Here is a 72089-nt window from a genome sequence, read left to right as displayed (position 1 = left end):
TAAGGAGGGGAGAATGTAACGACCCAAAGAATAATGATATTTATATAATAAAAAGGGAGGAAAAATGGGAACAGTAACAGAAGGAGACAGCCGACTTCGTCAACGAACGCGAAGCATTCATCGAAGAACGTTGCACTTTGGGATGTAATGACCCAAGAGAATTTATTAGGTCCTCGTCAATGAACACAGGGGATTCATTGACGAGGGTACAAGAGGTCCTTGTTGACGAAGAAAAGTTTCATTGATGAGAAGATACCGAGAGAGGATTTTTAGAAGTCTAAAATTCGTCGACGAGGGTGCAGGTTCATCAATGAACTTTCTACAGGACTCGTCGACAAGGTGATGTGTCTCGTCGATGAATCCGGCTCTATAAATAGTTGAAACTTGGATTTTTACGTAGCAAATTCACAGAAACTCTCTCTCTCCTCTCTCTACGGTCCTTCCCTCTTCTCTCTTCGATTTTGGCCCCGTTAGTCATCGAATTGAAGATTTGAGGTCACCATAACGCTTCTAGGGACGTTCTCTTCAAGTCTGCCGGAGCAGATTGTCGGTGGGATGAAGTTGGATTTCATCCCAGATTCAAGGTAAGGTCTCTTCATTGAAATTTGACTTTCCAGCAGTTGTAGGATATGCTGTAAACATAGAAATAGTAATATTTTGTTCTGGAATATATGATTTTCAGGATGTTGGGTGGAGAACCCTGCGGGTGTAGTACCCATCATAGTAGGGGGATTTTAGCAGGAATCAGGTAAGGAAAATATGCTATGTTAGGCAGTTTTAGAATGATTTTCAATATGAAATGTATACGTTTACTAGGTTATTATTTACAAAAAAACTTTATACAGTTTATTAATTATGAATAATATGTTTTAAATTACTGTCTAGCTTGAGAATATAAATATAGTACAGAAACATGCTTTATAGTATTTTTCAGAGTTATGTTTTACAGAATATACAGACAGTGGATATGTTTTATAGTAATTACAGAATACCATGATTATACAGTTTACAGTACCATGTCATACAATTTTACAGTTCATTTCACAAATACAGTTGATACAGATACAGTTTATCACAGCATCATGGTTAATATAGTTATTATAGAATCATGGTAAAACAAATAGTTGTATATAGAGACGTATTATATAGTATCAGACCCTGATGGACCATTACAGATACAGTTTACAGAGCACAGTACCGTTTCTAAATACAGAATATAGTGCAACCACCTATTTAGATAATACGTGGTAAGTAGGTCGATCAAATGCCCACGTGTGGACAGACTCCCCATTAGATATGAGTTGAGGAGGGCTGATCAAACTGATGGAGTATAGTGGTTTATCCTGGTCGGCCAGCCAGGATAGATTCTACCTACGGGCCGCACAACCCTGTCATGAGGGGTTAAATCATGACATACAATTATCCATCCAAGGAAGTTTCCAGTTATTATTATGTATGTACAGTTTCACAGAAACAAGGAATATATGTATATATGAATTAAAAGTATTATGTATAGAAACCTAAAAATACAGATATGTTAAGCAACATGGGAAAGGTAGTGATTATTTTATTTATACTATATGTACAGATTCAGTTATACATGAATATATAGAAACAGATCTTCATAATATTGTAACTCATTTGCCACACACTAGCAATAACATATTTCGTCTTACTGAGCGTCGTCTCATCCCATTACCCTAACATTTTTTAGGTGATCCAGGTAGGCGAGCAGATCAGGCTCGCAGATAGAGGGGCTTCAGTATCGCCCTGTTAGCAGAGTGAGTATTTTTGGGAGTATTTATGTATAGCCCTAGCCCAGTTTAGGGTATTTTGGAAAACAGTCATATATTTATATTTTGAGGAACATATTAGCACTCTGGTATTGTATATTTTCTTGATTGTGTTTATATGAATTCCGCTTCTCACTGCTTAAGTTGATGATTTGGTTTAATCTAGTAGGTATCAAAACATTATAAATTTTATAGTATAAAAAAAATCAAAACTTGAAAATAAATAGCAGGTCGTTACAGTTTGGTATCAGAGCCTAGGTTGCTAGATTCTGTAGACTTTAGAGTGCAGCAGAAGCACTACCATAGTATAGGAAAGGATTTGAGGTTTGTTCTATGGTCTGGGTACAGGAATACCCTAGTGATTTCTGTATTTTTCTTGGGGTGACGATTTTAGGAAAACTATAGTAAACTATTGTTGAGTCATATGTCTAAGTGACAGAACTGGATATTGAGTTAAGGGCAAGGAAGGTAGTTAATTTTGAATTGGTATAAGATAGGTCTGTGTAGGAGATATGGTGCTTAAGTATGTTTCTTGTATCAAGATGGACCCGGGAAGTAAAGGTACGAATGCTGGGGAGGATAGGCTAGGACCTTCCAGCATAGGTGGAGGAGATACAAATGTTGTGTTGCCCAGCGTCACTCAGTAGGTGATGGCTGAGATGGCCAGGAGCTCTAGGGAGCGTGGCTGTTCGATCGAGCGGTTTACGCGGATGAAGCCCCCATCCTTTGCTAAAGGAGATGACCCAATCGTAGTTGAGAATTGGGTTCAGGACATCGAAGAGACGTTAGCTGTGCTTCCTTGTTCGGATAAGCAAAATGTAGTGTTTGCAGCATTTAAATTGACAGGGGAGGCGAAGCGCTGGTGGAGATCAGCGCGATTGATAGAGGAGCAGAGGCTGGTTCCAGTACCAGTGATGTGGGACCAATTCAAGGAGCTGTTCTTCGAGTGGTGTTTTCCTTCTGTCGTTTGGAGCACGAAGGCAGCAAAGTGAGTATTTTTGGGAGTATTTATGTATAGCCCTAACTCAGTTGAGGGTATTTTGGGAAATAGTCATTTATGTATATTTTGGGGAACATTTTAGCACTCTAGTATTGTATATTTTCTTGATTGTGTTTATATGAATTCCGCTTCTCGCTGCTTAGATTGATGGTTTGGTTTAATCTAGCAGGTATCAGATCAGAGCATTATAAATTTAACAATATAAAAAAAATCAGAACTGAAAAATAAATAGCAGGTCGTTACACTGGTGCTCAACCTTTATCTGCTGGCACGTCAAACACTGCTTTACAAATTCAACAATATCTCTCTTTATACCGCTCCACCAAAAGGATTCCCGTAGATCCTAATACATTTTAGTACTACCTGGATGTACGATGTATAGGTTTCTGTAAGCCTTCTCTAATATAGTTCTCCTTATCTCAGCATCTGTAGGAACACATAGTATAGTATGAAATCACAGGGCTCCATCATCTTATATACTAAAATCCTCCTCCTGTCCGTCTCATACTTTTTCTATCAACTCCGCTAATTCTGGATTAACATTTTGGCCAGCTTTAATCTTTTCTTGTAATGTAGGCTGAATCACATGCCTGGTGATCACCCTCAATTAGCTCCACGCCTAATCTCTCCAAATCCATCAAAATAGGGTGACGAATCTCCACTGTTGATAGTACTGCTCCCACTGACTTTCGGCTTAATGCATCAACTACCACGTTTGCTTTCCCTAGATGGTAGCCAATCGTGCAATCATAATCTTTAATAAGTTCCAGCCATCTTCTTTGCCTCATATTTAGCTCTTTCTAAGAGAAGAAATATTTTAAATTTTTATGGTTTGTAAAAATTTCACATTTCCCTCCATATAGATAATGCCTCCAAATCTTAAGAGTGTACACTACTGCAACCAGTTCCAAATCATGCATAGGATAGTTTTTCTCATATTCTTTAACCTATCTGGAAGCATATGCAATAACTCTATTGTGCTGCATTAATACGCACCCAAGTCCCTTTAGGGATGCATCACTATATATCATGAACCCGTCCTCTCCTAATGGAATAGCTAACACTAGGGCAGTGACCAATCACTGCTTTAATTCTTGAAAGCCCTATTCATAGTCATTGGTCCATTCAAACCTCACATTTTTCCTCGTGAGTCGCGTTAGCGGACCTGATAATTTGGAGAAACCGTCAACAAAGCATCAGTAGTAGCCTGCCAAACCCAAAAAACTTCTAATCTCTTGGACATTCCCTGGTCTCACCCAATCCACCATTGCCTCTATCTTACTCGGGTCAACTGATACACTCGTCATAGAGATCACATGGCCGAGAAAAGAAACCTGCCTTAGCCATAATTCACATTTCTTGAATTTTGCGAATAGTTTTCTCTCCCTCAATGTCTGCAACACCAGCCTCAAATGATGCTCATGCTCCTCCAAACTCCTCAAATAGACCAGTATATCGTCAATGAATACAACAACAAACTGGTCCAAGTACTGATGAAACACCTGATTCATTAAATCCATAAATACTACTGGCGCATTAGTCAACCCAAATGGCATCACCAGAAACTCGTAGTGCCCATACCTAGTTTAGAATGTCATCTTTGAAATGTCTACTACCCTAACTTTCACCTGATGGTAACCCGACCGAAGATTAATTTTAGAATAGACCTAGGTCGCCTGGAGCTGATCAAACAAATCGTCAATCCGAGGAAGATGATATTTATTCTTAACTGTTAATTTATTTATCTCCCTATAATCTATACACATCCTCATGGTCCCATCTTTCTTTTTCACAAATAGCACCGGTGCTCCCTAGGGCGACACGCTGGGCCTGATAAATCCTTTATCCAACAATTCCTGCAATTGATCTTTTAGTTCTTTTAACTCGGCTGGAGCTATTCGGTAAGGTACTTTAGATACTAGGGCTGACCCTAGTAAAAGATCCACAATAAATTCAACTTCACGGTCCGATGGTAAACCAGGTAATTCTTCTAGAAAATGTCTGAAAATTTTATGACCACAGGAATATCGGCTTATTTCAGTTCTTCTTTTGGCAATTATTTTATGTAGGCGGCAAATCCCTAGCAACTATCTTGAATCAGTTTCCTCACCTGAATAGCTGACGCAAGCTGTGGCGAAGAATGCACATGTGGACTAAGAAATTTGTATTCTTGCTCACTCGGAGGTCTGAAAATCACTTCTTTCAAATGACAATCAATACTAGTATGATTAACTACCAACCAATCCATACCCAGAATTATATCGAACCCTTCATGTCTAATATCACCAGATCAGCTAACAGTACTTTTTCTTGAATGCTCACTGGAAAGTCCTTGAGTATTCTCCTACATCTCACCACTGATCCAATCGGCGTAGCTACAACCAATCCAACAGCTAACAATCGTGCCTCATACCCCGTCAATTAGCATACACTGACGAAATAAAAGAATGGGTGGCACCCGTATCAAATAAAACAACAGCTTTATACGAAAAAGCAATAAGGGTTCTTGTAACTACATCTCCAGCTACCTCGTCATTACTCGGCTTTAACGCATAGACCCTCGTCAGTGTCGTGTTCCTCTATTTGCCTTCACGGGGTGCCTGATAACAACCCCAAAATGGTCTGGGAGCTGGTCCCTATGCCGGCAATCCTTGACATGACCAAGACCGGTGCCCGAGTCTCCCACAACGATAATAGATATCCTCTCCCATTCTACATTCACCTGGATGCCTCCGACCATATCTAGGACAAGTAGGAATAGTCCGTCCACCCTAAGAACCACTGCGCCCCATCATCCATCCCTGACTACCTCTATATCGATCTCCTCTCCATGGGCCCCAACTGGAACTTGCCTGAAAATCCTGAGGCGTGGGCCTCTTCCTCTAACTCTGAGCTGCGGGACCTCCACTAATTTCTGAGCCCAAAAACCAATGACTTGCTCAAAAAAATTCTATCTCAAGCCTTCCTCAAATTTCTTTGCTTTCTTCTCCTCATCTGGTGCCAAGTGTGAGGCAAAATGAGAGAACTCAATAAACCGTGTTGCATACTGTGATACTATCATTTGCCCCTGGGCTAAATGTAGGAATTTTGATGCCTTCGCACTCCGAGCGATAGTATGGAAATATCATTCAAAGAACAGCTCCTTGAATCGACTCCATGTCACTGGCACGAGATCAGGCCTCTATTCCTTAATCGATCACGCTGATCTCCACCAGTGCTTTGCCTCTCCTGTTAGTTTAAATGATGCAAATGACACCTTCTGTTCGTTTATACATGCAAGCATCGCCAAAATCTCCTCAATATCCTAAACCCAAATTTCAGCCGCAACTGGGTTAGCTCCTTCAGTAAAAGATGGAGGCCTCATCAACGTAAACTACTTGATCGTGCAGCCACGTTCTCCCACGCTCCTAGCAATCTCAACCATCACCTGCTGGGTGACGCTGCGCAACACTGCATCTGTTTCTCTACCATCCATACTAGAGGGTCCTGGTCTATCACCTCCAGCATCCGTACCACTACTTCCTGGATCTGTCCTGAAAATACAAAGAACACTATTTCAAAATCCTATCTCCCATACGGATCTAATTCATTTCATTCAACTAAAACTTCAGATTCACTATTAATCATCCTTCATGATCCTAACCCAAAATCCAATCCTACAACCCAGACACACGACTCGTCAATAGTTTACTATGACTTTCTTGAAATCGTCACTCCAAGAAAGACATAGAAACCACCATGAAAATCCTGTACCTAGACCACAGAAAAAAACCTCCAAATCTTTTTCCTATATTCTGGTATTGTTTTCGCTGCATTCTAGGGTCTACGGAACCTAACAACCTAAACTCTAATACCAAAACTATAACGACCTACTACTATATACCAATTTTTTTTCCTTAATATATATAAAACTTATAGAAAATATGTCTGTAATACTACTGAAAACATATAAGGCCCAAAGGAGCACTAAGGAAAACTCTGTACACAATACATCCTAAGCAACAGTAAACATGAAACTGTAAAGATTATATACAATACAAGAAACCCAAAAAGTCTCAAAACATACATCACAAAATACCCAGCGACGTCATCAAAATCTTAGGATCTACCCCCAAACCACTAACACACACAAACACATACCCTTCTAGAAAGGGTAGTGTAAGAACTCCTCTACCCGCGAGCCTGATCTGCTCTCCTAGTTGGATCACTTGAAAAATGGTAAATCATTGGGTTGAGACAACGCTCAGTAAGAGGAAATATGCTATTACTAGTGTGTGGCTACTGAGTTACACATTTATTATAGTACTTGAGATTGTAAAATTGCTAGTTTAGTATACTGTACAAATCATGTTTATTATAGCTTAAAATACAACTGGATATTTGAGTTTTCTATTCACACATAATTCTAATATTATAATAATACTGCTGCAGCACTGTATGTCTGTGTATATATATATATATATATATATATATATATATAAATAACTGTGATAATACCCTAGGAACTGAATGTCATGATTTAACCCCTCATGACAGGGTTGTGCCGTAGGCGGGACTTACCTTAGTTGGCCTACCAGGCAAGTCAATTCGTATCTCTAGCAACCATCTAGCCCACTGCAGTCTCTCCGGGCATACTCCTACTCTATCTCGTCTAACCAGCCACCTCAACCCAACTTTCTGGGAAGACTGTAATCTCTCCTGGTGCAGTTAGACGGAATCCATATACTATCTGAGATACGTGGTTGCACTCTAATATGAAATAACAACGATATCGTGCTCTACTGTCTGAATCTAATTGAATATCTCCATAGGGTCTGATACTATTTAGTACTGATTGATATATATATATCTTACTGATTTTACCATGATATAGAAATAACCATAACATTTTAACCTGCTCTGCATGATCTAAATTGCTGACTGAATAGCTGAATAAACTGAATAATTGAGTTTTATGGATTTGAAGTCATTGCATACTGAATAACACTTTAACTCATATTTCTGAAAACTGATATCAATATTTTCCTACTAATAAGTTGTAAAACATGATATTTGCAAAACTGCATAAATACTATACTAAAATATAATAAACTCATACCACACAATAGAGTAATTAAATCTCATGCTTTAAAATTTACATCTCCTAATATAATAATAATAACAAAATTCTAGAAAACTGAATAATAATACCGATACATATAAAATTTTCTGATAAATTTTCTAAAATTCCTAGCATAACATATTTCCCTTACCTGACTACTAAAACACCCCTACAGTGTCTAGTCCTACACCCGCAGAGTTTCCCATTCAACACCCTAAAAATAATATCTCCCTGAACAAAATTTTAGTATTTCTTTGAGCACTACATTTCCTACAACTACAGAAAAACCAAATACTAAATAAAAAGTTTTACCTTGAATTTGGGATAGAGTTCAAGTCAGCCCTACCAACAATTCACTCCAGCAGACTTGAGGAGAACTTTCCCACGAGTGTCGTGGTGGCTTCGGATCGTCGAACCCGCAAGAATCCGGCCCAAAATCTTAAAGAGAAGGGGGAAGGGACGAACAAGAGAGAGAGAGAAAGAGAGAGAGAGAGAGAGAGAGAGAGAGAGAGAGAGAGGGTTTTCTGGGCGTAATTCTATAGAAAATTTGAGTTTAGACTATTTATACACTAACCTTCATCGACGAGACACGTCACTTCGTCGACGAGGTCACAAAGGAAGTTCGTTGATGAGCGCTTATTTCTTTTCGACGAAATTCATAACCGAAAATAGCCTCTCAGTATCTCCTTGTCGATGAGACACGTGTCCCCGTCGACAATCCCAATAAGCCACTTCACCGATGAACGCGACCCCCCTTTACAATTTTCCTTATTTCTCATTTTATTATTTAATTAATATAATTCCTTTGGGTCTCTACACACACACACACACACACACATACATACATATATATATATATATATATATATATATATATATATATCCCAAAAGATCAAAAGGGTAAAACTAGGATCATAATCTAAAAACCATCTGACCCTAGCTTAGCAAGTCACCCTCCCACCGGGGTAGTATGAACTGCCTCTACTGACGCGGAGCTCGGTCTGCTTGTCTAACTGGATTCCCTGAAATGTTTTGTAAGCTGGGGTGAGACACCTTTCAATAAAGGGAATAAACTAATATCAGTTGTATGGCGATATGAGTATATTCGTACTATATAATAGATAAACAATACATAACACATGTCTGGATAAAAACTAGTGATATAATACTAGATAAAACATACACAATTATAATCATGTTAAATCTTACTTAATTTCATTTATTATAAAATCATTTGCAATAACTGATAGTACTGAAATATCACCCATAATGGATAACTAGCTGATGTCATGTATTAACCCCCCATGATTGGGATGTGTAGCCCGAAGGCAGGACCTGACAATGGCTGGCCGATCACTGCCAAGTCAAATGTGTCTGTAAGTACGATGGACCCACCACACCCTGGTCCAGACTACCAGGGGGACATCTACAACACTACACTGAAGCCACATCGACTATTCATCTCCCACACTCTCTACTAGCAAGTGTGGTAGCACTAGTCTAAACTAAACTATAAAACTATGGTACCGAGCCCTGAATACTAATCTAAACTAAACCATTTGGGTTCTGATAACATATAGTATGTTTACATATACTATTTTAACATGAAACTAGATTTATAGCATTTTTCTAAATTCTGACATATCATACATAATCACGACCTTGCGCCAAATAGCATACATAATTATGGCCTTGCGCCGAAAAATATACATAATTACGGCCTTACGCCGGCTATCAATCATGGCCTTGTGTTGAGCATATTATAACATACTGAACTAAAATTTGTACTATTTATCATAAAATCTTGAAACCATAATTTCTTGTATTATTTATGGTTTTCCTGAAAAACTGTTGTAAACATGCTTTTACTGAAAATCAACCATAACATAATATTTGTAAAATAATACTCATACCACACAATTTTAAATAATATTAAACTAAATACTTACATTGAATATATTTATAATTGAATATTTTAAAACTATTTTTACTGTTCAACAAAAATATTCCCAAATATTTTGATATAACGTACATAATTACTGAAAGTACATGTTGTTTTAAAACAATAAATTTTCATTAAAAAAAAAAAAACTGACTTAATTTATCCTCTTACCCGACTTACTAAGAATCCCACAAAATACCTAATCCTACACTTGCAGTGTTCCCAGCACAATACCCTAAAATTAACATTTTCCCCCAACAACTTCAGTATAAACCCATCTAACACCTTTCCTTGACCCAAAATACCACATACGTTAAATAAATTTTAAAATAACTAACTTACCCAAAATTTGGGATAGTTTCCAAGTTGGTCTGACCTATAAATCACTCCAGCTCCCAGGAGTGACGTGGCAGCTTTGGATCATCAAACCGACAAAGATCCAGCCCAAAATCCTAGAGAGAAGAGGTGGAGGATAGGGAGAGAGAGAGAGAGAGAGAGAAGGGATTGCATGTCGTTTTCTCATTGAAAATTTGAATTAGAGCTACTTATACACTTGCCTTCGCCGACAAGGCCAAGTAGAGAGTTCGTCGACAAACACTATTCATCGTCGATGAATTTTAGACCCTTAAATAACCCCTCTCAATAATTCCTCGTCAACGAGACATGTGTCCCTGTCGATGATCTCAATAAGCCACTTCGTTGACAAACTTTTTGCATTCGTCGACAAGATCCGGCAATGACCCCTTTAAAATTTCCTTTTCCTACCTCTTTTATTGTTTAAATATTATAATTATTCGAGTCTCTACAGTTGGAGCAGCACCGATTACAATTAGGTCAAATTAACACAGGGCTGAGCTCAACCTCTATAAATTCTCCTTACGGAGCGGAGAAGGCTCTAAGTCAAATTCATAGGGCTAACCCCAACCTGATCCTTCCGGACTAGATCAAACCCCCTTAGGCCACGCCTAGAATTACAACCAATAAACTTTTTGTACAAATAAAAGTGCTTCTAATACAAGAAGATTTGTACAACAATATAGTCCAAAGTATGCACTCACAGATTGTAAGAACCCGAACCATGATATATGGGTTAATTATGTAAAATAAGGGTAAAATGGTAAATTGAGTAGAGTTTGTCGATGAGGCCAGGGTTTGTCGACGAAGCTTCTTCTATTCTCATCGACGAAATTCAGAAGTTCGTCGACGAGGGAATGTTGAGAGGTTCAGGAAAAATTGAAATATATGTTCTCGTCGGTCGACAAGGATGCCAATTCGTCGACGAATCCACTTGGGTGAAAGGAGCTATAAATGATATTTTTGGTAGCTTTGGGGCTAAGTTTCCCTAAACTCTCTCCCTCTCTCTTTATAACTCGAAGCTCTCTCTCTCTCCTCGATTTCTTCACCGTTTGTCGTCTGATTCATAAATCCAACGTTACTACAAGTATCAGGGAAGGATTCTCTACGTTCCTAGTGGATCAGAATCTCGTTTTGAACGATTTCGGGTTTCAGGCTAAAATCGAGGTAAGGTTCGATTTTCTTTTCTAATTCAGTGTATGTGTAGTAGTACGAATCGTAAGCATGTATTGTACTGTGGTTTGTAGGTTTTGGAGTCTCGGTTCGTAGTTTTGGGGACCATAGAGTTCGTAGTTGGAATTCGGGTTAAGGTAAGAGGATTTTGTTTATATCAGTTTATTTTCGAAATCGAGATCGGTAAGCTTGTAGGCTACGATCGTATGTATGATTTGACTACTTGTTCGGGAAAATCTATCGAGTAAAATATAGGATTTTCGGGATACAGTTTTCGAGAAAATTTGGGGATTTCGGGTATCATCTCTACTTTATTTGGAAAACTGTTGGTTATGTTAAAACTGTATTATTGAGGTGACCGTAATCCATATTTGCATAAACTATATACTTGAATTTGTAAATGATATGATTTGTCGTAAACTAAATAAGTGCGGTATGTATGGTTGTATACATTTGTTCCAGGTATTTGTAAAACAGCTATGTGGCGGCTAATTACCGTACGCTGAAATGTATAAGAACGTGAGTTTCAAAATGATTCCAGGTTTTGTGAAATTGGCCAAGGGCGGCTAATTACCGTACGCCGAAACAGTTATGTGGCGGCTAATTACCGTACGCTGCGCCATGTACCAGTTAACTACCGCGGGCGAGAGTGGCTGGCTCTATATCAAGGGTGTGAAATATCACCAGTATGTTCCGGCTAGTCACCGATGGGTCCGTTCTACACCGTATGGAGCAATGTAATCATTGTGGGCCTTGGTTGTCGCAGCGTAGTTACGTATGTGTAATCGTTGTGAGACGTAGGTGACCTTGTGTAGTTGCATATGGAACAATGTAATCACCGTGGCCTTGGTCGTCGCAGCGTAGTTGCGTATGTACCAATGTAATCGCTGTGAGATGTAGGTGATCTTGTGTAGTTGCGTACTAGTGTGACGACACTAACCGTATGTTTTTGGGTATCGTATGTACTGAAATGTTTTTGTGAAAATACTGGAACTGTATGTAACTATATAAAACTGTATGGACATGTTTCGAACTATATCGTATTTTATAGTGTTATGAAGTATGTAAAATAACACTGGTATGTCACACACTGATATAACCTGCTTTCTTCCTTACTGAGAGGTGTCTCACCTCGAATGTACATACAATGTTTTTCAGGTCCTTCAGGTAGCCATAATTAGCATCCTAGCATCTGAGAGCAGGGGTGTCGATAGCTACTGCTAGTACTTGTTAGGTACGAGTTTTGGTATCCAGGTTGTCGAGATGGTTTTGTAGACATCTGGGGTATGTTTGGTATTATGGGAATGTATATCCTAACTTGTATAGACTTTGGTATGATACTGTATATGTATAAATACCATATTTCGCTGTGTATTTTGATGAGTATGGATGTTTATGTGTATGTATATGGGCATCCATACACCCCACGGGGTCGGACCTTTTCTTTTGTATTGTATCATGTATGTTTTAAATTGATACCGCGACAGGTCAGGGTACTATATGCACCCCTGGGTCCCATTTCTGGGTTCAGGGCGTGACACAGATGATATGGATTTATGCTCAAATGAGATCTTGAAATTTAATTCAAGATAAAGTATTTAACAAGTGAATATTCAAGATACCTCAAAAACCCTAATCAAGTATCACAAAAATATTTTTTCAAATATAATCACAACAGATACTTATGGCTTAAGCTTGCAAAAGATTTATCAAATAAAACCGTGCAAGCTTCCAAGTGTTGCAATATGAATGCCAAGACTAGCAAGCTAAAAATCAGATCTTCCCAATCAAATATTTATATATGAAATATTATGGGAAAGATCAATAAGCAAGAAATCTCAAAAATAAATTTTCAAAAATGTGCGAGTATATGAGAGTCTATGCCTAGAAAATGATCTATAAAGATGTATACAGTGAGCACAAACAAACTCCCTTCAATCTTGCAATTGATTTGCAAAAGAGGGAAATAAATCAGATACACTCTATTTCAAAAATATGTTTTCTAGTAAATATGAAATAGTGTAATGAAAGTAGATACTTGGAAAACAAAGAATGTAGCAAAAAGAGTATATAGGTTTGAGAGAAAAAAATTTAATCACTTTTACTAATCACACTTAATCCTTACAAATGAACTAGTATATATAGGCAAGGGGCAAATTATAACTGTTGGGGACTTAATGGGTATTATTAGAAAAGATTTAAAACAAGTTTAAAGTTTTAACCCCTAATTACCTCGGTAAAAATAAAAAGCCCAAGAGTTTTCGGGTGCCCGACCCAAGGTTCGGGTGCCCGAAAATGGGCTCGATTAGTTGAATAAGGCAATTCCTCAAAATGTTTGCTATTCAATCGCCCGGTCCAACATTTGTTTAACTGAACTCATGTGTTCGATTGCCTGATGTCCAATTTGAACGTAAACATTTGGTTGGCTGAGTTGGTAGAAAAAGTCAGTTCAGGGGTTCGGTCACCCGTAGACGGTACGTTCATATTTGGTTTGGTAGCCCGAAACCAAGTCAATCTACTAACTTCTTAGCCGTTCAGGTGCCCAAAGTGTTTTGAACACAATGGGTTCGATCGCCCGACCTCTCACATTTTTTCTTATTAAGTCCATTTACACTTCAATTCCCTTGATATTATAAGTGATTATGGGGATTATTTTGTGCATTTGTGTAAGGACCTAAGATCTTTCTAGGGTCTATAAGGACACTGAAAAAATCAGGCGTTGGTCGACCAAAGATCCCTAAGGCTAATATACGGTTTTTTAGCATTCATCCCTATCATGCATGCAGATACAGTTATTATAGACCATATTAAAATATTACAAACTTGAGATAAACATAACATGAATTACAATACAAAATAAATCTTCTAGGTCTTCAGTCTTCAAGACTTCACGTGCCATCAAATGATCAAATCAAATGATCAAACTAATATGAACCTATACACAAAGTTGATAGACATTAAATACAAAGAGTATTTGTCATTATCAAAACCGAGATATGACCAATAAGGTCAACATATTAGCTTGTTCTTGGTTACACAATGCCATTAGGAGAGAAGTAAGCATGCGGGTGTTTGATAAAAAGCTAGTAGCTATGGTCAATTACATAAGATTCCAGTATACTACTTCTAAATTTTGTGCATTGGTTTACCTAAATTTTGGCACTCAAAAAAAAAATCTTCAAAATGAATGACTTAGTCTTGTCCAAATACTTCAAAATAGAACATTTATGTATAAACCCAATCCACATGGGCATATCCTTGAAGGGTTATAAAAGACTACAAATTGTAAATTTTCAAAAGACTTTGTTTTCCTTTTTGGATGCATTGTGTTTAAATTTCATGTCCTTTTTGTTGTAGCCTTCTTCGTTTTAAGCTTTGGCTTTCAATTACTCAACCCCTTATATGTTTGTTCTTTATCAAGGTTTTAAAATAGTATCTATATTTTATTCAATGAAAAATAATTATCCCAGGGGGTTGATCCATTTTCAAGTAAGCAGCTTGGGTTCTCTCTCTCTCTCTCTCTCTCTCTATTTCTCGTAGTGTGTGTAAAGATAGTATTTTGGTCCTGTTTCTCTTCTACATTAGGACTGCTCAATATAAACTTTATAGCCAATATGTCTATCTTCATTGCTTGAAAAAAATTTTTAGTGTTATGTACAGGAGCAATGCATAATTGGGAAAATCAAACTAAAGATGAAACTCAATCAAATTCCTAAAGCATTATAAAATTTATAGCCAATATGCCTATCGTCATTGCTTGATCTGATGTGTTAGAACTTTTTTTAGAGCTACAAGAGCAATGCATTATTGAAAAAATCAAACTAAAGATGAAACTCGAGAATTAAAATTGCCTTTTCAAAATGTTTTCTTATTATTGTCTTTTGTTGTTATACAAAATCAAGCCAAAGTTTGTATTATCGGGTTTTTTTCTTTGTTTCACACATGGTAGTTTATGTTTTTCTTAAATTTACAGATGAATTTGTATTTTATTATAGAATAAATGTGCATACTATAAGTGAAAAATAGAGGCTTGATATTATATGAATAAAATGATGTTATAACTATGTTATTTATTGGATTGACAATTTGATTTTGTAACAATTTATAATTTTTATTTTTCTTACTATGACAAATGCACTAGAAGTATGTCCATATGTTCTACTACTTTTATGTTTTAACTAGAATAAATATAATATTAGATTATTTTTTAACCTCCATAACCATATTCAATATTGAAAGTCAACAAAAAAATTTGAAGTAATAATACTTTTGTTACATGAAATATTTGAAATTTGTTTCTATTTTTTAATATTTTATTCATACTTTTAAGTTAAGTGTAACATTCATATATCCTAATGAAATAAAAATCTTATAGAAACATAATAATTTGCTAAAAAAAAATCTCTTATGAAATATAATAGGAATAAATATTTTTAGAAATTTATTACAAATACAACATAAATAAAAATAATTCAAGTACAAACACAATTCTAATTAAGTCGAGACATACACTTCTCTCTCTTTAAAGATATTCAAGTTCTTTGTAGTTTAAGATTCGGCCACAAACCAGTACAGCGAATTATTTTGATTTGTCTCTCCCAAAATACAATAATTTGATTAATTCGTATGTCTCTCACTTATTCTACGTAAATTGAAAAGAGTTCAACCGTTTGACAAAAGAAAATTTTTCTTTGGTTCGACCACGAACCGATACAACGAATTATTTTGACTTGTCTCCCAAAACACAATAACTTGATTAATTTGTACCACTTTCACTTATTCTACACAAATTGAAAAGAGTTCAAAACTTAACAAAGGAAAAATTTCTTTGATTATGAATGGGATGCACAAGGTGAACAAAAATATATTAGGAAAGTATATTACTTTCATAAATTATCACTCAACATAATTTTTACTCAGTTACATAGGGAAATATTATAGTGGTTGGTTAGTAGGGCTTTGAGTTCTTAAACTTTATTTAGACTCAAATTATATTTGTTAAGTATGAATGTTTTTAACATTAAAGGGTCTATTTACATAGAAAGATATTAGGTGTATCAGATGTATCAGTCAGAAATTGTCTCGAAGTTTGAATAGCAAATTCAAGAGAGCTTCCTTTCCGTGATAGCAGTGAATTGGTTCGGCATATACATCCGATGTACCTAATATTTTTTCCTATTTATAAGCACATATAATACATTGAGTATATGAATTTAATAAACATAAAATGTATTTGAAATAAATGAATATATACACGTGTTCATAGTACTTTCAATTAACTTATGGTAAAGACTTAATTAATGGAAGACGCATTCCAATTCAAGATACATTTCTTCTTCTTAAGATGCATTCTTGATTCTCCAATAGTTTTTTATAAATTCTATAATATTAAAATGCATTCAATACCCATTGACATTCCTATAATTAAATTTGTAGATAATTATTTATTATCTATTTCATATGAAAAATTAATATTTTTTTCATAATTATTTGATTTATAATGTCAACTCATATTATGTTGTAAAGCATCATATGTCTATAGTATAATCATTTTATTCATATCTTATTTCATTTAACGAGTTAAATAAAATCTAAATAATTTTAGAAAATTTAGTAGTAGTATATATATGATTTTTGAACGGAAGCACTCAACCCAGTGCCGACACGTGGTGATGGGTTGTTATTATTTTATTTTTCATCCAAGATTTTTTTTTTTTTTTTTCCAAACTTTTGGTCTCTCTCTTGCTTTACTCTCGCGGCTAGATGGAGGGGTCTAGACGGCCCTTACAAGAATTTTAACTTACATTTTTACTTTTTACCTCCTCCTCTCCCGGCATAGGTAGAGGGCCCTATGCAAACTCCATTAATTTTTTTTTTTACATATTTTCAATTTTTTAAAATTCCTCTCTTTGGTCCCATGTGAGTAGGAGTGAGCAAACGGTCGGTTCGGCCACATTCGGTTAATTAACTGAATTAACTGAAATTTTCGGTTAATGATTTCTGATAACCGAACCGACCGAACAAAGGAAGTTCGCCGAACCGAACCCGACCGAATTACCTTTTCGGGTAATTCGGTTAACCGAATTTAATCAAAATAATTTGAAATTAATTATTAAAAACAGAATATAATTATAACTTTTTTACTAATTCGAGCTTAATTAAGCATCTCATCTATTAATTTTATTAATAAAAAAGATATTTTGGTATTAAACTATAAGAGTAGAATCACTAGAATCATTAATTATCAATTCGGTTAATTCGATTAACCGAATTGATAATTCATATTAACCGAACCGATAACCGATTAACCGAAAATTGGTAAAATCGTAACCGAACCGAACCGACTGAAATTGATCAGTTAATTCAGGTTTCCTCGAATTATGCTCACCCTTACATGTGAGCCCTGCTAAAATTTTAAAATTTATTTATTAAATTCTCCTCTCTCTCTTTCTCTACATTCATCATATTAATTTTATTTATTATTATTTTTTAAAATTATTTTCTTATTAGACAAAAAAAAAAAAACCAACATGAATAAATTCCACTAAATATTTTTTTTGAAAAATGATTCCAACTAACAATTTTCGATTACTTTCTTTTTCAATACTTTTATATAATAAAATTAATTTAAATTATTAGGTCATACTTTATTCATCATTGATTTATATGGACATATACTACAAGTGTAGAACTAATTTCAGCTTATATTATTAAAAAAATATAGAAATATACATATAGTATTATATTTTTGTTTACGTACATTATATACATTAAAATTAGCATAAATGATTGGAATTATTTTTAAAATTCAATATAATATATACAATACAATATAAATTTTCTTCACTAAATCATAAAATTAATTTTAATTGATATTATTTAAAATTATAAAAATATATATACCGTGTTACATTTCTGTTTACATATATTATAAATAAGTTATTATTTTCCATCACAAATAAATTTATATCTTATATACATGTCCATAATATTTTGAAATTTTACATACAATATGTAATTTTTATAAATATTATATTATTCATATGAATTTATCAATAGTTGTCAATTAAGTTGAACAAATAATATAAAATAATGTGTTAAATTATGATATTATTGCTAAAACTAATTAATGAACTATATATATATATATATACGACAATTAATCTTAGTAACAACACACACAAAAAATAAACCACAATATTGTTTGTATTATGTGTCTCAAAGGTAATCTTTAATGAAATAGTAAATTCCAAATATGTTTTTTTATACACCTTTATTAATAATAAGGTTGTATTTACATTCAAGTTTCATGTTAAAAATTATCGCAATTTTGTATTGATATGATTGATCTTAATATTTGAATTCTCTCATAATCAGTGTCTATTGTCAAATTTCAAAACTCAAATTTGTTTGTTATCATTGGACAATCTTTATTTTCCTGAAGACATACTTAATCATTTCAATGTGTAACGATTCTGGTTCCAACTTTGGTGAGGTATTGTTCACTATGACCTATTGGCCTCACAAATTTGTCTTAAAAAATACGTCTTGCTTAGTTGGAACCCAAACCCTCCTTATGAGCCCAAGATCTCCATAGTACATGTCTAAAATGGGAATGTGAGAGGCTCCCCCGTTCAATCTTTGGCATCTTTGTTAGCATGATTTTCCTAGTGTACATTCGATGTGAGTCCGTGATAGGTTTCTTTATCCAATTTCTGACATCCTCATCAACATGATCTCCCTAGTACACATTTGATGTGAGATTGTGATAGACTATTTTACCCGATTTCTGATTTCCTAATCAATGTGACTTACACCTCTATGTAGAAATCACTCATATGATGGTACCTCCAAGACAGATTCACTTACATGATAGTAATTCCAAGAAAGACTCTAATGACAAATGTAACAATTTTAAATCAAATTCTGGTGAGGTATTGTTCTTTGACCCACTGGTCTCACAGATTTATCTTAAAAAAAACACATCAGTTAGTTGAAACCCAAACTCTTCTTATAAGCCTAAATTTCCCTATGACGCATTACATATCCAATGTTGGACCATGACACAATGTCACCTTGCTTCTAATTTTTTTATTTTTTAACTTACCTCATATGTATTTGATATTTTCTTTTTATTATCTTATTCCACTGTGAAGCGTGAACAATTTTAACTAATTTTATACAATTTCTTCACACACTCAGATAATGCCCCTTAATCATCCACCTTGTCTACTTTTAGATTTCAAAATCTATCTTTATTTATTTTTAATCATAAATTATAGTTAAAATTTAAACACATTACTTAAAAATAATTTTAAACATAATGACAAATAACTCAACCACGGGATACAATAATTACTCCTAGAATACCTACATTTATTTATATATTTTTAACATAAATATTCAATTGCAAATTTATAGTAAAATAGATACTTTAAAAAAAAAAATTTTTTAAAAAGAATTATTCTTTCATACGAGATTCAAAATCTCTAAATTATAAAATATTATTTTAATACATAAACTATTTAAAAAATTTAAAACAATATAAAATGTTAAAATTTATAATATTAAACTTTATTTTTTTATATTTTTGAGAATAAATATTAGCATAATTTCTAATATTATAAAGATGATTCTCCTTTTAGTATCATCTTTTAAAAATGTTAAATTTATTCTTATAACTAAGGATGTTCATGATTCAGTTAGCCGAACTGAACCTTCTTTAGAAATTGAATCAAATCGAAACTTTTAATTTAGTATGTTCATTTACACTTTATTTACATAAATTAATCATCCAAAAAATATTATTTTTTAACTTTAAGATATATTATATAGTAATGCATAATAAAAATAATATATATTATAAAGAAATACATATATTGATTTGGTTCAGGTAACTGTTAGTTCATGAACATAAAAATCGAAATCAAAACAAAAATTGAAAATTATAAAAAGCATGAATCGAACTGAACTAATTGGTTAACCACATTTTTAGTTCGGTTCGGATTGGATCAATTTTCAAATATTTTTAAAGAGTCCTACATATAACAACCAATAATTATTTAAAAATACTTATTTAATTACTCATAATTATCATAAAATACTCTTATAATTATATAAAATGAATCCCTATAATTACTCATAATTATCCATTATTTATTTATTTATTTATATAATTTTTAAAATTTTAAATAATATTTTCAGGGGGATTTAAACCGGGAGGAGAAATTATGACTCATCATTACGACATATTACTATTTCCCGCCACGTCAGATCGTTTTTACCGGCTCACTCTATCTATAAATGTCGGGGGCCAGCAAGCAATAATTTCTTCAGGCGCATATCTCTCGCCGTGATGGAGCCAGGCGGAGTATTCCGTCACCGGAGAACTCCGTCGTCCGATCGATTCCTCGACGTCCGCTCTCTATCTCAACCGAAAACCGCAGCCGGTGTCGGCGGTGGCGACGAGCTCGACGAGGACGACATCTTCTGGACTGGCGATTTCACCGTTTCGAATCTCCGCTCCGACTCTACCTCCGCCGCTGGCACTGATCAGGAGCGCCGCCGACGTTATCGCGGGATCCCGCAGGCGGAGAAATCTGGCATCCTGGCCGCATTGCCGGACGATGACCGGGATGGGATTCTGAGAGGTCGCCCGATCTTGTGTCGCAAAGCTTCAATTTCATCATCGTCGTCATCGTTCTCATCGTCGTCGCTCTCGTCATCGTCATCATCATCAAGGATGATTCCTTCCATGCCAAAAGCCTCTCCAAGGACGCACGAGAGAGTGAGCACTGAGTTGTCTCAGTCGATGCCTTCTCAGAAGTTCCATCAGTCGGCTCCGATGAAGGTGCCAGTGCTGTCAAAGGTCATGGAAGCGAGCAAAATAAGGAGCAGCGTGCTTGTAGAAGTGGATGGTGAGGATGAAGAGGACGAGATGCTGCCGCCGCACGAGATTGTCGCCAGGGGATCGAATCGATCGCCGAAGACAACATGTTCAGTTCTTGAGGGCGTCGGGAGGACGTTAAAGGGGAGGGATCTGCGTCAGGTTCGGAATGCTGTGTGGCGACAAACAGGTTTTCTTGATTGATGTTTTTTGTCTGTTGACAGTGTATTTCTCATAGCTTTTCACAAGATTGATAGAAATGGTTATAGTCGCAGCAAGGGAATTTTTGTTCGCTTCATGGTTAATGAGATTCTCCAACTGTTGTATCGTGTTTTTTTGACGGTAACACAGATTTGAGATATGAATCAATAGCTATATAAATTCTGTCATTCGGTTTATTGGAATACAAAGTAGTCTGCTTGATTGCTACCTTTATCTCCATTTTTTTTGTGTTATTTGTTTTGAATAATGATTAGTGGTTAATTTGGGGTCAAATAAACTTGTTGCCGTTGCTATTTGGTCATGTGTATATTCTTGGCCACTAATGCCATTCTTCTGATTCATGGCTGAACAAATGTTGTTGAACTTGACATCTGGTGTGAGTTAGCATTGGTTGGTTGAAATTGAAATTCCTAGTGACAAAGAAAAAAATTAGGGGATAATTTATCTAATTTAAACAGATATTTCTGAATTATCCTCATTGCCAATTTCTTCGTTGGCTTCTGCTTAATTATTGTGGAGTTGCTTGAAATGTTTGAGACATTGTACCGGTAAAATTGATGAGATTTTTTAGCTGTTTTTTACTCTTGCCATGTTATAGTGTTTGATCTATGTTTTTCAATGTTTAGCTGCTTCATTTATAAGTTGATTTAGAACCTGAATTTATTTAGTTATGCCAATAAATATGATCTTTATAAATTAAATCTGAAACTAAGCTTTTACCAAGCCAGTGATGATGTAAGAATCCGACCCCGAAATAGGTGTATTAAATAAATAAGAAAAGAGAAGGAAAATTAAGAAGGATTAAAATCAGCAGGGCTCGTCGACGAGGCTTCTTTTCTCATCGACGAAGCCCCTTGTGCAACTCGGCGACGAAGTTTAGTAGCTTGTTGACGAGGATGTACCGAGAGATTTTGGGAAATCCTGAAATCTTAAGCTTGTCGACGAGTCCACCTTGGCATCGCCGAACTTCCTTCTGCGGCCCGTCGACGAGGATGCCATCTCGTCGATGAGTCTAGTCGGGTCAACTAGCTTATAAATATCTTTTAGCTTTACTTAATGGAGAAGAAACCAAAAACCTCTCTCTCTCTCTCTAGAACTCTCTCTCTCTAGGATTTCGAGCTATCTATTGCCAGAATCAAAGATTTGACGTTGCTACGTGGATTAGGAGGAGAATCTCTTTGAGGATAGCGGATCAGAAATTCGTTTCGAGGATTTTCGAGTTTTGACCCAAAATCGAGGTAAGAGTTCGATTTTATTTTCGTTTCGGTGGATCTATAGATAATAGTATTATAAAGAAGTATTGTTCTTCGTTGTTTGGGTTTTGATAACTCAGTTTGTAGTTTTGGAGCCGTTGAGTTCGTGTTTTGGTTTTTCGGTTAAGATAAAAGGATTCTGTTTATATTAGTTATTTTTGAAATCGGAATCGGTAAACACGTAGTTTACGATTGTATGTAGGATTTGACTGCTTATTTGAAAAAAAATTATAGGGTGAAATTGCGGGATTTTTGGGTTGCTATTTGGGAAAAGTTGGGGGTTCGGGTATCATCTCTATTTTTGTTGGAAAATCGTATGTTGTATAAAACTGTGATATTGAGATGATTGTACTTATATTTGTATTAAACTGTATTCTCAAAATGGAACGATATGATTGGTTGTATATCAAATAAGTGTGGAATGAACTGTTGTATGTAAATGTTTCAGGTTTTTTAAAACAGCTGTGACGGTTAATTACTGTAAGCTGAGAGATATAGGAACATGAGTTCCAAAATTGTTCTAGATTTTGTGAAATTTGCCATGTCCCAGCAAATTACCGTGGGCAAACGCCATGTCTCAGCTAAATATCGTGGGCGAGAGTGTCCGGCTCTATATTCGAGGGTGTGAAATATCGCCTGTTTATTCCGGTTGGTCACCGATGGGTGTGAGTTGACACTGTATAAGCTACGATATCGCTGTGGGACTTCGACTAATGCTAGGTTATCGGGTGCTCCGTGTAATGTGGCCGGTTTTGGCCGAAGAGTGTGACGACATTGACCGTATGTTTTGAATTGTATGTATTGGAATTGAATTGTGAAAATATTGGAACTGTATTGTATTATGTTTTATGTCAAAATAATACTTGTATGCCACACACTAATATAACCTGTTTTCTTCCTTATTGAGAGGTGTCTCACCCCGATTATACAAATGTTTTTCAGGTCCTTCGAGTAGCCGAAACTAGCATCCTAGCGTTTGGGAGCGTAGTTGTCGGTTAGTTGTGTATGGTATTTGTGTAAGTACTGATTTTATAATTGGGTTGTCATTGTTGGGTTTTGTAGACACCTAGGGTATGTGTTGCATTTTGGAGCATAGACTCTAGTGCAGTATCATGTATGTTTTAATTGATACAAAGACAGGTTAGGTTACTACATTTACACCTGGGGCCTATTTGTGGTTTGAGGGCGTGACAGCTTGGTATCAAAGTAAAATCAGGTTGTTAGGTCTTGTAGATTTGGTTAGGCGTGAATATGTGTACATACCAGAGTATAAGATATAGAAAATGGATAGAGTAGGTCAAGGGTTGTCTTATAGTTAGATGGGGACTCATTGGCGGTGTTCTGTGTTTTTCTTGAAATGACGATTTCAGTAAAATCACGGCAAACCATTGATGGTTTCGTGTCAATGTGGTAGGACAGACCTGGACCCGTGAGAGTTGTAGTTAACATGATTAGCTTTCAATAATTGTGTTCATTGTGTATGATATAAGAATTCTAACCGATTCTTATCTTACTTTTAGAATGGAGCCTAAGGATAACAATTTGGATAGTGGTTCCGAGGGGACTGTGAGTGATGAGTCTCCTTTTGTGCCTTGAGGTTTGACGAGACAGATTATGTGAGAGATCGGGTGAAGTGTTAGGAGACATGAGCATTCTTCTACTGTCATGGGTTGTAGCATAGAGAGGTTCACTCGAATGCACCCTCCGACGTTTACGGGAAGGACCTGATCCGATAGTAGTAGAGAACTGGGTGCAGAAGATCGAGAAGATATTAGAAGTTCTGCACTACATTGACCAGCAGAAGGTTCTCTATTCTACTTTTCAGCTGGCAGGAGACTCTAAAAGATGGTGGACGGTTGTGAGTCTGCTTAAGAAGCAGAGAGCTAGTCCATCTGGTATGACTTGGAGCCGCTTCAAGGAGGTATTTTTCGAGAGATACTTCTCGGCTTCCACTCGTGATGCAAAGACTGATGAGTTTTCGAGTCTGACTCAAGGAATTCTGACGATGCAAAGATATGCTGCCAGATATATTGAGCTATCTCGTTTCGTGCTGTTTAATCTCGAACAAGTATGAGAAGACTCGGAAGTTCGAGAAGGGTCAGAGGAAGGACATCCGTAGGCTTGTGGGTATGCTGCAGATTTGAGAGTTCTCTGTTCTGGTGGATAAAGCCACCATAGTTGAGGCTGACCTCTAAGGAGATGAGGTGGTACAGGAACAGAAGAAGAGGCCAGTATCTTCTGGTTCTCAAATTGGTCCTCGACAGGGACAGTGGAAGAAGAAGAGGAACTGTGATTCGGGTTATTTCCAGAATACCGAACGGCAAGGTTCTTAGGGGAATCCATCTTCCGCACAATGCACCAGGTGCCGTAAATGGCATGACGGTGAATGTCAGCCGTTCTGGGGTAACTGCTACAACTGTGGCAAACTGGGCCACATCCTGAAATTGCTAGGCACAGAGGAGCGATATGTCTGCACAGAGCTAGAACCGTGGAAGTAATTAGATGCCTCGGGAAAACTATCAGGCAAACACGACTCCGGCGAGGGTGTACTCTCTTACTCCAGTAGATGCAGAACATGCTGGAAATGCGGTGACAGGTACCATGTTATTGCTTTCGAATAGAGCTGTTGTTTTATTTGATTCGGGAGCAACCCATTCTTTTACATCTGCAAGTTTTGTGAAACTATGTGGGGTTGAAACCCAAGTGATGGGTGTGTGTTTATCTGTGGCTACACCGATTGGAAGTGTAACGATCTGTAGTAAGATGTTAGGAAATTGCCTAGTGGTTATTCAGGGAAGGTTGCTATTGGGGAACCTAATAGTGTACGACATGTGTGGATCTAACGTCATACTGGGGATGGATTGATTATTCTTTAACTATGCGGTGATTGATTGTAGTAGGAAGGTAGTAGTGTTCAGACCTCTTGGGGAACAGGAGTATGAGTTTGTGGGATCGTGTGTGCGTTCAACGCCACAGATTCTATCAGCTATATAGGCGAGAAGGTTACTTCTGGACGGCTGTCAGGGGTACCTAGCTTGTGTGAAGGAACCACCACAGGATGATCTGAAACTTGAAGATATCTGAGTGGTTAATGAATTTCCGGATGTATTCCCGGAAGACCTACCCGGTTTACCTCCTGATCGTGAGGTGGAGTTTGCTATTGAATTGCTATCAGGCAAGGCACCGATTTCTAAAGCTCCATACCGAATGACTTCAGCTGAACTTAGAGAGTTGAAGGAGCAGTTACAGGAACTACTGGATAAGAGCTTTATCAGACCTAGTGTTTCGTTCTGGGGAGCTCCAGTATTGTTCGTGAAGGACGGGTCGATACGAATGTGCATTGATTATCGCGAGATCAACAAAGTAACAGTGAAGAACCGATACCTGTTGCCTCGTATAGATGATTTGTTTGACGAATTGTAGGGAACGTAGGTCTTTTCGAAGATCGATCTACGGTTAGGGTATCATCAAGTGAGAGTTAGGACTGAGGATGTTGCAAAGATTGCTTTTCGAACTAGATATGGTCACTACGAGTTTTTGGTCATGCCTTTTGGGTTGACTAATGCTCCGGTGGTATTTATGGACCTAATGAACAGGATTTTCCATGAATACCTGGATTAGTTTGTAGTGGTGTTCATCAACGATATTCTGGTATATTCTAAGAGTTCGGAAGAGCACGGAAACCATCTAAGGTTGGTACTCTAGGTTCTACAGGAGAAGAAGCTGTATGCTAAGCTGAAGAAATGCGATTTTTGGCTGAATCAAGTCGCGTTTCTAGGCCATGTCGTGTGGAAGGGTGGTATCTCAGTTGATCTAAGTAAGATAGAAGCAGTGGTTGATTGGGTGAAATTGAAGAGTGTGCAGGATGTTCGGAGTTTCTTAGGACTAGTTGAGTATTACCGGCAGTTCGTGGAGGGATTCTCTATGTTATTTGGCCCTCTGACACGGTTGACAAGGAAGGTTGTGAGATTTGATTGGACCGACGAGTGCGAGCAGAGTATTCAGGAGTTGAAACACTGACTGGTCACTGCTCCGATTTTAACCATCCCATCTGGGGACGATGGTTTTGTGATTTACAGCAACGCATCGCTGAAGGGTTTGGGATGTGTGCTGATGCAACAGGGGAAAGTAATTGCTTATGTTTTTCGGCAACTCAAGGAGTACAAGAAAAATTACCCTACGCATGATCTGAAGTTGGCGGCAGTAGTATATGTGTTGAAGATCTGGAGACACTACTTATACGGTGAACAGTGTGAGATCTTCACGAGCCATAAGAGTCTCAAATACTTTTTCACACAAAAGGAGTTGATCATGAGACAGAGATGGTGGTTGGAACTAATCAAGGACTATGATTGCACCATTGGCTATCATCCGGGGAAAGCTAATGTGGTAGCCAATGCGTTGAGTTGGAAGTCAGAGCACACGTCAGTATCTGCAGTAGTAGGTTAGCATCATATCAGACAGGATCTGGAGAGTTTTGGCGTGGAGTTGGTGGATGGTAATCATTAAGCTTTCATTGCTAGCTTGGTGATCCAGCCGACGTTATTTGAGAAGATTAAAGCTGCGCAGGCTAGTGATGTCAAGTTAGTTGAGACCGTGGAGAAAGTGCAGCAAGGGTTGGTTGCAAACTTTAACATCTCCGAGGGAGGTGTATTGAGGTTTGGAAACAGACTATGTTCCAAACGACAAAGGTATAAAGAGGACGATCCTGGAGGAGGCGCATCGTTCTTTGCATACGGTACATCTAGGTAGTATGAAAATGTACCGGGATTTGCGCGAGTCCTTCTGGTGGAGTGGCATGAAATGGGAGATTGCCTGGTTCGTGGAGCAATGTCTGACGTGTCAGTAGGTAAAAGCTGAACATCAAAGGCCGGCAGAGCCGTTTTAGCCATTGAGTATTCCAAAGTGGAAATGGGAGCATATTTCCATGGATTTTGTCACCGAGTTGCCACCACCGCTTCACGGGCAAAATGCAATCTGGGTAATCGTGGACAGGTTGACTAAATTTGCTCACTTTGTACCGATAAAGGTTCACTACTCTTTGAGTAGACTAGCAGATCTATACGTGTAGGTGATAGTCAGAATGCACGGGGTACCGATGTCCATTGTTTCAGATCGAGACCCGAGATTTACTTCTCGATTCTGGAAGAGCTTGCAGGAAGTATTGGGGACGAAACTTGCTTTTAATACAGCGTTCCACCCCCAGATTGATGGACAGCCAGAGAGGACGATACAGATCTTGGAGGATATGTTACGGACTTGTGTATTAGACTTCGGTGGTAGTTGGATTCAGTTTCTACCATTGGTCGAGTTTGCCTATAACAACAGCTTCCAAGCTAGTATTGGTATGGCACCGTTCGAAGCATTGTATGGTCGAAAATGTAGGTCTTCTCTATACTGGGATGAGGTCAGTGAATGGCAGATATTGGGGCCCAAACTCGTACAGCAGATTTCTGAGAAGGTCAGATTGATCAGGGATAGGATTAAATAGACTTAGAGTAGGTAGAAGACTTACGCGGATGTTTGCCGTTGTGAGTTGGAATTCGAGGTTGGGGGTAAAATATTCCTAAGAATCTCTCCGATGAAAGGGGTGATGAGATTCGGGAAGAAGGGCAAGCTGAGTTCGAGGTATATCGAACCATTCGAGGTACTGGAACGAGTGGGTTCAGTGGCCTACAGGATTGCACTACCCCCAACGCTCTCGTGGATCCATGATGTGTTCCATGTATCTATGTTGAGGAGGTACATGTCGGATCCGTCACATGTGATTAGTTACGAATCTTTAGAGATTGGGGATGCTTTGGCGTATGAGGAGATACCCATTTAGATTTTGGACCATAAGGTTCAGAAGCTGCGTACCGAGGAGATACCGTTAGTGAAGGTACTGTGGTGGAATCATGCGGTTGAGGAAGTTTTTTGGGAGTTAGAGACGAAAATATGCCGGAAATATCCACAGTTGTTCTGAGCAGTAGTTTTGATAGTAGGATCGGTATGGGTATGTATGTATGTAATATTCTGCTATTGCAGTAATGTTGTGTGGTTAGTCTCTAGGGGAGAGTGTAATATTGTGAGCTCCTGAGACAGTGTAAGTATGTAACCACAGTATTCCTTCGCCATAAGTGAGGGTATGTATATATTTGGGACGAGGCTGCTATGTGGGTGGCCGCCGGCTCTTTCTAGAGTCGGGTATGCATTTGGGTATGTAGTTGAGTTGGTAAATGAGAAATTACAAATTTTGAGGACGAAATTTTTGTAAGGAGGGGAGGTTGTAAGAACTCGACCCGAGATAGGCGTATTAAATAAAGAAGAAAAGGGAAGGAAAATTAAGAAGGGTAAAAATCAACAGGGCTCGTCGACAAGGCTTCTTTTCTCGTTGACGAAGTCCCTTGTGCAACTTGCTGACGAAGTTTAGTAGCCCGTCAACGAGGAGATATCGAGGGATTTTGGGAAATCCTGAAATCTTAGGCTCGTCGATGAGTCCACCTTGGCGTTGACGAACATCCTTCTGCGTTGACGAGGACGCTGTCTCGTCGATGAGTCTGGCCAGGTCAACTTGCTTATAAATATCTTTTAGCTGTGCTTAATGGAGAAGAGACCAAAAACCTTTCTTTTTCTCTCTAGAACTCGAACACACACTCTCTCTCTCTCTCTCTAGTATTTCGGGCCGTCTGTTGCCGAAATCAACGATCCGACGTTGCTACGTGGATCAGGAGGAGAATCTCTTCGAGGATAGCGGATCAGAAATTTGTTTCGAGGATTTTCGGGTTTTGACCCAAAATCGAGGTAAGGGTCTGATTTCGTTTTCGTTTTGGTAAATTTGTAGAGAATAGTATTATAAAGAAGTATTGTTCTTCGTTGTCTAGGTTTTGGTAACTCGGTTCGTAGTTTTGGAGCCATTGAGTTTGTGTTCTGGTTTTCGGGTTAAGGTAAGGAGATTCTGTTTATATCAATTATTTTTGAAATCGGAATCGGTAAACATATAGTTTACGATTGTATGTATGATTTGGCTGCTTACTTGGAAAAATCTATCAGGTGAAAATGCGAGATTTTCAGATTACTATTTTGGGAAAAGTTGTGGGTTCGGGTACCATCTCTATTTTTGTTGGAAAATCGTATGTTGTATAAAATTGTGATATTGAGATGACCGTACCTATATTTGTATTAAACTGTATTCTCAAAATGAAAACGATATGATTGGTTGTATACCAAATAAGTGTGGAATGAACTATTGTATGTAAATGTTCTAGGTTTTGTAAAACAGCTGTGATGGCTAATTACCGTAAGCTGAGAGATATAGGAACATGAGTTCCAAAATTGTTCCAGGTTTTGTGAAATTTGCCATGTCTCGGCCAATTACCGTGGGCAAACGCCATGTCTCGGCTAAATACCGTGGGCGAGAGTGTCTGACTCTATATCCGAGGGTGTGAAATATTGTCTGTTTATTCCGGTTGGTCACCGATAGGTGTGAGTTGACACCGTATTAGCAACGATATCGCTGTGGGGCTTCGGCTAATGCCAGGTTATTGGATGTTTTGTGTAATGCGGCCGATTTTGGCCGAAGAGTGTGGCGACACTGACCGTATGTTTTGTATGGTATGTACTGGAACTGGATTGTGAAAATACTGGAATTGTATCATGTTATGTTTTATGTCGAAATAACACTTGTATGCCATACACTGATATAACCCGTTTTCTTCCTTACTGAGAGGTGTCTCACCCCGATTATATAAATGTTTGTCAGGTCCTTCGAGTAGCCGAAATTAGCGTCCTAGCATTCGAGAGCGTGGTTGTCGGTTAGTTGCGTATAGTATTTGCGTAAGTACTGATTTTGTAACTGGGTTGTCGTTGTCGGGTATTGTAGACACTCGGGGTATATACTGTATTTTGGAGCATAGACTCTAGTTATGTATAGACTCTGGTAGGGTATGTTGTATGTATTAAAAAGAACATTTCCGCTGTGTATGTGATGTGTATGGATATGTATGTGAATCTGTATAGGGTGTACATGTACCCCATGGGGTCGTACCCTCATTTGGTGTAGTATCATGCATGTTTTAATTTAATATAGAGATAGGTTAGGTTACTAAATTCTCACTTGGGATCCATTTGCGGGTTCAGCGCGTGACAGATGATCTAGCTTAGGATGAACTGAAGTGTGCATTTTGTATGAGTGGATTTGGTTTGGGGACATGCAGATTCACTGCTGTGAGCTATTGATTCTTTAGTGAATGTGAAAGGCTCATTATAGGTAATCTATGCTACTCAATTTAATTTAATGATTGACATGAGCAAGCTGTAGTTGTATGCACATATGTATGGTTCATTGTAAGTATTAGACAAACTTTGTAGACCTCTCAACAATACTAAATTCATTGGGCATGCAAATGTGTGTTGAGGTGCTCAAGGTGGAAGAACTATTTAGAACAGAAAAGTGTTGTAGATCCGATGCTGTTGGCAGAAATTAGGATAGTGTGACAGAATCCGAGGACTTCCATTATTTATTTTTTAATTTGGATTTTGTTACTTGTATGGGTGATAGTGATCTAGAAAATGGAACTTGGCATTTGCAAGTTGCAACTTTGGTCTAAATCCCATTAGGCTGTTAATTGAGTTTCCATACAATTGTTTTACTTCGTTTTTCCCAAATAATTGAGTTGAGTCCAATTAATGGGGGTCAATAGTTTATGTTCATATGGACGCCTTAGGCACCCATGCCAAATTCGGAATGGTCTTTGTGGTATGATTGTGGGAAACATGTCCTCAGGGGTGGAGTGAGGGGGTAGTGGAATGGCTATTGCCCCCACTAACTTTAAGATGTCAGTCTTGGACCATTAATTTTTTTGGCATTTATCATACTAAAATGTAACTTTCCCTCCAAATTTGAGGTATTTTCCTTATTCACCTTAAAAAAAAGATTTTTGTTGATCATTCTTGAGATAAACCAATAATTTGTGAATCCAAATTTGTGTCTGACTTTGATTGACTATTCTTTGCTTAGTCTTGCTTTAACCTACTCTCTACCTTTCTTCACAAGTTTCAAGTGATGACATTTTCATATGTTTTTAAAGTCTGTTCCCGACTCTATCTTCAAACCTACCACAATACAATTGCAACCTGCATTTGCTTAGTCTTCTAAGCTATCCTGCATTAGATGTGATTTTGAATTAGTGATGTAAGTAAATGAAGAAATGAAGAGTTACTGTAAAGTAGAAAAAAGAGTTACTTTTGATTGGACGAATTGGAGGCTGTCAATGGAACAGCAAACATCAAAGCAAAAGATTTCTTTCCTTACTTTAGCTCACATTTATTTCCTTATATTTCAATTCATTATTTTGTACAGTTAGCATATATTTAGTTTACATGTATAGGGCTTGAAAGATTATAGTTTACTTGTATAGGGCTAGAATTATGCTAGACCTTATTTACTTTCCATGTGTAATATTCTTGTAAAGTCTATATATAATATACAGAACTCGAGACCAACTCATTCGGCCACTCACAAAATATTTGATATGGTATCAGAGCTAGCCGACTGCTAGGTTTTTTCCCCTTCAATTTTTTGTCTTCTTGGTTTCATGGCTATTGGGGTTTTGTTTTCTCTTCTGTAATTTTTTCTCTATTCTTTCTATACTTCTGGGGCTGTGTGGCTGTCGGCACAGCAGGTTTCTGGGTTGCCATTTATTCCTCCAGTTTATGTCCTAGTGATTCTTGGCAAGCAAGCAACAGTTTTATGTTGCTGTTTGTGACTTTCGGCAAGCAGGCACAACAGGTTTTTGGTTTGCCACTTATTTCTCCAGTTTTTGTTGCTGTTTGTGACTCTCGGCATGTAGGCAACAACTTCCTGTTGCTGTTTCTGGCACTTATCTTCTTGGCACAGTAGGTTTTTGGTTCAAGATCTAATTTTTTAGTGTAGGGAGGTTGTTCTTGGTTTTTCTTTGTACTTGTGTTGTTTATTTTGGGCTTCTAGATTTTTTGGTGGTCTGTTTCTTTCGGCATAGTCTGTTTTTTTTTGGGGCTTCTTGATTTTCTCCATTATTTAGCATGGACTCCGCACCTGTGTGCGCCAAGTTTATGGGCAACAATTATTCTACGTGGGCTTTTCAGTTTGAACTTTTCCTGAAGGGAAAAGATCTTTGGGGTCATATTGATGGCACAAATTGTGCACCCAATCCTGATAAATCCAAGGAGTCCGCACTTTTCCTTCATGGGCTGTGCTTGATGCAAGGATTATGTCTTGGCTTCTTGGCTCGGTTGAGCCACATATTGTCACCAACTTGCGACCTTATCGCACCACTCAATTCATGTGGACTTATTTAAAAACAGTATATCATCAAGATAACAATGCCCGTCGTTTTCAGTTAGAGCATGCAATTACCATGTTTCAACATGACAATTGTTCCATCCAAGACTATTATTCAGGGTTTCTGACTCTTTGGAATGAATATTTCTAATCTGGTTACTGCAGATGTTCTTGTGGCTTCTCTTCCCATTATTCAACATCTTCACGAGACTAGTCGTCGTGATCAGTTTCTTATGAAACTCCGCCCCGTTTATGAATATGTTCGGTCGTCTTTTCTAAATCGCTCTCCTGTTCCTTCACTGGATGTTTGTTTTGGTGAGTTACTTTGTGAAGAACAACAACTTAATACTCAAGTTACTCTGGCACAATCTAATGGTAGTTCCAGGTTGTCCTTGTGGCTTATGCTGCTCAACGATGAGGACTGCTTGCGCATTCTAGCACTTTGCAGTGTTTTTGCTGCAAAGAATTTGGACATATCGCTGCTTATTGTTCCAAGAAATTCTGCTCTTATTGCAAGAAGAAGGGTCACATTATCAAAGAATGTCGTATCTGCCCACAGAATCGTCAGGCCTAGGCATTTCGAACTTCTGTTAGTGTACCCCCCACAATGATGTTTGCGGCTCCTGGCTCTTCTTTAGATGACTTCTCTGTTCCTGCACCTCCTCCAGCGAATTACTGCACACCTGAAATGGTGCAACAGATGCTAATTTTGGCATTATCAGCAATAAGGCTCCAAGGTAACAATTTTACTAATCTCTGGTATGTGGACTCGGGTGCCTCGAATCACATGACGAATAATCCCACTACCTTGTGTCATGTTCGGCCCTACGCTGGTCAATCTACTAATTAGACTGCCGCTAGTTGCTATTGGTGATGCCTCTTCCAAGTTCACTAAAGTGTTTCTTGCTCCTTAGCTTTCCACGAATCTTATTTCTGTTGGTCAATTAGTTGATAACAATTGTTTTGTTAATTTTTCTGGTAATGGTTGTGTTGTGCAGGATCAGGTAATGGGGGAGCCGATCGCGAAGGGACCTAAAGTGGGGTGCTTGTTTTCACTACTTTTGCTTATTCTAGCACGTTCTCCAATTTCTTCTATTAAGTCTTTTGCTTGTAATAATGTTTCACATCTTAGCATGGTATGGCATCGTCGTTTAGGCCATCCCAATACTCATATCTTATCTCATGTATTGAACTCTGGTTTACTCGGTAATAAAGAACACTCTTCTTTATCTCTTGAGTGTGCCTCTTGCAAACTTGGTAAAAGCAAAACTCTTCTCTTCCCTATGCATGCTAGTATAGCTTCTTAGTGTTTTGAGCTTATCCATAGTGATGTTTGGGGACCTTCCCCTGCTAGTTCACATGAAAAATTTAAATACTATGTGACTTTCACTGATGATTATAACAAATTTACTTGGGTCTACTTTCTTCGATCTAAATTTGAGGTTTTTCGTACTTTCACGGAGTTTTTAGCGTATGTTGACAATCAATTTTCTGCTTCTATTTAGACATTATGCACATATTCTGGTGGTGAATATGTGTCTACTGAGTTTCATGCATTTTTGGCTTCTAAAGGCAATATTCATCAACGTTCATGTCCTGCTACTCCCCAACAAAATGGAGTAGCCGAATGGAAAAATCGTCATTTCCTAGATGTTGTCCGTACTCTGTTGCTGAAATCCTCTGTTCCATCCTTGTTTTGGATTGAGGCTCTGAAAACTGCTACTTGATTAATCGTTTACCTTTTCAAGTCCTACTCATGGAGTCTCCCTATTTCCGTTTATTTGCTAAGTAACCTAGTTACAATAACCTTCGTACCTTTGGTTGTGTATGTTTTGTTCATTTATCTCCTCATAAGCGACATAAATTATCTGCTTAATTTGTTCGATGTGCATTTTTGGGATACAATGTGTGTCTAGAGATTTGTTTGCTATGATCCTACATTACATCGTACACGAATTTCTAGGAATGTTATTTTCTTTAAAAATCAACATTTCTTTCCTGTGCCCTCTATACCCTCCTCTCCTACTGTGATTCCCCTCCTTTGAGGAGCAGATCTCAGATCCTGATCCAGTCAGTTCTCGTTTTAAACCAGGTATTGTGTATATGCGGCGCCCCCTCCCATAGTCTCTTCCGGTAGCTCATCCGATATCTGATCCTGCCACGCTTCAGATTCAGTCAGTTGCAGCACCTCTAGAGCCTTTGGTACGTCGCTCTTCTCGAGTGTCTATACCCCCGGAAAGGTGTGGGTTTCTCTTGTTAAGTTTTAGTAACTCTGTTTCACCTCTTATTGTTGCATTGTCCAATTTAGATATTCCCACTTCCTACTCACACGTTGCCAAGCATGATTATTGACGACAGGCTATGCAGGAAGAACTTGCCGCTTTAGAGGCCAATCACACCTGGGACATTGAGCCTTGTCCTCCCACCATTGTTCCTTTGGGTTGTAAATGAGTTTACTTAGTCAAGGTCCGATCTGATGGAAGTATGGATCGTTACAAAGCTCGCCCTGTTGCACTTGGGAATAATTAGGAATATGGTGTCAATTATGAAGAGACCTTTGCTCCTGTGGCTAAGATGACTACTGTTTGTACGATTCTGGCTATTGCTACTTCCATTGAGTGGCCACTACATTAGATGGATGTCAAGAATGCTTTTCTTCACGGGGATCTTAAAGAGTGTATTTATATGAAGCCACCCCTGGGCTTGTTTCCCTCTCCGACTTCACATGTGTGTAAGCTTCGTCGTTTTCTTTATGGTCTCAAACAAGCTTCGAGGGCTTGGTTTGATAAGTTCCGCACCACTTTATTACAATTTTTATTCAAGTAGAGCAAGTATGACACTTCATTGTTTCTTTGGAAATTAGACATGGGTATTGTTGTTCTTTTGGTTTATGTTGATGATATTGTGATTATTGGTTCTGATTTTGCTTTACTTGCTCAGCTCAAGACTCATCTCTCAGAGTCCTTTCATATAAAAGATCTTGAGTCTCTCACATATTTTCTTGGTCTTGAGGTGAATCGTAGTCCCTCAGGTATTTCACTCAATCAACATAAGTATGCTAGTGACTTGGTGGCCATAGCTGGCCTTCAGAAGGGTACTTTTATTGATACTCCCATGGAATTAAATGTCAAGCTTCACAAAGAGGAGGGTGATTTACTTGTTGATCCCAGTTTATATCGGAAATTGGTGGGTAGTCTTGTCTATCTTATCATTACTAGACCAGACATTTCTTTTGTTGTATAGCAAGTCTGCCAGTTTCTTCAGACTCGTCATCTTCATTTGGCTGTTGTCTGTAGGATCATATGCTATGTTCAGGGCACTTTTGCCCATGGTTTATTTTTCACTGTTGGCAATTCTACTCGCCTTGCTGCTTATAGTGATGTTGATTGTGCTGGTTGTGCGGATACATGTTGCTCCATCACTGGTTGGTGTGTATTCTTAGGTGATGCATTGATCTCTTGGAATAGTAAGAAGCAAGATAGAGTTTCTAAGTCATCGACGGAATCTGAATATCGGGTGATGTCTCTTGCTTGTTCTGAAATTATTTGGCTTTGAGGCTTGCTTGCTAAGCTAGATTTTTCAGAGACTGATCCTACACCTCTACATGCAGATAATACGAGTGCTATCCAGATCACAGCCAATCCTATCTATCATGAGCGCACGAAGCATATTGAAGTCGATTGTCACTTTATCCATGAAGCCTTTGAAGCTCGTGTTATCACTCTTCCACAGATTTCCATGGAATTACAAATTGCGGATATCTTCACCAAGGCTTTCACTCGTCATCGACATTGCTTCCTAAGTAGTAAATTGATGCTTGTTGATCAACCCACATCAATATGAGGGTGGCTGTCAACAGAACAGCAAACAGCAAAGCAAAAGATTTCTTTCCTTACTTCAACCCACATTTATTTTATTATATTTCAATTCATTATTTTGTACAATTAGCATATATTTAGTTTACATATATAGGGCTTGAAAGATGATAGTTTACTTGTATAGGGCTAGAATCATGCTAGACCTTATTTACTTTCCATGTATAGTATTCTTGTAAAGTTTATATATAATATACAGAACTCAAGGCCAACTCATTCGGCCATTCACAAAATATTTGACAGAGGCAACATGCTTTGAATGATTTTTTGTTGCAAATAATGGCATTGAGGTCCCTGTTCAATGTTTTGTATTACTGTTGCCCATGGTTTTAAATAAAGGCTGCGACCGTTGCGATATTGGTTTTTTGGGTTACCGATACCGTTACACACCGCGAAATCGGTGGGAAGAAAAATCACAGCAGTAGTAGCCGCTCCGGACCGCAACTGTTACGTAAAGGCCGCTACGGCTATTACGTAACCACTACAGGACTGTTACACCAAAAAATTATTTTATTTTTTACTTTTTCTTCTCACTTTTTTCCTCTCTTTCATATATCATTCTCAATATACCAAGTGGAAAGAGGGGGAAAAGATTATAAAGAGGATGACACTAATACAAAATTTACTATTTCTTTAAATACTCACAATAGATGCATTAATTAACAATTTGAAAATACTAACTTGTTAGGAAAATATTTTATTTTGATAATATTAGTAATGTGATATTTGTGTTCTATATTTTCAATTTCAACCTTATTTCTTTTCTAGCTATTTTATATTTGTATTATTCGTATGTCTTATGTGTCTAATAGATTAATGGAGTGTATAATGTCTTTTTTTTTATTAATTAATTTAGCACACATAAGAATTTATCATAAATAAGAACAATGAGAAGTATAAATACGCACACACACGTAATTTTTCTATCAATGGTGGTTTAAAACAAATGTAAACTTGTTGTCCATACCATTTGTAAACTTGTTGCCCATACCGAATAACTTAGTTAGTCGAACTAAAGGATCCAAAATACACTAAAACTCTTTTTAAAAAGGGCTAAAAGCTTAAACACATGCAAGTATGCTAATATGCACAAGGTTGTGCATGCTTCAAAAAAATTCACGGTCGTTACACCTGCTTCCCGTTATGTAACATCTGCTACTCCCGCTTCCCGTTAGACGCGTTACCGTTACGTTACGTTACGCTTCCCGCGACCGTGATTTAAAACCATGCTGTTGCCGCTGGTGTGCAAATTGTCTTGGGGGTTCAACCCAAAACTAATGAGTGAGGATGGTTCTCAAAAAATATGAAAATTAAAAGTGAAAGGAAACAAACCTAACATAGGGATTAGAGAAATATTTTAATCCATCTGCTTTTCAAGTTGGAATGCATCATAGAAAATTGGGTTTCATATAGCCATCGTTTTATAGGTGGTTCACATAAGCATCAGAAGAAGGAAAACAAGAATTTAAATTGAAAGTTATGGAGTGGAAGATTACCATTAAAAGGTACTGACTTCATTTTATTGTTTGTTTAATATTTTTCTTTTCCCCCTGGGGCAGTGTGTGGGTGATGTGGAATCCTGTAACCATCCTTATCATTGAGTATATGGACTTCAGAAAAAACCTGGATGCCAAATCCTGCTTCAGAGGAACAGTGTTTTAAAAATTTTAGTGATCACAGATCATTGCTGCACATTATGGCTGAGGTTGAGGGGACTGGAGATATGTAGAAGAGTCAAATATTACTAGGATCTATGTAAATTATACATATTTAGGCAAAAAAAAGGTGTAAAAAACATAAAATACTAACTAGTGCATAATATTCTTCAATGTAAGCTTACATAATTACTTAAAAAGTAATATTTTCAGACCACAATGCCTATGAAGTTGCAAAATTATATTTTTATTTCATTGAAAATAATAAACTCTTAGGCAATGTCCTAAGAGTTTATTATCATGGAAGTGCCACCTAGTATGGAAGTTCCAGTAACTAGGGCAAAGTTATTGTTTTTTTGAACTTCTTTTAAATAATTTTGGGGAGTTTTAAAAGAGAATAAAAAAAACTACTGAAGTTGCTTTAGCCTTGTGAAGATTTGAATGGAAATGTAGGAACATTGATGTATGATTTGAAGTTGTTTTTAAAGAAAAAGGGCGTATCAAGTTAAAAGAAGAAAGAGAAGAAATTGGCCTTAGCAGAGGAGGATGGTGGTAACTAGAAGGGCTGTAGCTGGGAGAACTGCCAAATCCTGTCTAAGTGAACGAGAAATAGAGAAATTTGGATTGTGAGATCTCTCCTTTACATTTATCTCTCTGATTGCTAATTGCAATTTCTTTTGTATGCTTTTTTTGAATGCATGGTATCATATGGAATTGATTAAGGTTTGAGTTGGAGGATTGTAGATTGTATTTAAGACATGGTTTCACAATAATCTTTGAGTTGCTTGATTGCGGAATCATTTTGAGGATGGTTGGGAGTCCATTTTCTGGTCGCTGGATCGAATAGAATTTTGTTGGAGACCCCAAACTAGAATAGCCAGTTGAGGTTGAGTTGGCGGTTTGTTTTCAGGTTGGTCCATCCCATCCTGCACCCGTAGCCCCCCTTTTGATGCCAGTTCCTTGTTTTTGGTTGCTGTCAATGTAGGACAGATCTATACATTCTATTACATGAATTGATGACTGATGGATTTTACTTGGAAAACGGTCAAGTTTTTGTTTTTATCATGCCAACAGCACTTGGACATAGTTACTGACTTACTGTGCAATAGGGAACTAAGAAAGGCATTTCTAGGTTGTTTACAGTGCATTTTATCCTTCTTTACCCTATTTTGTGTCTGAAGATTTCCTTTGCAGATAGTTTGAGTTTGAAGATGTTACATCAAGTTCAACGAGTCTATGTGCTGCTAATGTTGCGACTCTTAGAGTTTATATTTTGTTGAAGTGTGGTAAATTTGGCAACACCAGTCTTGGTGAAATCGTTTTAGGTAGAGCTGTAGAGTGTAAGGAGTTGCACCTGGTCTTACATGGTTGATCTGCATGTTTGTTTTATTCTTTTGGATTTTTTTTTTTTTTTTGGGGTTCAGTTCATGGGACACCAAAACAAGAAACCAAAGTTAATGCAGTCAATGAACACCGGCAGTATCCTCTAAGCAATAAAAGCTTTGGATCTGCAGGTGGAACCTAGTAGAAATTTGAGTATTTGCTATGGAGATGTTTGGATTTGCAGGCCCATCTGAAGAAGATACCTACGTGCAGGGTATGTTGAGTGGAGCACTCCCAATTTTGCTGCAGAAGCATATTCTGCAGTCTTGGATAATGGTCATATAGGGGTGTTGCTCAATCTGGGTTTTCTAAGGACAGGAAAGACCATAGCAGACTTTCCACAAGTAGGTGCTTTCTTAAATCCAACTTATACCCTTGCACCTAAGGGTAGATGCATAGAAGGAAGCCAACTTGTTCCACTGTACTCGAAGTCTAGATGCATAGCCACACTGCCAGGTTCCCTCACTGTCCCTTACGAAACCACCAGTTCCTGGGTTTCCCCCTGAGCATCCCCATTTGTCTTTTGTTCCAGCTTATACATTCCATTTTGGGGGAGTTCAACCCACGTTCCCAGGAATCTGTCTGTAATATGTTCTAAACTGAGCATGAAAATCCTATATTCTTGGGAATCCTATAATTTAGGTATCATGGGGAACACAATGTTCTTAGGACATCTTAGATCTTGTGAACTAAATTCCACTTCAGTGCCCAGGCTTTAACTTGTTTTTTTGTCACTGCCCAAGGTATCAAAACAGAATCCAGGAACTGCATCTTGCCAAGTTTGTTAATGTTGGAGGGATAATAGAGATGGAATTGTGAGGAACAACCACAAAAGAACTGTCTAGAAGATCATCCCAATAGTTTTGTAGCCTTAGGACGATCTCTATAGGCGTGGATGTTCCTAGCAATATTAGGTAAAACACATTGTTCACAACAAATGGTTGAGTGTTAGTAGTGGATGGAATTCTATATAAACCAAACATGTGAATCAGGTGACGGGCGTAGTGAAACCACCCAACCTAACCCAATCCAAATATAATGATAAAGTTGAAAAAAAAAAAAAAAACAAAAACAAAAATCGAAACGAAGGGAGAGAAGGCTAAATGTTGCATATTGCTGTGAGTTGATTTTAATCTGCCTATTTTGATTCATTTAGACATTTAATACTGTGAGTTGATTTTGTTATACTTGTTTTCAAGTTGGATGATGATGGGTTAAAAATAGTGAGAAGTGTACTCCCTACAATATTAGCCATAGCTGATCAGATCTTATTGATTCTTTGATTGACAACATTTATAAGTTAAAACTTTCTTTTTCTTGTTGATATTTCATTGTCACTCATACTGTTCCATGTTTGTTTGTTTTTTTTTTTTTTTGTTTTGTTTTTCTAAAAAATAAAACTAAATAGTCAATACACAACCAAACTTGAGTATCAAATTGATCCCCAACCAATCTAAATCACATTAATATGGTTCAATTTGGTTTTTCTTTTTTCAAATCGACCTAGTTGGTTAGGTTGAATTTGCAAACAGGAATAAAGATTGCTTTTTGGTTCTTACTGGGATTTTGGTCTTGCCATTGAAGATGGGAGGTTACCCCAAAACTAATTTGCCTTCTGTTTTGTACTTTGTTTTTTATTTTGTAAGCATTCTTTTTTCTTCATTGGGCATGCTTGAGAATGAAAGGCAAAGATTGTGTTTAGTTTGTAAAGTGTCCATAACCCTCAATGTTAGGATGATTATTTCCATAAATGAGATGTTTTTCTCTCAATATATATATATAATAGTTATATTATATAGTATCTAAGAATTTATATACAATGCTCATGTTTGTCTTCGATTCAACTTTGAGATATTTTAATAATTATGATTTCCTTTAACTTGTATGTTAAAAATATTTATTTTTTAATGCTATAATTGTATGATATTATATTATGATATTATAATAAATATTCTTTTTTCATATTTTTAGTGTAATATTGTAATATCATAAAGTCATGTAGTATTGCTTTTTAAGGGAACCGATTTTCACATATTTTAATTCAAAGATCTAAATAAATATTTAGTTCATGAATTTGATAATTAAAAGGTATTTTCATAGTAAATGATAAATGCTAATCTAACCAAAAAGAGGCCTCAACATTAAACTTAGCATTAACTTATTTAAGACCAAAAAATGAAAAGACATCAAGGGGTTCATTTAAAGGAGGTAACCCGCATTAATTAAAGTAGGGGGTTAGCATACCAATCTTTACTCTTTAGTAACATATTTATAGTTAAAATGTAATTTTCGTAATTAATTAATGGGGAAATCATAGGGAGGTAGCCTGAATGCTTATAAAAAGATCCTCTAAGGAAGGTAAGACAGCTAATCTCATTCTCATTCACTTCTTTAATATTACGATCATATAATTCTTCCAAATTTCTTGACTTAGACATCGAAGTGATCCCTCGAAGTACATCTTGGGTTCCTCAAGTTGTTTTTCTCTCTTCCTCAGTAGGTGATTAAAGACATGATTGATCCAATTTCTCTTGGACAATTTTGGTAGCAATAGTTGGTGCCATCTGTGGGAAACTTGGAAGGATTTCTTTTTTGGTAAAACTCAATCATGGTCGCATCACGTAATTTCCAGTTTGAACCTGCTGCTGGGGATCAATCATCCCAGTCAGTTCACTTCTCACCACTAGACAATTCGTTGCAAATTATGCTTTTAGACTAATTTTTAGCCTTCTAAAGGAGGGTGAATGTTGACTTTGGTGTAATCCTAAGAGGGGGGTGAATTAGAAATTTAAAAATTCTTCTTAAGCTCAGCTAATTAAGCCAGCAACAGTAATACACAACCTAGGGCTTATCTAAGCTTTTCCCAATAACATAGAAAAACTACTGAGTAAATATTTAAACAAAAAAACTAATCTCAGTATTTCCCAACCATTCAAACCATGTATGTAAAATAATCAAGACAATAAATAATAACATACATGTATGAAAATTGAAGTGTAGAAAATAAGGGAACACGCAATATGATATCGCGGTTCGGCCAATACTGCTTACATCCTCGCCTCTAGCTCGTAAGCCCAATGATTTCACTAAAGCTCACTTAACGGGTGGAGCGGTACCATATATAACACCAGGTCAAATTATCAGGACTGACTTTAACCTTTACAACTAATCCTTATGGATTGGATTAACACTCCCCCAGGTCACGCCTAGAATACAATAGATTCACAATATAAATTTCATATACAAAACACGTGCTTCTCCAATAAGCAGATTTGTACCACTATCAATCAATGCATGTTAACCAGATAAGAACTATAAGCTCAGTGCAACAATGTGTAATAACACTCAATCTAATGTCAATAAGCAATTAATTGCAGGAGTGTATTCTCAATCTATCTTTGAAATAATATATCAAAATATATCAATCACAAGTAGGGTTCCAAAGATTTACAAAGAGTAATCAAAATACCTCAAAATGATTTTCTCAAAGTTTAAACACAAGAGATATTAGTAGTATAAGCTTGTCAAAACAATTTGTGCTTCACAATCACAAAACAAGCTTAGGAGTCTTGCAATACAAATGCCAAGACTCACAAGCTAAAAAGTTTCCCCACACAATGGATTTATTAATTAAATTAGGGGGAAGACTTTTGACTAAACTCTTTATAAAAAATCAATCAAACAATCAAGGCAATGAGAGCTTAAGCTTTAGTAAGCAATGTAGGATGATTTAGAATATTCTCACTCAAATAGATTTTGCAAAAAAATGATCAATAGAAGAGTATTTTGGCTTTGAGTATGAAGAAGAACTCTCAAAAATTCAAAGGAAATATTTGCTAATCAAATCATTAATCTCTTCTTAATCTTGCAAATGAACTCATATTTATAGACTCACTCAAAAAACATAACCTTTGGGACATAATGGTAATAATTAAATTTGTTTTTAAATAAGTTTAATCCAAATAACCTCGTTTTACCCTTAATAACCTGCGGTAAAAATAGGCAAACCTGAGAGTTTCAGTCACCCGATCCATGGGGTCAGTCGCCCGAATAGACACAAATGAAAAAGTTGAATTTCAATTTTGGGTGCCTGGAAAAATGTTTGGGTGGCTGAACCAAGGCGATTTTCCAAACTGCTCGATTTTCGGTCGCCTGGTCAAAAGTTTGGTCTGTCAAACTTCAACATTCGGTTGCCCGAGGTTAAAATAAACGTGAAGATCGGGCACCCGGAGACGGTGGAAAAGTCCTTAATAAAAGTTTGGTCGACCAAGAACATTTAATTCATTTCGGTTCAGTCGCCCGACCTTCAGTTAACATTTTGAATTTTCACACTTACGGTCGACCGAGGCTTTTTCAATGTGCAAGTTCGGTCGCCTGAAGCTCTTTCCAATTTAGAACTTAAGTCATATTTTTACCTCTGATTGCATAGATAATAGTGAGGAATTTCCTAAGTGTTTATGTAAGGACCTAGGGTCTCACAAGGTCATTTTGAGCTTGTAGTTCCTACCATGCAAGAAATGCATAAATTATTATAGTCCTTGTATAATTAACATTACAAACCCGAATGAATTGAAATATAAATTACAACAATAAACACTGTGGGTCTTCATTTCTCAAGTCCATGTGCACCTTATGATACTGCCTATTGATCCTGCACACAAACTTAGGGCAAACATTAAATACCAAGGTATTTGTCATAATCAAAACGGGATATGACCTATAAGGTCAACAGTGGAGGACATGTTTATCATCTTATAATATAAAAAAGATCTCGTTGAACATGGCTCAGGGGCTATCCAAGCATAAATGACACACAACGATAAGATGATGGTACCACATAAAGCAGCCTTGAAAATTTCAAATTTTGACAGAGAAAGTAGAAGGAGCCAATAGTGTCATCATTAATGAACAATAGTCCTAGGAATTTAAAGAAAAACTTAAGAAAATTGATTAATTGGATATTTTGATCCCCCTTTTATCAAGGGAATAACGAAGATCTCTCTACTCGGTAAATTTAAAATGCCCATCTGATAAGGTAATAAGAGATGGGCGTTGCTTGAAAAAAATGCCCAACTAATGAGCACCGCTTGTGAGACAACAAAAGATAGACATTGCTTGGTAAAAATTGATTTATATGTTAAGTATTGCTCATGAAGCAGCAAAAGATGGGCACTGTTTAGAAAAGTACATGCCCATATGATAAGTGTTGCTCATAAGGCAACAATAAAACAAAATATTAACCCATCTAATAAGCATCGCTCATGAGGCAACAAAAGATGGACACTACTTGATTAAAAAAAATTGGCTTATGTGATGCTGTTCATGAGACCCAAAAATGTCGATTTAATAAATACTGCTCATGAGACAACAAGAAAAATGGGTACTGCCAAGCAAAAAAATTAGCCGATCTGATAAGTACCACTTATAAGACTTAAAAATGCCCATATGATGAGCACCACTCATGAGGTAGAAAGAGACAGACACTGCTTAACAAAAGTACAAATCCATCTGATGAACATCATTCATGAGGGTTGGGGCTGGTGGTGCAATATGATCTACATGTGGAGCAGATGGATGTAAGGACGACATTCCTTCATGGTGACCTAGAGGAGCTGATTTCATGACATAGCCAGAAGGGTTTAACCAACTTAGACAGGAGCACTTAGTCTGCAAATTGATGAAGTCACTATACGGGCTAAAGCAGTCTCTGAGGCAGTGGTACAAGTGGTTTGATGCCAATATGACCCATATCGGCTATAGGAGGTGTGAGTATGATTGCTGCGTCTATGTGAGAAAACTTGTGGACGAGTCTTTTATATTTCTGCTACTATACGTTGACGATATGCTGATTGCTGTTAAAGACATGACTGAGGTAAATCGGTTGAAAACTCTGTTGGGAAAGGAATTCGACATAAAAGACTTGGGTGTAGCCAAGAGGATAGTTGGCATGGAGATTTGCAGGGACAAAGTTACAGGGAAACTATCGTTATCTCAAGGCGACTATATGGAGAAGGTGCTGGAGAGGTTTAACATGGCTAATGCTAAGCCGGTGAGCATGCCTTTGGCGAGTCATTTTAGGTTGTCTACTGCTCAATGCCCAATGACGGATGATGAGGTCCGTGATATGTTGAAAGTCTCCTATGCTAGTGTAGTGGGGTGTCTGATGTATGCCATGGTGTGTATGAGGACGGACCTGCCACATGTTGTCAGCATGGTGAGCAAGTTCTTCTTGAATTCGAGTCGACAACACTGGGATGCTGTGAAGTGGATTCTCAGGTACTTGAGGAGTATGATCGGATATGACATAGAGTTCGGTGCACAACAGAGTGATCCATCGGTAGTAAGGTACGTGAATGCTGACTACGCAGGAGATCTAGATGACAGGAGGTCTACCACAGGGTACGTATTTACCCTTGTGAGAGGACCTATTTGTTGGAGGTCTATGGTGCAGTTAGTGGCGTTGTCTGCTACTGAATCGGAGTACATGACAGTGGCTAAGGTTGCCAAGGAAGCGTTGTGGCTTACGAGGTTGGTCAGAGAGCTGGGTGTCCAGTAAGGTGGAGTTCGACTGTAGTGTGACAGTCATCGTGCCATTTACTTGGTGAAGAATCAGGTATACCATGTGAGGACGAAACACATTGATGTGCGGTATCACAAGGTCAAGGAACTAATTATTTTAGGGGAACTTTTTCTTAAGAAGGTTTATACATCTAACAATGCAACTGATATGCTGACAAATCTAGTCACAATGGACAAGTTCAAGCATTGCTTGGACTTTATCAACGTGTCCAAGTGCTAGATAGGAGACGAGCCCAAATCTGTTGTCCCAGGATGGAGCAACGGTTATGCTTTTAGATTTCCAAGGTGGTGAATATTTGCCATGGTAGAGATTTTTAGGGATGTGGTTCATATTTAGAGCGAATCACATGCATCGGAGAAGGCTACGTAAAGCGAGGGACAATTGCATGAGAGGAGTTTGTAGGTCTGAGGGCAAATCGTCGACGGTTTCAGTTGGCACAGATTACATAAATTCAAATCGGGGGATAGTAGATTAGGCTAATCGGAGCGATTTCCTTCGAGGATTACTACATAGATTGTTTAGATAGGATTTAAGGTTCCTGTACGCTTAGGGTTCACATATAATCATTAATTTGTAACCCTATTGTAGGCCTTGACATTGTTCATAGAGGAAAAGAGGTTGTTGCTCCTATGGACGTAGGCAAATTGCCGAACCACGTAAATCTTGCGTTTTTGATTCTTCTCATTACTGAGTCTTTGCTCCTTGAGTATATTTCACCATTGAGTGATTGTCTTGGTGGTTATTGATTGATTCATCTGTGATTATGTGTTTCCACTACGTGTATCCGAGAATGAACAATAGCAGCTTATGAGGCTTGAAGACGCTCACTTAATGAGTATAACTCATGAGGAAACAAAGAAGTGAGCATGATTCACCAAAATGACCTATCTGATGAGCACCACTCATGAAGCCTGAAGAAACTCACTTGATGAGCATAACTTATGAGGTAATGAAGAAGAGAACACGACTCACAAAAAATGACCCATCTGATGAACACTGTTTATGACGTCTGTTGTGAATTATGTCTCACATACTAAGGAAAAACATGAAAGAAATCAAGGTACAATAGAGCAGAGGAAAATCGTCAACGATTTGGCTGAATTTCAGAATGAAGGCTCTCGGTATCTCCATTCTGTATGAAACCGGGCTCGGAGCAGTCTGTGCAGATTTTGAATTTTGAATAATTTGGACGTTATTTTGGTTGAGTTTAAGGGGGAAATTTCCAAGGAGACTTATATATACACAGCATACGTTGTATATAGTGTGCTTTTGTGCCCTTTGTGTGCCAAGGGTGCCAAGAATGGTTGAAGAGAGGTATTGTATATGGATCAAATGTGTGAGTTGGTGAGGCTTCCAGTTTGGAAGAGGGTGATAGGATGCAGTGGAGTGATGTATTTGTTGTGTGTGAATGACATGTTATTGGCTGGGAAGGCTTTGACTTAGGTTGATCAGTTAGGAACTCTGTTGAAAGTTTTTGACATAAATGTGTTGGATACGGCCAATATGAGTCTTGGTTTGTTGATTCGAATGGACAGAGCTGTAGGGAGATCGGTGTTATCTTAGAGTCGTTTTTTGGACAGAGCTACAAGGAGATTGGTGTTATCTCAGGGTAGCTTTATGGACAGAACCGCAGGGAGACTTCGTTTGTCATCTTAGGAGTGTTCTGTAGAGAATCAATATGGAATATCTACCGCTCGGTACTCAAGGACGGGCTATGATGTCTGGGATATGTCAAAGGTCCCCCATGATTGTGCAATGGGGTGTTTTAGAAGGCAACAGAGTGAATCGTTAGTATGCAGGGGGCTTTGGTGATAGAAGGCTTGCAGCAGTGTTTGTGTTTACTGTTGTGGGAAGGTTTTGTTGGAAGCCTAGGGTAAAGTCTTCGGGTGTTGCATCTACAACTGTATCGGGGTTGATGGTAGAAGTTGAAGTTGCCATCGGTAAGTTTAAGTTGTGTTGCTTGGACTTGATGTTTGTCTTTAGTTGCTAGATGGGAGGCGGTCCCAACCTAACGTCCTAAGTTCAAGGTGGAGCAGCGGGTTCATGTTTTTGGTTTCTCCTAAGGGGCATATGTTCGCCAAGGTGGAGTTTGTTGTAAATTGTAACTCATATACTAAGAGAAAACATGAAAGAAATCAAGGTGCAGTAGAGCAGAGGGAAATCGTCGACGGTTTGACTGAATTTCAGAATAAAGGCTCTCGGTATCTCCATTCTGTCTGAAACTGTCGACAGTTTTAGAAAAACCGCTAGACTTGGAAAAATGGATAAAAATTCATTAATCCGAACCATATCCGACCTGTTTTAACCGACTCATAATCATCCATTTGCTAAATGAGTCAAATATGAGTTTTCATTTTCATATCCACCCCCTTAGTTGGTCGGTTCGGGTTTATCCGGCGAATATCCACCAACCCGCTTACATTATTAACCCATAAAAGCTTGCTATAACTAGCCCAGCCCGGCAGCCCCATTGCCCGAGCCAGCCCATTGCCCAAAGCCCCAAGTGCCCACACGGCCACATGGGCCACACGCCCTCTTGGCCCCTCCCACTCCTAGCCCCCGGGCCAGCCCTAATGCCAACCCCATTCCAATTCGAAATGAGCCCTAGCCCTCCCTCATCATTTGAGATTTTGAGCCAATAGAGACTCACAAAAAAAGAGCCAGCTGGCGGCAGCACGAGAGACGGGAGAGTCGGGGAGACCCTTCTTCTTTGACCCTTTGCGAGTCTCTTCGATCCTTCGAACTAGTAGGAGCTTCGTGAGTTCTTCTTCAACGCTTCGAAGTTTGAACCAACAGGACCTTTCGCAAGTTCGTTAGGAGCTTCGTGAGTTCGTCACCCTTCGAACCAGCTGCAAGTTTATGATTTTGCAGCAAGTTGACACTTTTTGTTTGTTCATGTTTATGATTTTGCAGTAAGTTGACATTAGATTAATTTTAGTACAATCTAATTAATGATTTTGCAGCAAGTTGGCTTCGTGAGTTCGTCACCCTTCGAACCATCTTCTTGTTATTTAGTACAATTTTTTGCTACGTTAACTTTTAATCTTTAAATTAATTTTATTTCGCATAAGATATTATGTTGTGCTCCAGATCCTTCAATGTTTTCGGATGAATAATTGAGTTCTTCCTCTTAATGGTTATTTTTTCCCTTCTTAGCGTTAGTTGATGATTTGATTGGCACTGGAGATTTCTTGCTATAAACTGATAAGCTTTGCAAGTGTGGTGATTCTTATTTTTTTTAATTTTTCTCTTTGAGGGAATTTTTTTTTTCTTTAAATACAATTCTATGAAGTGTGAATTTCCATATCTTAATTCTTTTGGATTTCAGTTGATTGATCCTTGTTCACATCTATATTTCAGTTAATATTTTAAATAAATGTTTATCTTCTTCCAAATTTGATACTTTTCAAAAGTTAAAAGCTAGCTTTTCTTTAACAAATTATTTAATTTCATTGTTGTCCTTATATTTTTTTAAAAACATTAAAAAATTTATCAATGCATTAATTGTATTTCTTTAAAATAGATATTTATTTGTCATTTTAAATACTTTGACATCTCTGCATTGCTATTGCTGTAGGCCTGCATAGTAGCGTTGTTTCTGTTTCAAGATGAATTTAATCATTCGTTGGGCAAAGAAAATATTTAATCCCATTTCTTAATTTTTTGCAGTGCATTACAAGGATTTGGGAAAAAAATGTCTCAGTTAAGCTGAAAGAGCAGGTTGTACCTCATTTAGTGTATCATTTTACTCTGTTTGACTTTATTTGAATATTACTACACTAGCGGCGCGCATGCTACGTTACTACACTAGCACAGGCTGCGCAACTAGTGCTTCTATTTATCTTCGAAAATTATGTAGTCAATAAATTATTGTTTATTTGTTGTTTTAACTTGTAGTGTTGAATAAATTATTTGTAAATATTTTTTCCAGTTTGATAACTTGTAACTTTTGAGATGCTAATTAATAAGTTCAATTTATGTTATTTGATTCATAACTTAAATTATATTTTGAATTCTTTCATGATAGGCACACGAGGAGAAGAACATGAAAGCTTTGATGTCACAAATGAAAGCATTTCAATTAATTTAAGGCATTCAAATGATTTTGAAGTTATTTGAAGGATGGATTGAGATTTTTTTAGTTTGTTGATAGTTTTATTTTGAGAGATTCACACGATTTGAAAATAGTTGTGTTTAAAGAAACTCACATGTTTTAAGAACAGTTATAATGTTTAGATTTTAGACTCACACAAGTCACACGATTTGAGTTTCTATTTTGCGTTGGATTGTGACTAATTTATTATATTTTATTGCTTACAGTTTTACTTGCATGAATCAGGAGTTGTTAATTAGTGTCAATGATTAAATTATTGATATAGTTACTAAAAAATTTAATACACAAACTAATTGCAAGTTATTGTATATAAGTATACAACTTAAATTATTATGAAAAAATAATAAATTATTAATAAAATTATATATGAAAATGGCGGATCATCCGCCCATCCGCCATGAATTATCCGACCCGAAATCGCCACTTAAACGAGTCGAATATGGATTATGATTTTTTCACTTGATAATCCACCTTATCCGCCACGGATAAATCGACCCAATTCGCTTTGCCAATCTAAAAACTGCTGACGGTTTGGCTCGGAGCAATCTGCACAGATTTTGAATTTTGAATAATTTGGATGTTATTTGACTGGGTTTTGAAGGGAAACTTTCGAGGAGGCTTATATATACACAGATTACGTTGTATATAGTGTGCTTTTGTGCCTTTTGTGTGCCAAGGGTGCCAAGAGTGGTTGAAGAGAGATTTGAGAGGATTCATGTATTGTTCATGTAACTTAGACAAGAATATAGTGAATTCTCCCCATTTGCTCCCGTGGATGTAGGCTTTGCCGAACCACGTAATTCTTGGTGTCATTGTTCTTTTTATTGGTTTCTTTATATTGCTATGGTTGTGAAAATTTCTTGTATATTCACTATTTAGATTGTTGCAAGTGCATGTTTGATCCTTCACACAAATTGTTATTCCGTTGTGCATGTTTGAGGGCTACTTTTCATAACAAGGCCTAAAGATACCCACTTGATGAGCACAACTCATGATCGAGATAACAAAGTACCGCGCATGACTCACCAAAAATGGCCATCTAATGAGCACTGCTTATGAGCCTCGAAGATGCTCTCTTGATGAGTATAGTTCATGAGGCAACACGAAGTGAGCACGACTCACTAGAAAATGGCTTGGATTGGACCAAATAAGCCAAAACAAAATTGAAATGAGTTCGGACCATCCAAATGGTTAAAATGAAGCCAAAATTGCCTACATAGGTATAACCCAAATTACTCTCAAGTTGGACACGAGCAAAAACTCAAGAGTATGAGAGAGGGGGGGGGGGGAGGAAGGCAACTGATATAGCCAAAATTACTGGGCTATATCAATCAAAGATTAAAGTCAAGGAACCACCATTATTTCCTATTATAAATATCTTTAAATTAGATCAAAACCTCCCTCCTTCAAATAATTGGCCATAAATACTAAATTTAATTAAGGTATGACCTCCACTATTATAAAAGGGGTATCCCGAGAGGAGGTAAACATCTCATCCTCATCTATTCCTATTTTACTATTGCAGTCTATCCTCCCACACTCCTTGGCTTAGGCATTAGAGCAATCCCTTAGAGTATACTTTGGGTCCTCCAAGCCTCTCTTGTTTGATTTCTTGTAGGTGGTCACGATCAGAGATCAATCTATATAGACCTATCAATTTTTGGTAGTAACACATTCTAATTTATAATTATTAAATTATTATTAAATTATGTTAGATAACTATTTTAATTAAATAAATTTAATAACTATAAATGTTTATTTATACTAATTAAAAGTATGAGGGGGCTAAAATACAATTCAATTAATAGTATAAAGAATAACTTGTTGTTTTACCCTTTGAATTTCATTCATTTAAATTTAAATCTCTATTATGTCCCAATTATAATATAATACCAAAATATCCCTTTTAATTTTTTTTATTCCACACGATACCCCTTCTTAACTTTTTTTTTCCCGACTCTTTGCCTCCTCACTCTCGTAACCTTCCAACACCTAATCTCTCCATTCTTTTCAACTTTCCCTTATCATCATATAAAAAACTCACTCTTCTTTTTTTTACTTTCCCAAAACATTATCATTGACTCATCTTCTCACATACTTATGGACCACTTGGCATTTGGTTGTAAACTTTTATTGTACAAAAAAATATTAATGATACATGAGAAGAGCTACACTTAATTAGCTTCTCTGATTTCCCCCTTTCATTAACTGCTAGATGGTATTCTTTTCATTTGTATTACGAAAGTAGATCGATCTCCTTTTCTTCTCTTCCTTTTTTTTTTTTTTTGGGTTGAGAAATAGTAGACGGGACATGAAGAAACAATGATAATTAAAAAAATTAAAACCTAAAAGAGCCCATTAACTCTTTAGTTTATGGGGAAGACATGTTTTGGTGTTTTTCCCGATTTGTTCGCGAAGACATGCATTGATGCTTTAATACATTTGTGATTTTAACACTTTTATTGCCTGCAATCTCGACTCAATCTTTACCTTGAAAGGATACTTATAAACTTATTGTAAATGTCGACTTTATTTTTGGTAGACATCTTAAGAAAAATCACACTTCCAAATTTTGTATTGATCATCAACTTTAAGATAATGTTATGCAATAACTTTGTGATGAGAATAGGAAAGAGCCTTTTGTACTTTTGACAAAAAGTTCTTAGGACTAAATTTTTGTTTGTAATGATAATATTACTTCATGAATACTAAGCATATAGTAATGACTAATAATTTATTTAAAATATTAAGGGTAAAATTCAACAACACCCTACGAATTTTTTAAATATGACACTCCACTCCGTGTGTTTTTGAAAACTATCAGTCCCTTGAAATTTAAACTTATTGACAATATGAACCTTACACTAGTTGATTATTAGTCAACTGTTACGTATATGTAAAAAAAATAAAAATAAATTTTTACTCATAATAAAAATAATATTTTTAAATGATGTTAACTTAAGTAAATTAAATTTAAAAATTGGTTAATTTAATGTCTTGAAAACTAAATAAATGAATTAAAAACTTGACCTATTCTCGAATTGAATGATTCACAAGTTCAATCGCTTTGGATCAATTAATAGATATAAGTATGACAAAGTAATTTTATTATTATTTTATAATTTTAAAATATATCTAAAGTAAATTAAAAAATTAGTTCACGTAATGCCTTGAAAACTGAATAGACCAATTGGAAACATATTCGATTCTCGAATTGAACAGTTTACTGGTGAATCGCTTTGGATCAATTAATTAACATAACCATGATAAATTAATATTATTATTACTTCAAAATTTTAATAAATATATAAAACATAAAAAATACTAACAAATCATAAAAATGTCTAGTAATTATAGTATTACAAAATGCTTGTTAAATGTAATTTCACAAAAAATTAATGGCTAAACACATTAAAAAACAAATAAAACATAATTCAATATTTTTAAATTCAAGTAACCTATCAACCATAATGCTAAAACAAGATAAACTAAAATTTTAAAATTCAAACTTAATAAATTAAAATTATAAAGTTGAATTTTAGTTGTTCTTTATATAAAATATGAATGCTAAATATATAAAGAATACCTAAATTTATATTAATTGGTTAACCTTTGATCTAACCAATCTATCATTTTTTTAAATTTGAACCAAGTTACTATCTTATTAAATATAGATTCAGCTAGACTCAAAAAAGGAGTGACGATGAGTTGATACAAGTCGATTTTTAAATTCTATTTTAATTTTAAAGATATATTTAGTTATTTAATTTGCATATAAATTATATATCATAATTTCTAAAATAATAAAATTAATTAAGTATTTTTTTCTGAATTATTAAATTATTTATTTTACAAATATTTTTAATTTTTTTTTAAATAATAAGTTAATTATTTTGTCGCACTTTTGTCAACTAGTTGGCCCGTTGTTAACTCCAGAATGAGGTATCTAATTTATTTATGAATTCAATTTTGAAAACATATTGTAATAATTTTTTAAGCTTTATTTATGAAATTAATGTCATTTTTAAGCCATCTAATCTTGAGTGAATAAAAAATGACAAAATTATCATTTCTTCATATTTTCATATATATTTAATAGTTGACTAACTATTAATTAGTGGAAGATTTATCTTGTTATTAAATTTAAATCTTCAAAAAAAAAATTTGGTAATTTTAAAAGCACAAGAGGTGTTGGTGAATTTTACCTAAATATTAATATAATTATGCGTAAACCAACTCTAAGTGAAAAAATTTTATTAACCGCACAAAAATTTAATAATTATTAACATTTAAATATAATTTTTAATCATACAAGTTGTAAAATTTCATTTTATAGCTTAAATTTCGTTGACAATAGTTGAAATTTGTATACTAACAATAATATTAGATAATTCATAAAGAATTTGATTCTTCTTACTCAATAATTTATTAGTAATAATTTACTACATATAAAACAGGTCCCCATAACTACTCATATAATAAAACTGCAAATGACTCATTTTTTTATTAAACCCCAAAAATATATTATTTTCCTATTTAAAAATTTACAAACCTTCTTTTGACATTTGATTTGTTTGTACTACATTTAAATTTACCCTTTTATCAAATATAAAAAATCACAAAATATCTTTACTAAACTGTAAAATCTTCCAATAAATTCACATTATTTTGCCAGATTGACCATTAATATTAACAAAATTTCTTTTCTTTCTCTAATTTTAAATATTTTTCTCTTTTTATTTAATATATAGCTTAATATATAATTATTATGCCCAATGTCATCACCAAGTTCTCTTACCACTATTGTTTTTCTTGCTCTGCAGTTCTTGAGTGAAAATTATAATTATGAAAATATTTTTAGAAAAGTAATGAGTGATTAAAGGTTTTTTTTTTTGAAATACTTATAAGAAAATATTAAGAATATTTTTAAAATATACATAAATACTTATACAAACTTTTTAAAATTTAAGGTAGTTGATAGGCACCAAAAACATTTTGGAGATTCTAAAAAGCAGCCTAAGAAAATAAAATCCCTTAGTTTCCTTTAAATTACCTTTACGATCTTAGATTGATCATCATAATAAATGGTTTATCACCCACTTGGTATAAAAATAAGCCATTCTTTTCTAACAACAATTATCATAAAAATAAAATATTAAAATTAAAAATATACTATTATGTTGACATCCTAATAATAATATAGCCATAATAAATATACAAAATTTACATCTAAACATGTTATATAAAAATTATTCTGAATGCAACTCTAATTCTCCAAAATCATTTTTGAAACAAAATCTTATCACCCAACCAAGAAAAAATTGTTGCATTGTCCATATCAAATCTCCCAAGAAATTCTTCAGAACCACAGAAAAAAAGAAAGAAAAATAACAGTAAAAGCACACCAAATGAGAAAGAATATTGAAGAACGTAATGTAACAAGTAAACTCCCAAAAACTAAAAAATTAGGATGACTACTTGAATTTTAGTGGCAAGTCAGGAAATTAAATGCCTCAAAAGTTGAGTTCACAAGGATTATCTCCTTTCACACATCTAATTGATTCATCATTCTTGCCATTCCCACCCTTTCTCCTTTTCCATTGAGGTTAGAGACGATACCAACCCTGTTTGCATAATTTTCCAAGACAACCCAGATAAACACAAAAGCGTTCGGCACAAAGATCAGATAAGTTCAACAAAACCCACTATAAAACCAAGCAGATAGCGTAAAATCAGAGATCAAAGAAGTGTTCCCCAACCCGCAGCAAGGCATTCACAATGTATTATCGGACCTGAAAACACCAATCTGATGAAACAAAACAGACGAAACAGCACGAAAGCTGCTAATCTGAGCGTTCAAAAGTGGGGAGACACAAGCCCAAAGATCAAACAAGAGATGCCTCGCGGATTCAAAGAGCATCGGCTGGGATAAGAGGGATGTCAAAAGGAAAACCCTTGAGATAAACCCTAAAAAGATAAAATTGATGTCGCGCAGCTATGACTCGAAACGCTTCCATTGATGCTGTGGAAGGCGATCTTAAGGGCTGTGCTTTACCAAAAATATAAAATTTTAAAAAAAAAATCTTAAAAATTTGAGCCTACAGAAGAACAAGGTGAGAAAGGAGAGATTATAGATTATACGAAGGAAGCAGCGAGAAAGAATTCGCAAACAGAAACCCTAGCTGGCCCCGAATTCGGGATTCGATGCATATATAGGGCAGTATATTTCTTGAATGACAGTAATGCCCTAAATCTTTTATTAGAATGACACTTATGTCTACGTACCGCGGGCTGGGCTCCGTCTGATGGAGGCCCAAATCCCAATCTAGATCCTAGGCTGCTTCGTTTAATTGCCCAAACCCAATGAGATTGCTGATGGTCCAAACAGCGTGTTGGATAGAATCGGATGGATCTCTTTCAAGTTTGGGCCTTCGGCCCAATTTCCTCACGTTTTATTTTTACTCATAAATTTCGAATTTAGTGCACGCGTTTGGTTCGGGTTATCTATAATTTATATAATATACTAACCCTATGTTTGGAGAGATATTAGATATTTAGAAGATGTAATGTAAAATTATATTTAAATGTATCCAATTTCATCCAACTCTAAATTTAATGTTTGACATTCAAACTCTGAAATGTGGCAAAATTTTACTTATTTCAAAAGTTATTACATGCCGTCTTTATATTATTATCACACAGCAAGCACCCATTGTTCTTTTACTTGAATTAGACAGTTTTGAGTCAAGTGGACGAGTTTGAAGATTTTTTTTTCTTTCTTATTTGACCAAATTCATTGTTTTTTTTTCGGGGGCGGGGGTTCAGTGTCTAATTAGTCAATAATTACCTCAAATTTAATTAAAATATTATTTAATTAACTAATATTATTTTGATTACCAACCATTTCATATTGAATCCTTCTAAGCCTATATGGAATTCCACTTTGTATCATGAAGTTCATCTCACGACGTAATTGCCTACTCTTGAGCTTCATTATCGAATTGACCTTAAGTGTTTTATCAAGGCTATTTAAATTATATGATAAGTAGAAGGTGTTTGGTTCACGACATAAAAAATATATACATGAAATGACATTCTTGAGAATCTCATTCCCAAGAATGCGATGCCTACCTCATGAGAATATTTTTGTTTGGTTTGTGTTCTAAGATTTTTAGAAATGTATACAACATTTTCGTTTCAATGTTTGGATTAACATGATAATCCCAATTAACATTTCAAAAGATGATCACTATACCCTTAACATGTGTATACCCAATATATGAAAAATAGTTATATATATATATATATATATATATATATATATAATTTCTTACTCTATGTAAACACTAAAATTTTGAAAAGAAAAAAAATGGAAGAAAAGAAAGAATATATATATATATATATATATATGTGTGTGTGTGTGTGTGTGTGTGTGTGTGTGTGTGTATACACTTTGTAGGAATACAGTTGATAAAAATACATATGTATAAAAATATGTCTTCTAGGTGTACAAAAAAATATAAAGATACAAAATTCAAGGAAAATCACACTTGACACCGAATCTGCAACTTTTGTCAAAAGCACCGTCGTTGAAGTTGAGGAAGCCATCGCCAAAATTGAAAATTCGTTGGATTTGCAACTTTTGTCAAAAGCATCGCTGCCGAAGTTGAGAAAGTCGTCGCCAAAATTGAAAATTCGCCGAATCTGTGACTACGTTGAGATCATATCTCGCCTATAAATACTCGGGCCTTTCGCCAAGCCAAGACATCATCACAACACACAAGAAGTAAAAAAAAAAAAAGAGAAATCAAGCATAAAAAAAAAAAAAAGGTGAGAGAGAGAAGAAGTAGAAGTCAAGAAGAAGAAGAAGAAGAAGAAAAATTGTCGCTCCAGATTGCCTGAAGTAGAGTAAGAAAGAAAAAAAAAAAGAGAAGAATTCTCTCTCTCTCTCTCTCCCTCTCTCCGTTTCCCCGAAGAAACCATCTGCCTTGCTAAAAAAAAAGGGGGGGGGGGGGAGAGTTCAAAGTTAAAAAAGAAAAAGAAAAGAAAAGAAAAAGAATCAATCATCTCTCCCTCCCATCATCTCACTTTTTCTTTTTATTCCCTCTCTCTCGACTATTCCATACAAATCCATTATTCTCCCTATATATATATATATAAAGTGTTTCCATCATCTTTGCAAATTTGTCCACAAAATTCCCTAAATTTCACACATTAGCCCCTCCAAGCCCACTCACTCAAATTCTTTAATTATATAATTATATATATATATATATATATATATATATATATATATATATATATATATATACATAAAAGGAGAAAAGTGCCCCACTAAAAATAAAAAAACAAAAAAACAAAAAGAAGAGTCTAACTTCACGATCAAAGTTTCGTCTACAAAATCATCTTTGGTGCCGAAGTATATATATATATATACATAAAAGGAGAAAAGTGCCCCACTAAAAATAAAAAAAACAAAAAAACAAAAAGAAGAGTCTAACTTCACGATCAAAGTTTCGTCTACAAAATCATCTTTGGTGCCGAAGTAAAGGCTCGAACAAGATTTGCTCCGCCAGAGATCAAGCTACTACAGCTCTTGATGGAATCTCAAAGGAGGATTAATCAGAGGGAAAACCAAAGGCCATACCTACAAAAATTTAATTTACATTCTACTGTATAATTTTGTAGTTTGTATTTTCCTTTATTTCTTCTTGCATTCTTCATCACCCTATAAAGTCCAAAGGGTGTGAGATTTGTAGTGAACAAATTTTTGGCACGCCCAGTGGGACGACTTTACCTCTCATTTCTTCCTCCTTGAAAAAAAAAAGAAAAAGGAGCCTCGAAAAAAAAAGGCTAAAAAAAAAAGAACCTCGAAAAAGAGAGAGGCTAAAAACAAAAAGAAGAGCTTTGAAAAAAAAAAAAGAGGCTAAAAAAAAGGAGAAAAGAAAGAAAAGGGCCTTAAAAAAAAACAGAGGGCCTTGAAAAAAAAAGAAAAACAAACAAACAAACAAAATTGCAGTTGGTGAACACATGACACCAAGGAAGAATGTCACCGGTACTAACAAAGGAAAGGTCAACACTCCATTGCTACCTGCCACAACCTTACCTGGTTACACTGGCCCGAAGACCCGTGGGCGAACCCAAATTTTTGTCTCCACGACACCTATGAATCTGAAAGACAGACGGTTCCCTCAAGATCCAGAGCCATCACCTAACTTTTTTGAAGTGTGGAGAAGCCGATCATCTACATCAACTGACGTCGAGCTTGGGGGCAACTGCTTGCCTCTAATCTCCCCTCGACAGTAAAGCCTAAAACACTCCATTGGAACAAGCAAAGATGGCGCAACAGAACCATCTATCCCAATCTTCCACGGGGGATCACCTGTTGATGCAACGTCCCAGTAATGACTACAAACACGACAAACATAGATGAAAGGATTGTCGAATTGGAAATAAGCTACTAGCATGCACCCTTTGTTCTTTTACTTGAACTCAATAGTTTTGAGTCAGATGGATGAATTTGAGAACATTTTTTCTTCTCTAACTTGATCAAATTCATTATTTTTGTTTTTTGGACTCAGTGTGAAGTGTAGATACTGTTTCATGAACAGTGTCTAATTAATCAATGATTATCTTAAATTTAATTAAAATATTATTTAATTAACTCATGTTATTTTAATTACCAACCATTTCATATTGGATCCTTCTATGCTTATATGGAATTCCACTTTGTGACATGAAGTTCATCTCTTCTTGGAAATCTGAAAAGGATGTAATTGCCTAGCTTCATTTTCAAATCGACCTTAAGTGTTTTATCAAGGCTATTTAAATTTTCTGATAAGTAGAAGGTGTTTGGTTCATGACATCAAAAATATATTTATGAAATGACATTCTTGAGAATCTCATTCCCAAGAATATGATGCCTACCTCATGAGAATATTTTTGTTTGGTTTGTATTCTAAGCTTTTTAGAAATGTGTACAACTTTCGTTTCAATGTTTGGTTTAACATGATAATCCCAATAAACATTTCAAAAAATGATCACTATACTCTTAACTTGTGTATACCCAATATATGAAAAATAGTTATATATATATATATATATATATATATATATATATATATATAATTTCTTACTCTATGTAAACACTAAAATTTTGAAAAGAAAAAAAAATGGAAGAAAAGAAAGAATATATATATACACTTTGTAGGAATACAAGTAACAAAAATACATGTATAAAAATATGCCCTCTAGGTGTACAAAAAAAACAAAGATACAAAATTCAAGGAAAATCACACTTGGGGCGAGAGCTGCAACTTTCGTCAAAAGCACCGCCGCCGAAGTTTAGAAAACTGTAGCCAAAACTGAAAATTCACCGGATCTGCAACTTTTGTCTAAAGTACTGCCGTTGAAGTTGAGAAAGTTGTCGCAAAAATTGAAAATTCATCATATTTGCAACTTTCGTCAAAAGCACCACCACCGAAGTTGAGAAAGTCGTCACCAAACTTGAAAATTCGCTGGATCTGCTACTACGGCGAGATCAGATCTCGCCCATAAATACTCGGGCCTCTCACCAAGCTAAGAGGCATCATCACAACGCACAATGAGCAAAAAAAAAAAAAGATAAATCAAGCATAAAAAAAGGTGAGAGAGAGAAGAAGAAGCAAAGGCAAGAAGAGGAAGAAGAAAAATTCTTGTCCACACTTATTACCCACAAACTTTCAAGCGGCGGAAACTATTCAATGTGAAACTCCCAGATGACAAATCTTCTTCTTGGGTATGATCTCATGGGATTTGTAGATGGAACTCATCCATGCCCACTAGTTAATGATCCAAATTATAAAATTTGGTTTCGTCAAGATCGATTACTTCTTGCTATCCAAACAGCTGTCACTGGACCAGCCGAACCAATTGTATCTTGATTCAAAAATGCTGAGGAAGCATGGCACAAACTTAAAACTACCTATGCCAAGAAATCTAATACTCGAATGATTAGTCTAATTGATTCCCTCACCAAGGTTAGTCAAGCAGGAAATAGCATCTATGAATTTATGCAAACAGTTAAAACCATTATTGATGATCTTACCATAATTGGGCACAATTTGAGTGATGGAGAAATAGTGGTACATACGCTCAATGGTCTCACTGATGATTACAAAGAACTCAAAGTTGTCTTACGTGTAAGAGAATCACCCATCTCCTTTGAGAATTAGTGGAAAAGCTTACGAACTATGAAATGAGCCTCAAGCAATTATACTTGACCGACTCTCACATCATTGCCTAATATTCCCAAAAGCAACACAACAAGAAAGGCAAAAATGACACCTTCAATACCTTTCAAAAACAGTCTCGATTCGAAAGAGACAATAATGGCTACCCAGGGAACAACAACCATAAACTCCAACAGAATTCCCATAGAAACCGTGGCAACCAAACTTTTCTAGTGGTTTACAAACTTAAGGACTCATGTCAAACTCCTCAAATCAGACTTGGCGGCCTAACTTCAATGGGAACCAACCTTGGGTCATTTGTCAATTGTGTGACAAGGCTGGTCACGTCGCCAAAGTATGTAGATCACGTTCCTTACCCATCACCTAGTCGCAAGCCAACTTCACAACTCACGAAACTCCGAGTAATCAGTCAGGTTGGATAGTTGACTTCGGGGCATCTCATCACATCACCTCAGATTTGCATATCTTGTCCATTCAAGTATGGTGGCAATGATGATGTCATGGTTGGAAATGGTAATAATGTTCCTATCACTCATATTGGATTTACCACTCTTAATTCATGTGATTCCACTTTCAAGCTCAAAAATGTTTTGTGTGCACCTAGCATTAAGAAAAATCTTCTTTTTGTCTGTCAATTTTGCTCTCACAATAATACCTCTATTGAATTTTTTCTTGATTCTTTTCTTGTGAAGGATCTAACCACAAGGGCATCCTTGGTGCGAGGCCGGAATAGAGGAAATGTCTATGAGTGGCCTACTTTAGTTAGTAGAACAACCTTTTCACCACCACACTCAGCTCTCACAACAACCTTGTCCAGACCCTCCCTTCCAACCATTAGTCTCTGGCACAATCACCTTGGTTATCCGTCCTCCAAAATTCTTCATCAAATCATTGCCTCTCATAAACTACCTTTCTCTAAGTCTAGTTTCTTGTCTCACTATTTTAATGCATGCTTATGTAATAAAAGTGTAATGCCCCGACCCGCCACGTGGGCCCAAGGTGCTACTTTAGTGACATTTGTGTATCTAATATCATAATCATTATATAATTGCAGCGGAAGTAAACAAACATTCTCCCCAATCCATTACCAAAGTTCTAAACTAGCTTTGTACACAATAGTCTTCAATTATCTGAATTACAACCCATTAAAATAGTACAAACAAAAACAACTCAAACCATACACCCCATGCATATATATACTATACTTCTAACTCAGCCCCTCTATATGCTATGCGCGATTCTTAGTGTATCCTAAAAAGATGATTTGTATATTGGGGTGAGACACTTCTCAGTAAGAAAGATTAAGTTAACATCAGTTTGTGGTCAACATGTGTTTAGTGTTTATAGAAAACATCTATCCTCCATTTAACCGAAAATAGCTATCTTACATTGTACTCACTTTACATAGTTGAAAATACTCATCTCGTTTCCATAGTGTAAACAATTCAGTAAATAAGTAACATCATTTAGATAAATCTACAAATATGCATAAATGTTAGCTTTGGTGTATTCCTAAGAGGGGGGGAGGGGTGAATTGGAATTTAAAATTTATTCCTAGGTTTAGCTAGTTCAACAACAGTACATTCACAACCTAGGGTCTGTCTATGTAGTTCCAAATGTGTAGATAAATATAACGTGTGGAAATTAAAATCATGCACAACATTCACCAACTATAACATACACGTGTAGGAATGTAAATTGCAGAAAGATAAACAGTGCACACAAGATATGTTATTGGGGTTCAGCCAACTATGCTTACGTCCCTGCCTTGGCCACACCAGTACAAGGATTCCACTAATGCTCACTTAACGGGTGGAGCGGCACCGAATACAATCAGGTCAATTAGCACAAGGCTGACCTCAACCTTTACAAATTCTCCTTGCGGGGTGGAGAAGGCCCTAGGTCAAATTCACAGGGCTAACCTCAACCTTTACACAATCCTTATCGGACTGGATTACCGCCCTCTCAGGCCATGCCTGGAAATACAACAGTATGTTTCTTAATCAAACTAGTACAGTGATTATGCTTTCATGTAAAACAAATATATACCCAATACGCGCAATCACATACACATCAACAATGTAGGTAAATGTAAGCTTAGTGACGTGTATTTTTGTGCAAGCTACACTCAACAAGATATGATCGTTAATATGCTCAAGAGTTTTCTAATCAAGTTATTTCTTTGAAACAATATATATCAAATCTCAATAATAATAAGGGTTTCAAAGATGCTGGAAATATTCAAAACAACTCAAAATATTTTCTTCAATGTAATATGCTCAAGAGTTGCTTGAAAGAATAATATAGCTTGTTAAAAATGTTTTTGCACAACAAAATCAAAGCTAAGGAAATCTTGCAATGACAATGCAAAGACCCCTAAGCTTGTTAGTTTATCCCAACACAAGATTTATGAAATAGAAATCTGTGGGACAAACTATGCCAAATTCCCCAAGAATAATATCAACAATCACACATGCAAGTGGGAGTTTTAGCACTATCTAATAAACACAAGAACACTCAATAAACTCTCACAATATTAAGATGTATCAAGGGAATAAATATTTGAGAGTATTCTAGACAAAATGGGATTTTGAGATAGAGATGATTTTTGCTAATTATTTTGTCTAATCTCTCACTAATCCTCACAAATGAACCCATATTTATAGGAAGGGGCAAAAATATAACAGTTTGAGACCCATTGGGTATTATTAGAAAAGTTTCAAATGGTTTAAACACAATTAACCCAATTTAACCTGATTTTACCTCAGTTAAATTAATTTTAACTCGACGAGGTTCAGGTGGCTGAGCCTTGGTTCGGTCGCCTGAACAGACATAGGGATAAAAATAATTTAATGAGTTCGGTCGCCCGTGTCATGCTTTGGCAGCCCGAATCAAAGTCAGTAGCATTGCTTTGTGACTTCGGGTGCCGGTTATATGTTCGGTGGCCCGAATCAGTGTGTTCGGTCACCCGGGCCCCTTTTTGAACTAAATAGTTTGGTTGCCCGAGTTGGTGGAATGTTCTTGTCAAAGGGTTTGGGCGCCTGTGGATGGTACCCAAAAAATAGTTCGGTCGCCCGAGAGTCCAAGTCAACTGTTGACTTCTTAATAGTTCGGGCGCCCTAGGAGTTTTGAACTCCAAGGGTTCGGTTGCTCGAGCTCTCTCAACTTTCCTAATAATGTTTAATTAAGTGCAATTTTAACACTCCTGTATTTTGTATGATGTATGTGCGTGAGTGTTGGGACCTATAGTCATACTACGGTCTTACTGAGGCCGTTTTGAGATAGTCCCGAAAATCCGACGTTGGTCGACCGAGGGTGCCCTAAAGTCATTCAGCCGCTATGGTCATTCTACGGTCATTTTGAGCTTACAAAACCTATATGCATGACATGCAGAGATTATTACAGACCGTTTCTCCTAACTACTATTACAGACCCAAATTACGCAAAATATAAATTACAATAAGTCTTCAGGGTCTTTAGTCTTCAAGTCTTCATGTGCCATCAATTGGTTTGGTAATATAAACCTGCACACAAACTAGATAGACATTAAATATCAGAGTATTTGTCATAATCAAAATAGGAAATGACTCATAGGGTCAACAATAAAAGGTACTCTCTGGGACTAAACACCATTTACTTCCCCCATGGTACGAGTTATGTTGCTCGAAGGCTGGACTAAGCCATGGGGGATCAACCTAGACAAAGTCAAAATCATCCTTCCACTAATGACGTCTGTAGGCATCCACAGCCTAGTTGCGGGTCCGATTTCCTTACCACTTCCTGGTCTGGACTTTCAGGGTAGGTACCACCTCTTTGTAAGCTAATCGGCTAAAACTATCCTACACTTTTATCTAGAACAGTGTGGGCGCACATGACCAAATACTGAATCTCTAGCAACGGTATCGTGCTCACAATACAACTGGTCCTTAGGGTTCCTAAAGCATATCATGTAATTTAAGTAATAAAAACTATAGTTCAAACTCATTTCATATAAAACCTGTTATATTATAAAACCCGACTCCCATCCATCATATACAACCCGACTCATAGCTGCTAAACAAAACCCCAACCCTGACCATCAAATAATACCCGACCCTCGACCATAAAATAAAACCCGGCCTACAACTGTTATATCAAATCCCTATATTTTTCACAAATAGTTCCAGTATTTCACAAACATTCACAAATTCGGTTATACAATAACCCCCAAAATAATATTCATCTGCCACACTATTTTAGTATTTTGAACATAACTTGTAGGCAACCAAGAAACACAGTATACTTAGTTTATAAGGTCAAACCAAAATTTCCACCATTCATTTTTACTCAAAATACCATATCTTGTATCCTAGGTTTGAAAAAGGTCCATTTTGAATAACCGATTTTCGAAGTAACAACTGAAAAGATAAATATACTTACACCAACTACATTTCAATCGGTTCAAACTTGTCAAAAAACTTACTCAACTTAATCCCCTTACCTGTTTAGTGAGAGAGTTCCTACAACGCTCCTAAAGCCCACCCTACGGCGATAAGGAGCTCAAAATCCTGAAACCACATTTCCATCAGTTTTATCAACTCAAATCTCAGATTAGCAACCATTAAACATCCATAGGCCCATACACCCCATTTAACTATTTACTTGATAAATAGATATCCCATTTCTACCCTTACCTCAACTTTGGAGTGATGCGTGGAAAAACCCAGTTCAAAAATCTGCTTAGTTAGACTTGTAGAGAAATGCCCCTAGATCCTCGTGGTAACTTCCGATCGTCAATTTGGGCAATGAATGCTGAGAAATCATAGAGAGAAGGGGTGGGGGCGTGGTTTAGATATATATATATATATATATATATATATATATATATATATATATATATATATATTGGTTTATTAACCTTGAAGTAACTAAAAATCTATTTATAGGTCGTTGACTCGGCCAACTTCGTCGACGAAATGAAGCCTTTGTCGACGAGTTGCAGAAGGACGTTCATCAATGAAAGAAGGTGTTCATCGATGAACCTTAAGCTTGAAATTTCCTATCATTTGGGATTTCTTCGTCGATGATGCTCGAACTTTGTCGATGAGACATAGAAGGGCACTCGTCGACGAAAATAGGGGATTCGTCGACGAGCCTTACTGCTTTGCCCTTTTTAAATTTCCATTTCTTCTTTTCTTATTTATTTCTTTTATTTTATGGGTTCGGGTTTCTACAATCTCTCCCCTTATGAAAATTTCGTCCTCAAAATTGCTAACTGATCACAACCTTAATTTACAATTCATCTCTACAAAAGAGTCGATAGCCACCCATATAGCGGTCCTGTCCCAAGTTTATTAAATACCCTCACTTATGGTGGAGGAATACCATGGTTACACACAATTTCTTGGGAGATTACAATATCATACCAAACTCTCCCAAAGACCATTCATATACAGAAACCATAACAAACTAATATTACTAAATACACCTACCTTACACAACTTGCAAATAAAACTAACACTTACTTGTCTAATGCTGGAACTCTCTGAAAAGTTGTGGGTACTTCTGATGTATTTCCGTTTCTAACTCCCAAGAAGTTTCCTCAATTGCATGATTATGCCACAACACCTTCATTAATGGTATATCCTTAGTACGCAGTTCCTATATTTTCCGATCTAGAATCTGAACTGGTACCTCCTCGTATGTCAGAGCATCCCCGATCTCCAAAGGCTCATAATTTATCACGTGCGAAATATCTGGCACGTACTTCCTTAGTACTGACACGTGGAAAACATTATGAACTCTAGACAATGCTGGGGGTAACGCCACTCGATAGGCAACTGGACCAATCCTTTCCAGGATCTCGAATGACCCAATGTACCTAGGACTCAACTTGCCTTTCTTCCCAAACATCCTCACCCCTTTCATTGGAGCAATCCTAAAAAATATCATACCACCAATCTCAAACTCTAGCTCCCATCGGCGAGTATCCGTATAACTCTTCTGCTGAGTCTGTGCTACTTTAATCCTCTCCCTGATACGCTCGACCTTTACAGAGGTCTGCTGAACTAATTTCGGTCCCAAAATCTACTGCTCGCCTACCTCGTCCTAATACAACAGGGATCGGTATCGACGACTATACAATGTCTCACATGGTGCCATCTTAATACTGGCTTGATAACTGTTATTATATGCAAACTCGACGAGCGGTTGATACCGAATCTAACTATAGCCAAAATCCAGCACACTTGCCCATAGCATATCCTTTAGAATCTAAATAGTCCTCTCGGAATGTCCATCCATCTGCGGGTGAAATGTGGTACTGAAAGTGAGTTAAGATCCCAAGGCATCATGCAAACTCTTCTAGAACCAAGAAGTGAACCATGGATCTTGATCTGAAACAATGGTAATCAGGAAGCCATGAAGTCATACAATCTCTTGCACATAAAGCTCTGCCAGCCTATTCGTAGAATAATTGACTCTGATTGGAACGAAGTGCGCAGTCTTCATTAGCTGATCCACTATTACCCGGATGACATTCTGTCCATATAGCACTAAAGGCAATCCCGGTATGAAGTCCATCGAGATATGCTCCCACTTCCACTTATGGATATCAAGTGGTTGAAGTGGTCTCGCTAGTCTTTGGTGCTCTACTTTTACCCGTTGCATGTCAAACACTGTTCCACAAATCTGGCAATCTCCCTGTTCATGTTACTCCACCAGAAGGATTCTTACAAATCTTTATACATTTTCGTACTTCATGGATGAACAGTATAGAGAGAGCGATGAGCCTCCTTCCGAATCGTCTTTTTAATCTCTGCGTCATTAGACACACACAATCTAGCGTGAAATATGAGAAATTCATCCTCAGAAACATTTAAGTCTGGTTGCTGCTTATTCTGTACTTTCTCCACAATTTTCATTAGCTCTGCATCTTTCGCCTGAACGACTTTAATTTTCTCCTATAAGGCTGGCCAAATAATCAGACTGGCCATGATCGCCTGTGGATCTCCGTCCACTAACTCTACACCCAACCTCTTCAGGTCCATCCTGATATGATGTTGTACAATAACCGCTGAAACTGATGCACCAACCAACTTACGACTTAAGCATCAACTACCACATTAGCATTTCCTGGGTGGTACCTAATGGTACAATCGTGGTCCTTAATCAACTCAAGCCATCTCCTCTATCTCATATTCAATTCCTTTTGGATGAAAAAGTATTTAAGACTTTTGTGATCAGTAAAGATCTTGCACTTTTCATCGTAGAGGTAGTGCCTTCAGATCTTTAATGCATAAACTACTGCTGCCAATTCCATGTCGTGCGTCGGACAATTCTTCTTGTACTCTTTGAGTTGGCAAGAACCATATGCAATAACCTTTCCCTGCTGCATCAAGACACACCCAAGTCCTTTTCTGAGATGCGTCACTGTAGATTACAAATCCACCATCCTTTGATGGAATGGTCAACACAAGGGGCAGTGACTAGTCATTGATTCAATTCTTGAAAACTCTGCTTGCACTCCCTAGTCCATTCAAACCTACTATTCTTCCTCATAAGCTACATCAGAGGACCCGACAACCTAGAAAAATCTCCAACGAATCGGCGATAGTACCCTACTAGACCCAAAAAACTTCTAACCTCATGCACGTTCTTCAGTTTTGCCCAATCAACTACCAGCTCCACTTTGCCTAGGTCCACTGAAATTCCCTCATCGGACACTTTGTGTCCTAAAAATGCAACATGTTCCAGCCAGAACTCGTATTTCTTAAATTTAACGAAAATTTTCTTCTCTCTGAGTACCTGAAGTACCAGTCTCAAATGAGCTTCATGCTCTACAGGGCTCTTTGAGTACACCAGGATGTCATCAATGAACACCACCACGAATTGATCTAAGTACTCGTGGAACACCTTGTTCATCAGGTCCATAAATGTAGTAGACGCATTTGTCAAACCAAAAGCCATAACCAGAAATTCGTAATAGCCATACCGGTTTTGGAAAGCTATCTTTGATACATCCTTTGATTTCATCTTTAATTGATGATACTCGGATCGCAGATCGATATTAGAAAAAACCTGTGAGCCCTTCAATTGGTAAAAAAATGTCGTCAATACTAGGTAACAGGTACTTGTTCTTCACTGTCACATTATTAATTTCCCTGTAGTCGATGCACATCCTCATCGACCCATCATTCTTCTTTACGAACAACACCGGTGCTCCTTAGGGTGATACTCTCTAATGAACCCCTTGTCAAGAAGTTCCCGCAGCTGCTCCTTTAATTCTTTTAGTTTAGCTGGAGTCATTCTATATGGAGCATTAGAAATTGACGTTGTCCCTAGATTTAATTCAATGGAAAACTCCACCTCGCGATCAGGAGGTAATCCCGATAAATCCTCAGGAAAAACATTCGAGAACTCCCTTATTATTAGGATATTCTCCATCTTCGGTCCTTCCTTCGGTGGTTCTTTCACACATGCCAGGTACCCTCGATAACCCTCCAGAAGTAACCTTCCTGCCTGCATTGCTAAAAGGATCTGTGGTGCAGAGTGCACACATGACCTAACGAATTTGAATTCCTGCTCCCATAGAGGTCTGAACACTACCTCCTTCATATGGTAGTCGATACTCGCATCACCTTACTGCATACAATAATCGGCCCTATCGACGTGACCACCGCTAACTCTGCATCTAAATTTTGTGTTTCTACCCCCGCATAGTTTAACCAATCTTTCAGATACAAATGAGTGCGTCGCACCTGAGTCAAATAACACAATAACACTATTTGACATAACGGAAATCATACCTGTCACCACATCGCCAACATTCTTTGCATCTCTCGGTGTCAGTGAGTACACCTTCACCTGGGCGATGCCCCTCTGGTGACCACCTCGGGGTGCCTGATTACCTCCCCCATAATGATGTTGTGGATGTGCCTAGTTCAATGTCGCACGACGGTCCTGCGCCAAATGTCTTGCTCCACCGCACCAGTAACAACCAGCTAATCCAACCTTACACTCGCCCCAATACCTCTTATGGCATCTGGGATAGGTAGAATGCTGAGAATTCCCTTGATGGGCTCCATATCCCATCTCCTATCGCTGGCCCGTAAAGTTACCAGGCTGCCTTCATGAACTTTGGCTGGTGTTGGATTGAAACCCCCTGAGGCAAGGGCCTCTTCTTCTGGTTCACTGCTCTCTCACCCTCTTAAATACTGGCCTCAACTGCCATGACCTTATCCATCAACTCAGAAAAACCCTGCATCAACAATGCCACCACCTGTGTGCATATTTCCTGCCTCAAACCCTTCTCAAACTTTCGGGCCTTCTTCGGCTTGTCTGGGATCATATATGAAGCGAACCGGGATAACTCCATAAACTTGGCTACGTACTGCTGTATGGTCAAGTGTCCCTAATTCAGATTCAAGATTTCTTCTTCCTTAGCCTCTCTAGTGGTAGTAGGGAAGTATCTGTTGAAGAAAACCTCCCTGAAACGGCTGCAGGTGATAGCCTCAGGTCCTGGCCGCTGTTCCTTCATTAGCTTTGCCGATCTCCACCACCTTTTCGCTTCTCCCACTAGTTTAAAGGTGGCATACAACTCCTTCTTCTCCTCCGTGCACTTCAGCTCACCTAGTAGTTCCTCAATCTCCTAAACCTAGTTTTCAGTTGTGATTGAATTCGCCCCTCCTACAAATGCTGGCGAATTCGCCTGGGTAAATTGCTGAAAAGTACAACCCTGACCATTCGGTGGTTAATCCTGCTTCCTAGAATCCCTCCGGTCCTCTTTCCAGTCCTATTGCGCTATACTTCGCAGCACTGCCGAGGCATCGACATCATCCTCACTGGAAGCTAGTATCCACATGATTATCTCCTCCAACTAGGATGTCCTTTCCCTTGGGATCCATCCTAAAGATAAGATAGAATCCGACTTAGAAATTCCACATTTATCATGGTTGATGCAAGTATGGAATGACTAATAATAAAACATGTGAGTTTGTAGTTAAAGGAATCATTTATACAACTCTGCTACAAAACCGTCAAGGTACCGACCTCTAACCATAACACTGACACTACGCACATACTCATCCGACCTAATGTTTCCACTTAAATTTCCAAGTTCCAGACTCTCAACCCAAAAACGAAACCATCGATGGATTAACCATGGTTTTCCTAAAATCGTCATTCCAGGAAAAACACAAAAGACCATTGAAGGATTTTCACCTCTAAGCTTCCAGACCAAGACTTGCC

At 36.8% G+C, this 72089-nt stretch overlaps 1 protein-coding gene and 1 non-coding gene across 6 annotated transcripts; one reads left to right on the top strand and one right to left on the bottom strand.

Annotated features, from left to right (window-relative positions):
- Window positions 1-20677: 20677 nt before the first annotated feature.
- On the top strand, window positions 20678-50835 carry LOC131156868 (protein S40-7-like). Of its 5 annotated transcripts, none has more exons than XM_058110754.1 (3): window positions 20695-21439; window positions 50187-50237; window positions 50545-50835. In XM_058110754.1, the coding sequence occupies exons 1-2, from the start codon at window positions 20719-20721 to the stop codon at window positions 50222-50224; spliced, it is 759 nt and encodes a 252-aa protein (XP_057966737.1). In that variant the 5' UTR covers window positions 20695-20718; the 3' UTR covers window positions 50225-50237; window positions 50545-50835. The 5 variants fall into 5 exon arrangements, with proteins under 5 accessions (XP_057966736.1, XP_057966737.1, XP_057966735.1 ...); XM_058110752.1 differs by lacking the exons at window positions 50187-50237; window positions 50545-50835 and adding exons at window positions 36467-36540; window positions 36635-37132; XM_058110753.1 differs by lacking the exons at window positions 50187-50237; window positions 50545-50835 and adding an exon at window positions 36635-37132 and having other exon boundaries at window positions 20678-21439.
- Window positions 50836-56117: 5282 nt separating this feature from the next.
- LOC131147433 (small nucleolar RNA Z266) lies at window positions 56118-56211 on the bottom strand. The gene has a single exon (XR_009134813.1). It is a non-coding gene; the product is annotated as a small nucleolar RNA Z266 (small nucleolar RNA).
- Window positions 56212-72089: the final 15878 nt, after the last annotated feature.

This window comes from Malania oleifera, chromosome 1, assembly GCF_029873635.1.
Source record: "Malania oleifera isolate guangnan ecotype guangnan chromosome 1, ASM2987363v1, whole genome shotgun sequence".
In the NCBI taxonomy this organism is placed as follows: Eukaryota; Viridiplantae; Streptophyta; class Magnoliopsida; order Santalales; family Ximeniaceae; genus Malania; species Malania oleifera.
This window is presented reverse-complemented; position numbering and strand designations above follow the sequence as displayed.

Excerpts from the sequence above, each read along its gene's own strand:
- LOC131156868 (XM_058110752.1), top strand. The coding sequence starts at position 20,719 with ATGGAGCCAGGCGGAGTATTCCGTCACCGGAGAACTCCGTCGTCCGAT. Across the intron at positions 21,440-36,466 it reads TGCTGTGTGGCGACAAACAG|GTGATGCATTGATCTCTTGG; the intron begins GTTTTCTTGATT and ends GTGTATTCTTAG. Across the intron at positions 36,541-36,634 it reads CGACGGAATCTGAATATCGG|ATAATACGAGTGCTATCCAG; the intron begins GTGATGTCTCTT and ends CTCTACATGCAG.